The sequence below is a fragment of the Mustela erminea genome, chromosome 6 (assembly GCF_009829155.1).
Source record: "Mustela erminea isolate mMusErm1 chromosome 6, mMusErm1.Pri, whole genome shotgun sequence".
Taxonomy (NCBI): Eukaryota; Metazoa; Chordata; class Mammalia; order Carnivora; family Mustelidae; genus Mustela; species Mustela erminea.
In genome coordinates this window covers 105,335,626-105,388,757 of record NC_045619.1, presented here as the reverse complement: position 1 = coordinate 105,388,757, position 53,132 = coordinate 105,335,626, and the positions used below count along the sequence as shown (strand labels likewise).

Here is a 53,132-nt window from a genome sequence, read left to right as displayed (position 1 = left end):
CATGATCCCAGGACCCCGGGATCGAGCTCCATGTCAGACTCCCTGTTCCAGTTGGAGTCTGCTTCTTCTTCTCCCTCTGACCTCCCCTCTACTCGTGCTTTCTCTCTCTCCACAATAAATAAAATCTTTTTAAAAATAGGACTGGTGGGCGCCTGGGTGGCTCAGTGGGTTAAGCCGCTGCCTTCGGCTCAGGTCATGATCTCAGGGTCCTGGGATCAAGGCCCGCATTGGGCTCTCTGCTCAGTGGGGAGCCTGCTTCCCTCTCTCTCTCTCTCTGCCTGCCTCTCTGTCTACTTGTGATCTCTCTCTGTCAAATAAATAAATAAAATCTTTAAAAAAAAAAAATAGGACTGGTATTGGGGCGCCTGGGTGGCTCAGTTGGTTAAACGTCTGCCTCCAGCTCAGGTCATGATCTCAGGGTCCTGGGATCGAGCCCCGCATTGGGCTCTCTGCTGAGCAGGGAGCCCGGTTCTCCCTCTCCCTCTGCCTGCTGCTCTGCCTACTTGTGCCCTCTCTCTACCTCTCTCAAATAAAAGAAAAAGTCTTAAAAAAATAAAATAAAACTGATTTTAAAAATCAGTTGCATGGAAATAAAACCAGTTGCATGAGAGAAAGAAAAACAGGAGAATAGAAATGGAGAAAACTTAAGTGTTTTCAAGCAGCTGCTGAGTGAACCAGGGAAAGGCACACCATCGAGGAGGACATGGTGTTGGGGTTGGAAGAACCCACCAACAAGGAAGAGTGGGTTTGTTTGCCTTGATGTTCAGAAAGGGAGGGTGACAGATGTTAGAGACGTACTTCTTTGTTTCATGAGTAAGAAACAGAAAAGAAATAAAAAGCTAGGAACTGAGCAGAGAAGCAACGAAAAGAATACAAGTGTCTAAAAGACTGACAGAGGGGCACCTGGGTAGCTCTGTCGTTAAACATCTGCCTTGGGCTCCGGTCATGATCCCATCATGATCCCAGGGTTCTGGGATCAAGCCCCGCATCAGGCTCTCTGCTTGGTGGGAAAGCTGCTTCACCCTCTCTCCCTCCCCCTGCTTGTGTTCCCTCTCTCGCTGTGTCTCCCTCTGTCAAATAAATAAATAAAATATTTTTAAATTTTTTAAAAAATAAATTTAAAAATAAAATAAAATGAAAGACTGACAGAGTCCAGGAGCAAATAAGACATCTATCTACAGGAACTCTTCAAGCATTACCTGCAAGGAGAGAGGAAGCTCCAGCCATTCTTTCAAACCTCTCACACACCTGCATTGTGAGAAGGGAGTAGATGGCCAGAAAGCAGATGAGCGGCTGCCAGAGGCTGGGGCTGGGGGCTGGGGACCGTTGGGAAGTGATAACTAAAGGGTACAGGGTGTCTTTATTGGGGGGGATGAAAATATTCTAAAATTGGTTGTACTGATGGTTGCACAACACTGTGAATACACTAAAAGCCTCTGAATTTGCACACTTTAAAATGGTGAATTACATGGTGTTTGAATATTATCTCAATAGAGTTGTTACCAGAAGAAATCATTGTATGTTTACAATGTGAATGTATTTAACACCCCTTATACCTTACACCTAAAAGTGGTTAAAATTGTAAATTTTGTTATCTATATTTTACAACAATTAAAATACATACAAACCAAAAAAAAAAAAAAAAAAGATTGCATTAGAAATACACAAACGATTAGAAAGTAAGCCTTTTTTTTTTTTTTAAGATTTTATTTATTTGACAGACAGAGATCACAAGTAGGCAGAGAGGCAGGCAGAGAGAGAGGAGAAGTAGCCTCCCTGCTGAGCAGAGAGCCCGATGCAGGGCTCGATCCCAGGACCCTGAGATCAGGACCTGAGATCAGGACCTGAGCCAAAGGCAGAGGCTCAAACCACTGAGCCACCCAGGCGCCCTGAAAGTAAGCCTTTAAAAATGGCATTTGCAACAGAACCAAAACCCAAAAAATGCCTAGGAATAAATCTAATAAAAGAAGTACAAGACCTCTACACTGAAAATGTGGAACACAATACATTACTGAAAAGATTAAAGAATATCCCCCCAAATGGCAGAATATATCATGTTCATGGATGGACAATTCAGTATTTGAAGATGTCAATTCTCCCTAATCTGATTTTTTAAAAAAGATTTTATTTATTTATTTGACAGACAGAGATCACGGTAGGCAGAGAGAGAAGGGGAAGCAGGCTCCCTGCTGAGCAGAGAGCCCAATGTGGGGCTCCATCCCAGGACCCTGGGATCATGACCTGAGCCGAAGGCAGAGGCTTTAACCCACTGAGCCACCAGGCGCCCTCCCTAATCTGATTTATAAATTCAGGTGAATCTCAATGAAAATCTCAGCATTTTTTAAAGATATTGACAAGGTAATTATAAAATACATACGAGGGACGCCTGGGTGGCTCAGTTGGTTAAGCAGCTGCCTTCGGCTCGGGTCATGATCCCGGCGTCCTGGGATCGAGTCCCACATCGGGCTCCTTGCTCCGCAGGGAGCCTGCTTCTCCCTCTGCTTCTGCCTGTGCTCGCTCTCTCCCCTCTCTCTCTCTGATGGATGAATAAAATCTTTTAAAAAAAAAAAAAAAACATACGAAAAAAAAATCAAAGAATGGAAAACCCAAGGCAATCTTGAAACAAGAATAAAACTGGGGGTGGGGGAGGGGCGCCTGGGTGGCTCAGTGGGTTGAAGCCTCTGCCTTCGGCTCAGGTCATGATCCCAGGGTCCTGGGATCGAGCCCCGCATTGGGCTCTCTGTGCGGCGGGGAACCTGCCTCCTCCTCTCTCTCTGCCTGCCTCTCTGCCTACTTGTGATCTCTGTCTGTCAAATAAATAAATAAAATCTTTCGTCAGGCTCTCTGCTCGGCGGGGAGCCTGCTTCCTCCTCTCTCTCTGCCTGCCTGCCTCTCTGCCTACTTGTGATCTCTCTCTGTCAAATAAATAATAAAATCTTTAAAAAAAAAAAAAAAAAAAAAAAAACTGGGGGTGGGGGAAGGGGACTTTTGCTACCAGATATCAAAACTTATTTCAGAGTCAGAGTGACGAAGACAGGAAGGTATTGGCACAGAATAGATTGACAGACCAAGGGAACAAAATAGAGTCCACAGACATCCACATATGGTCCTATGGGACAGGTGACAAAGGAGCTCGGAAGCTGCAGCAGTAATCAGGGCAGTGCAATATTAACAAAGGAATAAACAAATAGATCAATGAAAAACAGCAGGGAGCCCAGAAACAGATCCAAGGAAGTACAGCTGATCTTTCACGAAGGAGCAAAGGTGATACAATACAGCAAAGATAGGCTTTTCGGCAAATGGTGCTGGAAGAACTGGACCCACGGGGACACCTGGGTAGCTCAGTGGGTTAAAGCCTCTGCCTTCGGCTCAGGTCATGATCCCAGGGTCCTGGGATCGAGCCCCGCATCAGGCTCTCTGCTTAGCAGGGAGCCTGCTTCCTCCTCTCTCTCTCTGCCTGCTTCTCTACCTACTTGTGCTCTCTGTCAAATAAATAAATGAAATCTTAAAAAAAAAAAAAGAACTGGACCCACATGCAAAAACATAAAAGCCAGACACAGACCTTCACCCCTTCACCAAACTAACTCGAACCGGATTCACAGACCTTAATGTAAAAAGCAGAACTACAAAACTCCTAGACGGTAACACAGGAGAAAACTTAGAAGACCTTGGGTATGGTGATGAGTTTTTGTACAACACCAAAGGCACAACCCATGAAGGAAACAATGGATAAACTGGACGTCATTACAATTAGAAACTTCTGCTCTGCAAAATCTGTGTCAAGAGAATGGAAAGACAAACCACAGGCTGGGAGAAAAATATTTGCAAAACGTACATCTGATACTGGACTGTTGTCCAAAATATGCAAAGAATTCTTAAGACTCAACAATAAGGGGCATCTAGGTGGCTCAGTCGGTTAAGCATCTGCCTTTGGCTCAGGTCCTGATCTCAGGGTCCTGGGATCGAGCCCCATATTAGGCTCCCTATTCAACAGGGCCCTCTCCCCAAACTTGTGCTCTCTCACTCTCTTTCAAATAAATAAATAAAATCTTTAAAAAAAAAAAAAATGACTCAACAATAAGGAAACAAATCTGATTTTAAAATGAGCCAAAAACCTGACAGACACCTAAGATACACAGATGGCAAATTAGCATATGAAAAGATGCTCCACATCCTAAGTCACAGGGAAAAGAAAATTAAAACAGCAAGATAGCACTACATACCTACTAGGATGGCCAAAACTCAGAACGCTGACAAAACCAAATGCTGGTTCGGATATGGAGCAATAGGAAGGGAATTCCTATTTGTCGCTGGGGAATGCAAAACACCCACTTCGAAATTTAGTTTGGCAGTTTCTTACAAAACTAAACATACTCTTATCATACAGCAATATACTCCAAGGAGTTTAAAACTGATGTCCATACAAAAACCTGCACATGGATGTTTATAACAGCTTTATTCCGTATTTAATAAATTGCATACTGTTATCCAATAACAATATCGTTGCCAAAACTTGGAAGAGCCAAGAAGTCCTTCAAGAGTGAACAGATCAACAAGCTGTAGTACATCCATAGAAGGCAAAATTATTCAATACTAAAAAGAAATGAGCTGTCAGCCATGAAAAGACATGGAAGAAACTTAAATGCATATTACTGAGTGAAAGAAGCCAGTCTGAAAAGGCTACTGTATGATCCCAACTATATGACATTCTGGAAAAGGCAAAACTACAGAGACAGAAAAAAGATCAGTGCTTGCCAGGGGTTACCAGGCTAGAGAGGGATGAACAGGCAGAGCACAGAGGATTTTTAGGGCAGTAAAACTACCTGCAGGTTACTGTAATGGTGAATACACGTCATTACAAATTTGTCCAAACCTGTGGAATGTACGAGTCCAAGAGTGAACCCTAGTGTAAACTATGAACTTGGATTGATAGTGACCTGTTGATACAGGTTCATTGATTATAACAGATGTAGTCCTTTGGTGAGGGGTGTTGATAATGGAGAGAGGCTACAATAATGGGTGTGAAGGTGCCGGGTCTATGCAAAACCTCTGTGCCTTCTGCTCAGTTTTGCTTTGAACCTAAAGCCACTCTAAAAAGTAAAGTTTATTAAAGAAAATCACTAACCATAAAAAATACACTAGTAAATTGAACTCCATTAAAATTAAAATGTTCACCAAAACATACCATTATGTGAGAGAAAAGGCATGCTACAGACCAAAAGAGTATTGTGATATCTGTCAAAGCAAATCTTACCTAGAATATAGAAAAGAAATTCCAAAATTAATAGCAAAAAGATAGACAATGTAATCTCTTTAAATAAGCCAAAGATAAAATAGATAAAATTTGAATGAGTTATCCTGATGGCCAAGAAGTATATGAAAAGTATTTGACTTCATTAATTACTAAGGGAATACAAATTACATAGCACTACACCCCCCAGATAAGCTAAATTTAAAAAGGACTGACATACCATGTTTTGGCAGGAATGTGCTGGAAGTGGAATTCTCAGACACTCCTGGTGGGAGTGTAACTTGATACCACGATTTCAGAAAATTGGCAGCATTACCAAAGCTAAGTATAAGAAAAACCCATGACCCAGCAATTCCATTTCTTAGGTACATATCCAACTGAAATGAGCACTTGCCTCTCTAAAAGTCATGTATAAGAATGTTCATAGAACGGGGCACCTGGGTGGCTCAGTTAGTTTGACATCTGCCTCCGGCTTAGGTCATGATCCCAGGGTCCTGGGATGGAGTCCAGAGTCGGGCTCCCTGCTGACACCTTCTCTCTCTCCCTCTACCTGCCACTCCCCCTGCTTATGCTCTCTCTCAAATAAATTTTTTAAAAATATTAAAAAAAAAAAAAAAAGAATAGTCATAGGAGCTTTGTAATAATAGCTGAAACCTGGAAACAACCCCTGTATCATCAACAATGGAATGGATAAGAAAATTGGGATATAGTTATACAATCAAATATTATATAACAATGAAAGTTAATGAACTCCTCCTACATACAATAAAATGGATTAATTTCTCAGACATAATGTGGAATGAAGGAAGTCAATCCAAAAAAAGTACATGCTATAGGATTTGTTTTGAATGATGTTCAAACACAGAGGGAAATAATTTATTGTGATGGAAGTCAGAAGAGTGGTTACTCCTGGAGATAATTATTGCCCAAGCAGGGGACGTGAGGGAGGCTGGTGGGGTGCTGAAGTGTTCTACCTTGATGTGATAGCTAGTACATACATATACATGTAAGAATTCATTAAGGTATATATTTATAAGTAAATACATATTATTATCCATCTTTCGGAACCAAGATGGCGGCAGAAAGAGAGCAAGCGAGAGCGTCTATTATCCATCTTTCGGAATGCCTGGGTGGCTCAGTCAGTTAAACACCTGCCTTAGGTTCAAGTTTATAATCCCAGCGTCCCGGGATGGAGTCCCACGTCAGGCTCCCTGTTCAGCGTGGAGCCTGCTTCTCCCTCTGCCCCTCCCCCTGCTTATGCGCGTGCGTGCTTGCGCTCTCTCTCTCTCTCTCCCTCTCTCTTTTTCTCTGAAAATAAATAAAATCCTTTAAAAATAAATAAATAAATAATATTATTATCCATCTTTCAAGATCTTTCTCAAGTTCTAGTTCATTCTGAGGACTGCCCAGCATACCCTACCCCTTACCAGATCTGGGCATTTTGTACTCTGAATCAGTGCCACACTGGTCAGCCCTTGGTGTTGGTCTAACTTCTCTGTGTAAGCACCTCAAGCATAAGATAATTCTGTGGTAGACTCTAGGCACCCCGTAATCCCTACTGCTGAACTTGGAACCCAATGCATTCTCAGGAAATCTCTTTAACACCAACTGGCCATTTCGAGGAAGCTGTGGTGGCAAACATTAGTGGGAATCGGTGGGCTGAGGGATGTTCTCCATAACCCTATCTTTCCTTCCCATGGGAAAGAGGCTAGCTGGGATGTCAAGTAATTGATCAACAAAGGAGCAAACCAAGAACCCCTTTACAAAAGGACACCCTCCTCCCCAAAGGTATATGAGGCTCTCTCTGTCTGGTCTACCCTAGACACTGTGTGAGTATTCCCACCCCTCGCTAAGGCTCCATGAGAAAATAACACCTGAGGTAGTAAGCCCGAGGAAATATCAGATAGTTCTCCAGCAGGTGGCTAGCTGTGGAGAGGGTAAAGGTCATCAAGTGCAAGGTTAAAGACAGAGATGCTCTGAGTACACATTTTGGATAACTGTTGAAGAAATAAATACTAAAGTCAGTATTTGACTAAACTAAAGCTATTGCCAACATAGAATGAACTTCTGGAATAGAAGAATAAATCCAAACTCTCATACGAACTTTTTATTATTACAACTTAAACATTTAAAAATATTAGCAGACCCATTATAGAAGTATGACCCTGTACTGAACAAAAAATTATTTAATTTCTCAGTAATGACAGCTGCTGCATTGCTCCTGTGGTCATTAGGTACACATTCACAATCTTAAATATACATTTACTTTCAACCAAGGACCATGGAGGGCAAGATTTTATTTTTCTCAAACAACAATCCTCATTCTAGTTATGTTAATTAGACAGGATGACAACCTTCACAAACACCTAATCTTTAATCACACTCAAGTTTGAGAAACTAGAAATAATGCCAAAGTAAGTATTTGGCTATATGATCCCCTGAAAAACAAGGCCAAAGCCATATTTCAGTGCATCCCTAGACAGAGAAGGATAAAGACTGGCTGCTTTTGGTCACCCTAGGAGCAAAACAAAAAATATATATATTTATCTGTGGTGGGAAATTAGACTTTTCTTTTTAAAGATTTTATTTATTTGACAGAGATCACAAGTAGGCAGAGAGGCAGGCGGGCAGTGGGGCGAGGGGAGAAGGCTCCCTGCTAAGCAGAGAGCCTGGTGCAGGGCTTGATCCTGGGACCCTGAGATCATGACCTGAGCCGAAGGCAGAGGCTTAAGCCGATGAGCCACCCAGGTGTCCCAGGAAATGAGACTTTATGTTTAAAAAGAACAACTCTTTCACTTAGCAGCACAACCAATAAATATTCTGTCCTCCTGTTCCCAGAGAGATCAGATAATGGTGGAGCCCACAGAAATATGAAGACCAAATTCTTACCTTCACAGGGCTCCCAGGCTTTTTAGAATGATAAAATGTCAGCACACAAAGATACTGTGAGGTATAATAGACAGTCAGATTCATCATTGAGTGTTAAAGAGCAAAAAAATGTACAGATATGATTTAACATCAGGAAAGATGCACTCCCCTCGAAATGACACCCCAAACCCTTGTCTAGACCAGCAGCTCTCCACTGAAGGGCCAAAGACAGGGTCCTCTGGGGCTTTTATTCCATATTCCAGCAATCAACGGGCTGAATAAATAAAACGTGGTACCCAGAGTAATTATCACTTACCTACTTACTACGTGCCATGCCCTGCTTTAAGTACTTCACACCTAATCATTCATATAATCCTCAAACAAAACCCCTCTAAGGTAGGTACTAGCATAATTCCCATTTTTAGAGCTCAGGAAAACTTGCCCAAGGGCCCACAGAGTGTTCAACGCTGAAACTGAGAAATGTGAACCCAAGCCGGAGCTCAAGAGCTTAGCCTTTACGCTATGCACACCTGCATGCAAACCTCCCAAAAGTCTACTATTTTCAAGTGTATGAAAATGGACTGGGGGTACCTGGGTAGCTCAGAGGGTTAAGTGTCCAACTCTTGATCTCAGCTCAGGTCTTGAGCTCAGGGTCGTGAGTTCAAATCCTGCGTTGGGCTCCGTATTAGGTGTGGAGTCTACCTAGAATAAAAACATAATAAAAATGGCCAGTAACTGCTAAAATAAGTAAGTAAATAAATGTATGTTTCAGGAACTATGCAGTACTTGTTTTAGTCAGTAGTATAGCTTGCATTTTCTCAGTCAAAAGGCACCAAAAGTAGAAAGAAATTATGTAAGTGTCCTTAACACTTTTGGTATTACATTTTTAAAAAATTCAGTTTAGTTTCTGTAGTAGTTTTATACTAGTTTCAAGTGTACAATATAATGATTCCATAATTCTCTGCATTACTCAGTGTTTATTAAGTGCCCTCTTAATCCTCTCCACCTAGTTCACCCATTCCTCATCCATCTCCCCTCTGGTAAGCATCAGTTCGTTCTCTAGAGTTAAGAGTCTTATTTTCTTTGGTTTGTTTTGTTTTGCCTTTCTCTGACGGACTTACCTCACTTAGCATTACACTCTCTAGATCCATCCATGTTGCTAAAAATGGCAAGATTTTTTTAATGGCTGAGTAATATTCTATTGTATAAATACACCACATCTTTATCCGTTCATCTATCAATGGACCGTTGGGGTACTTCCAGAATTTAGCTATTGAAAATAATGCTGTGGGGCACCTGGGTGGCTCAGTTGATTGGGTGTCTGCCTTCAGCTCAGGTTATGATCCCAGGATCCTGAGATCGAGACCCACGCCAGGCTCCCTCTCCCTCTGCTGCTCCCCTGGCTTATGCTCTCCTGCTCTCTCTGTCAAATAAATAAAATCTTTAAAATAGAAGGGGGGTGGGGTTATGGACATTGGGGAGGGTATGTGCTTTGATGAGTGCTGTGAATTTGTGTAAACCTGGCGATTCACAGACCTGTACCCCTGGGGATAAAAATATATGTTTATAAAAAATTAAAAAATTAAAAAAAAATCTTTAAAATAAATAAAATAAATAAATTAAATAAAAATTAAAATAAAATCTTTAAAAAAAAGAAAAAGAAAATAATGCTGTAATAAATATAAGGGTGCACATATCTTTATGAATTAGTGTTTTACTATTCTTTAAGCAAAACCCAGCAGGGTTTGCTATTACATTTTTGACACAATTCATAGCAGTAATGTTGTGATCCTTGGGCTCAGCGGCATATCCCAAGGTTCATCATGTAGGTATGTTACATACTGTGTGTATGTCCACATGTACAAGCACACACACATACTCATTCCAAATACTTTTTTAAAATTTTTATTTATTTTTTTAATCTTTCAGTGTTCCAGAATTCATTGTTTATGCACCACACCCAGTGCTCCATGCAATGCGTGCCCTCCACAACACCCACCACCAGGATCACCCAGCTCCCCCCACCTTCCCCCAAATACTTTTGAATGATTCAAATATATCTATTTTCTAAATGTTTAAGAGCATGGGTAGTCAAAGAAGTTCAAAACAACAACTTTAAAAGACAGGAGGGTCTTCATGTCTGAAGGATGGGCCCAGCATTAGGGGGATGAAGTAGATGAGCTCAAGAAGGCGAACTTTAGCAATAATAAAACTTCTGACCACAGCATGAGCCATCTACAGAATAAGGGGATTAAAAAAAAAAAAAAAAGTTATATTCTCTTCTTGTAGCAAAAAGAAAAAAAAAATGGAAGGATTTTGAATGAGTGGAAATTAATACCAGTGGAAATAAGTACAGTGTTAAACATCTTTAATGGGAATACTAATTTAAATAGCTAGGAACGAGTTCAGTCAAGGGAGGGAAAGAACAAAATATCTGGGAACTTTCTGCATTGAGTATGTATAAGTTTTACAATCAGAAAAATATAATGTAAAGAATGGGGGAGGGGAATCTAGAAACAAGGTTCTGGTCTGGGAATTCAAGAATCCAATGCCTACTGCCCCTTCCCCCTCCCTTCCACCTCCCAGCCCCTCCTGTATTCATCCACTGAACCTGGTCAAAAATTTTCACTGGAAACCTTTTCCTCCTGTCCTTCTTCTTTCCCTCCCGCCCTATCCTTCCCCACTCTAATAGACTTCCGTGTTCCTGGCACTCTGCCCCCACCTCCACCACATTAGAATAAGGATCATAGTTCAGTAACCACCAGCTTGAAGGGGGGTACTGTGCTAGAAACCTGTGTTCTGTTCCTCTTTCCCCACCATCACACCTCCTCTCATTGACAAATGTTACTACCTCCAGAACCTGCTCCAGATCAAAAGGTACCAGGGTGACCCAACTCGCAGTGACACGTGGGACCGAGCTAAGGGTCACTAAAAGATGGAGACTTATGCTATTTGCTTCCAATAAAGAAAAAGACATAGAAAAGCAGTCCTCTCTAATGGTGAACTTTTCTTTTCCATCCCAACTCATTCCTCCAGATAATACCCAATGACCCTAGCATCAGAAGAAACTAACACATAGGCGCCTGGGTGGCTCAGTCGGTTAAGGCTCTGACTCTCGGGTTTCGGCTCAGGTCACCTTGAGATTCTCCCCCTTAAAATAAATCAGTAACCCAAGAAACCAACCAACCAACCAACCAACCAGCACACGCTGGGTTAGCCAAGTGCACAAAAATCAACAGCAAGGTAACTGACGACCCATTCAGCCAGCACCTTATCCACCAGCCATCTCCTGGAGTTTTGGAAAACCTCCACATTGTTACTTCTTACTCTACCAAGGGATGCATAGAAAAGTAATGGGTTTATCCCTCCATACCCTCTGGGATATCCCCAGTCATCTAATGAGACATGTGTTAGTTACGACTAATGTCATTTGCTGTAAATTGCTGGAGGAAACGGTTTTATTTCTTCAGCATCCCTTCCCATTAGGCTCCATCAGAAAGCACTATAATGAATGATCCAATTACATTAGGGTATTGCAATTTCATTTATAATAGGGTAAATGATGTACCTAAACGGGACAGCTTGTGTACAACAGCAGCACAGTGCCAGGCACGTAGCGAGGACTCAAAATAAAAAATTACTGAAATACAAATTAATGCAGCCAGTAAGTATTTGATACCACTCACCAGGCACTGTGTTAAACCGCGGTTAAGCGCTGAGCAAAATCAATTCTCTAGATGGTTCTTCTTCGTCAAAGGCTATTTGTTTAGGTATCCAGGTGCTGCAGAGCTGACTTGCTGCCCAGATCCCCTGCACGCCACAGGCAGTCGAGAAACACTTGAGAACCAAATACTCCTTCCCGTGGGGTCTTTGGTAAAATGGAATGACTTTTCTCGTGACTTGAAACCATTTTACTCTTTAATATTAATCTAAACTGGTCGATTTATTACTGCCGGAGAAGGTCCCTTTAATATGCGCCCCATTTAAAGAGTCTTTAGCTCAGCGGGTCATTTCTTGCAAACCGGCTGCCTCTAGCATTTTAAAGAGCTAAAGGTGGCACGTGTTCCCGGCTCTGGGGAAATCAAGGTTGTTTCCCCCGATTCTGTGCATTACCGCTTTTCACTCATTTTCTCCCCACCTGACTCCCCTTCCCTCTCTCTCCCCAATTCGTTAAGTATATATACGCCAAGTACAGACGGGGAGGCCATGCGGTCTGCGCTTACGACCGGCTTTTATAAAAATGCGCGTCTCGGGTGCGGGGAGACCGACGCGCGGCCACTCACATCCGGCTAAGCAAACCACGCTGCAGCCTGCAATGTGTAGGGCGGATCTGGGGCGGCTGGCCGGCTCGGTATTGGAGTGATGTAGGGGGATGGAGAAGGATCTGGAAGAATCCGGTTAGACCGGGCAACGGGCGGGGGAGGGCCGGGAAAGGCCCCGGGGTGGCGGGGGGAGGTGAGCGGGGGAAATCCCCAGAGTCCGAGGGTCCCAGGAGTGGGGGGAGGGAGGCCAGGCAGCCAGAAGGGGTAAGGAACCCCCAAAAAACCAAACCAAAACACACACACACGTCCACAGAAGCACCCTTAGCACTAAAGCCCGAACTGGCTTAGCGGCCGCCGTCTCTAGAAAGTTCTCCGCCCCCTCCCCCTCCGTCCCTCGCTCCCGCTCCAGCTCCTCCCAGCCCCTCCCTCCGCGGCGGGGTGGGACCAATCGCTCCCCGCGGCCGCTCATTACCCACCTCCTCCAGCTCCCGCGCCCCATCGGCCGCGGGCTGCGAGCGCTGGGCGGTAGAGGTGCTCCAGCCTTCGACCGGTTCACAGCTGGGCGGCAGCCCCAGTGCCCTCCCGCCCGCACAGACGTGCAGAGAGGCCCGGCCGAGAGGGCTTGGCTCGCGCCCAGTGCCTGGCTCCCGGAGTAAACGGCGCACCGAGCGGCGATGACCGCCGAGGAGATGAAGGCGGCCGAGAGCGGGGCGCAGTCGGCGCCGCTGCCCCTCGAGGGGGTGGACATCAGCCCCAAGCAAGACGAAGGCGTGCTGAAGGTAAGGGCGGCGGCGCAGGCGCCCCTCGCAGCCGACCTCCCGCCGGGCTGGGGAGCCCCGGGCCGCCTCTGCAGCGTCCGGGCGGGTCGTTGAGCCCGGCGTGCGGCCGGCGGCCGGTTGCATCGTCCTCCTGGACCCGGCTGCGTCGTTCGGGGGTGGAAGGGCCGCCACACTTTCGCAGGGGGCGGCCTGGGTGCGCGGGCCTCCCCGCGGGCATTCTCCGGCCCCCTGGGGCACCCGCGGTCCGGCGGAGGCCCGGGCCCGGGACTGCGGCGCCAACTCCGGCGTGCGCGGTGCAGCGCGGAGGGAGGGGCGGGGCCGCGCCGCAGCACGCGAGCTGCAGCTAGGGGGCCCGGGCGGCGTGCACCCGGGCTGGAGCCGGCAGGGGCCCACTCCCGCCCCGACGCCGCCCCTCCCTCACGTCACCTCTCCCCGACCCCGCGACCCGGGCCGGGCCGCCAGCGCCTTCCCCGCGGGCCGCAGCCGGGAAGTCCCTGGCGGCCCTCGCCGGCCGTGCGGCGAGCACTCGGCTTCCCCGGGCGGTTAAACATTAGCTAGGACCTGAAGCGAGCCACCACAGTGATTTCCTGGCCCAGAGGCCTTTGTACGACTTGGCGCCCGGGGCCGGGCCGCGAGAGAGGTTCTGGCGCCCTCCGTCCCCTTGGTGACCCCCTTCCTAAAGGCCGGGTGGACCCAGCTAGGTCACCCGCTCAGCCATGCTGGCCCCCCTTCCCCCGCCCCGGGAAAACCAGGGAGCGGTGCATGCCGGGACTTGTAGTTCCCCCTCCCACCTCGCCCTCCCCCTCATGAGTTGGGGCAAAGGGGTGTGGGGCCGGGAGGAGGTATTTTGCTGGGAGCCTCGTAGAAGCGAAGCGAAGGGGCAGGGCGTCTTGACCTGGTCGGGACGACTGATGGTGCTTCCGAGCAGGTTCTGCAGAGTGCAGGATGGCGAAATCCTAGGCTGGATTTCATGCGTCTTCCTCATCCAGTGTTCTTTTTACCCTGGCTCCCACTCCGTTCCACACGTGTGTGTGTGTGTGTGTGTGTGTGTGTGTGTGTGTATGTGTGTGTGAGGCCTGTGCAGAGCTAGAGACCTCGGGGAGCCCATATCTGGTCCAGAAACGGTCCTGGTTTTGTCCCAGATCTTAGCGTCTTAAGCTGTTCTTCAGGGGGCATGTGGCTTCTCCTAATCTCTCCAGCTCCCTGGAGATTTCTACAAGGTTATTATTCCCAGAAGGGTCCTTCTTCTTTTATCTTCCACTCCTTCCCTTTTGCCTTTCTACTCCTCGAGTCCTCTGTCCATTCTGTCCTGTAGGTAACCACATACCTACCAGTTGACCCACAGAGTCTCCTTGTCACTTTTTATAAAGTTCAGAAGAGAAGCAGAGCTTGTTGAAATTCCTGAGAAATGCTCCAGCCCTCAAATAAAAGACTTCAGTAGCCTACCAGTCAGAAATGTTCATGCCCCAAGCCAGAGTTTTAGGGCCTGAGTGAGCTCCCCTATGCTCATCAGTGACCTGGTACTTTCTGAACCTCTTCTGCGCTGTTGCTATTTCTGTTTTGTTACTCATATTCTTAATTCTTTTCTTATCCACAAACCAGATCCAGACCTAATGACCACCAGCATTTAGGAAGAATGAGGAAACTTAACATAACTGCTTCCCCCTTTGCTGCTGATAATAATCATCTTCAGCTTTCTGCCAATTTAATTCTCCAACCCTGATAGAGGTTATTATTACTGGTTTACAAATAAGGTTTAGAGAGCTTGACTTGTGCGAGAACATACAGCAAAAACTTGAGCTTGGGTCTTTCGTCTCTAGCTTTTAAACCAAGTCCTGTTGCACCTCAAGAAAGATGGAAGAGAGCAGTCAGTGGGGGTGTCTGTTGGCATCTAGCCAAACCTCACATTGGAATCATTTGAGGCTTGGTCCTTTTGCTTCCAAGGAAGCAGAAAAGTCCCCGTTTCCATCAGAGGTGTGCAAACAGCTTCGGGGCCTCTTTCTGCCCCCACACCTGGGTACACTCATCTTCTCTGCTTTCCTCCCAGGTCATCAAGCGAGAGGGCACCGGCACAGAGACGCCCATGATTGGGGACCGTGTCTTTGTCCACTACACTGGCTGGCTGTTAGATGGCACCAAGTTTGACTCCAGTCTGGACCGCAAGGACAAATTCTCCTTTGACCTGGGCAAAGGTAGGTCCACGGTTAGTGGATTGGTAGCATCAGTCCTGAGGAGGGTGTAAGCTGTCACAAGCAGAAACCGTATTCTCAGAAGCGTGAGGAGCAGTCTCTTAGAATCTGTGAATTAACCCTCCGATAGCTCTTTTTTTTCTTTTCCTTTTTGGAACCATATTGATCTCTATCTCACCTTCCCTGATCACCTCTGAACACCTCAAATTTTCTTCGGGGGTGGATTATCTTGTCGTAGAACTCCTGTGTTCCAGGGTTGAGTCTTTTATAAAGAGCTCTGAGACCTGACAGTGCTTACTGCAACCAGGTCCTCTACCTCCCTGGTCTCGTTTCCTAAGAGTATATAGCTTCCCCGTGAGTGTGGTCTGATGAAGGTCCCTGGAGCTGCTCTCTGAGCCGGGGGTCTGATCCCTGTCAAGCAGGACCGGTTTGCTTTCTGTACCTACAGGGGAGGTCATCAAGGCTTGGGATATTGCTGTAGCAACCATGAAGGTGGGAGAGGTGTGCCACATCACCTGCAAACCAGAGTATGCCTACGGTTCGGCAGGCAGCCCTCCAAAAATCCCCCCCAATGCCACGCTTGTGTTTGAGGTGAGTGTCCAGGCACAGAGAGCAAGGCAAAGAGCCAGGCTGATCTCAGCCCGGGGCCTGGCTGCCCTCCAGCACTTCCTGCCGCTTAGAGACAATGTAGCCAAGGCTAAGGGCCTGGCCTTAGGGGAGGAAGGGACCTGGAGAGGGCAGCTGGCTCTGCTGTGTACAGAGCCTGCTGCTGCCAGAAAGCGGCTGCTGGCAGAGATTTCAGGGGAAGAGAGGTGGCCACAAACCCTTCCCCAGACTTGAAGCGGGGTAAGGGTTGAGGCCTGTTCTATTTCAAGAACTGCCCGGAGATGGGTTATAATTTTGACTGAGAGGAGTCAGAAGGTCAGAATCTGTATGGTTATAAATGACAGTATAGAACGTCAGTGCTTCAGAGATCGAAGGAGGAAAAAGAATGCCCCCCATGGGTTGAGGGGGTGAGGAAAGCCTTCACTGAGAGGGGGAACTTGACACCATTCAGGGTCTGAGTGTCTGAGCCCTCCTGTAGTGGATGCTTGGAGAATGTTGAAAGTTGCTGGGTCATTTCCACCGCCTACCAGATTGGCCTTGTGAGACGGCTGGGTTAGGCCTGGCTGGAGCATGTCCTTCCTGGGGGAGCAGCTAGTAAGAAGATTGATCTCCCGAGGTCAGCAGACTCTGTGACCTGCCCGCTGCTACCAAAGTTGAGACTAGAGCTCTCCCGGAACTTACCAGAAGTGCCACTTTGTCCAGTCTTGGTTTGGCTGCCCTTGTGCTCAGGCCTGGTCTGGCAGTGACCAGGGACTCTTTGGCTGATAGGGTAATGCTGAAAGGCATCGTGTCATCTTGCGTCTCGTCCCACAGGTGGAGTTGTTTGAGTTTAGAGGAGAGGACCTGACAGAAGAAGAAGATGGGGGGATCATCCGGAGAATACGGACTCGGGGCGAAGGCTATGCCAGGCCCAACGAGGGTGCCATCGTGGAGGGTGAGACAGCACAGTTTGTTCCGATTCCGATTCTGGTACTTAGTCCCTGGGTGGCTTTGGGCAGGTCACTTCCTTTTCTGATCTGAGTAGCTCATCTGAGAACTGAGGGATGGGACCGTACCTTCCTAACATGCCTCTAGTTCTGATAATACAACAAGGGCACCTCGGGCATGCAGTGGTGAGGTCATGGAGGGAGGCTGCAGTGGCCTCCTTCCTCAGCCCCTTGCCTACTCACATCCCTGGCATACTGCCTCCTTCTCATGCCAGTTGCACTGGAAGGGTACTACAAGGACCAGATATTTGACCGGCGGGAGCTCCGCTTTGAGGTTGGCGAGGGGGAGAGCCTGGACCTGCCTTGTGGGCTGGAGAAAGCCATTCAGCGCATGGAAAAAGGAGAACATTCCGTTGTGTACCTCAAGCCCAGGTAAGGAGTGGACACTTTGTAGAGCAGGTGGGTGACGCAAGGTCAGAGATCTACATGTCCACAGTGAGTTGTGTAATTAGGCACTTGACTCTGTTCCTCTGTGTGCGCTCACCCACCCCCACAGCCTCAGTGGCAGTCCCTGTGAGTCTGGCACGCACGTGATCTCCGTGTTTGGGACGTGGTCACAACTGGCCACATCTGGAATCATAGCCTCATTTTTTCAGTTCTGGCCACTCCAGGTCTCCTCCTCTACCAGGGTCAAAATTGTCTCCTACTAAACATACTCCGTCATTCATGACATTGATTGAAACCCATCTGTTATGTGCCAGACCGGGGGGGGGGGGGGGGGGGGGGGGGGGGGGGCGGCTGGAAATTCCGAGGTATTCAAAAGACATTATTCCCGCCTTCCAGAGACTTTAGTAATTAGTAAATTAGTCATCATTCCAGTGTTAGTATGAGTTAGAAGGATATGGAAGATGCTAAGAGACCAACTAATTGTGTGAAGAGGTCAGGGAAGATTTTGCCAAACAGGAAATATTTGAACCAAATCTCAGGGGATAGGGAGGTGCCTTGCAGGAAAAGGACAGGAAGCCTTTTCAGCGTTGAGCAGGTTAAACGTGGCCACAGTAACCTAGTTTTGTGGGGTTCCCCCCCCCAATAGCTATGCTTTTGGCAATGTGGGGAAGGAAAAGTTCCAGATCCCGCCGAATGCTGAGCTGAAATACGAAGTACACCTCAAGAGTTTCGAGAAGGTGAGTTTGCTCAAGGTCCTCTCCGTCCTGAAGTCAGGTCCCAGGACATAGCTCAGGGTAGCTGATGACTTTGTTTCTCCCTTGGGGTACGGCAGGCCAAGGAGTCTTGGGAGATGAACTCCGAGGAGAAGCTGGAGCAGAGCACCATAGTGAAAGAGCGGGGCACCGTGTACTTCAAGGTGAGCCAGCATTGGGGTCCTCCCCAGGACAGCACGGGGAGCACCTACAGTCTTCACCCAGCATATGGGAGCTGGCTGGTCCTACCAGTGGTGGTGTGCAGGGGAGGCAGGCCTCCCTCACGGCCACGTGTCCCTGATAGCTACCGAGGATGACAGCCCAGTGCCTGAGCCTCCCTCCCTTTTAGGAAGGCAAGTACAAGCAAGCTTTACTGCAGTACAAGAAGATTGTCTCCTGGCTGGAATACGAGTCCAGTTTCTCTAACGAGGACGCCCAGAAGGCCCAGGCCCTTCGGCTGGCCTCCCACCTCAACCTGGCCATGTGTCACCTGAAACTACAGGCCTTCTCCGCGGCCATTGAGAGCTGTAACAAGGTGAGGCCCTTCCCAAGAGGGTTGGGGAGCAACATTCACAGACTCAGCTGGGTAAGCTGCCGGCGGGTCTGAAACGGCCTGGGTGACTCAGGTAGGGATAGGGTAGCAAGTGGGACCAGTGGGAGCCTGGAGGTGAAGGGCCCCAGAGGGAGGGGCTTCAAGAAGCCAGCACCTTGGCTTTCGTGGTAGAAGGCAGCTGACATGGAGGTCGAGGAGCCACAGGCAGGGAAGAACAGCTACAGCAATTCCTTTGGTTCCTAGCCGGGCTCTCCTGAGTACCTGCTTTATTCTGGAGAGAATGGAAATGTTGTATTGGGTCTTCTCTTTCATCGAAAGCCCAGGACGAACGGTTCCTTCCTAGACCTTGGTCTTTCCCATGTCATGCCCCAAGACCCCTTCCTGAGGTGGAGCCGGCGGTGTGTGTTCTGCCTGATCCTCTCAGCACTGCCTCTGGAACCCTGTCTCGGCCAGAGAGGCCGCAGGGGCTCAGGTCTCCCTGTTGCTTCCTCTCTGTGTCCTTAGGCCCTGGAACTGGACAGCAACAACGAGAAGGGCCTTTTCCGCCGCGGAGAGGCCCACCTGGCGGTGAATGACTTTGACTTGGCACGGGCTGACTTCCAGAAGGTCCTGCAGCTCTACCCCAGCAACAAAGCCGCCAAGGCCCAGCTGGCCATCTGCCAGCAGCGGATCCGCAAGCAGCTTGCGCGGGAGAAGAAGCTCTATGCCAACATGTTTGAGAGGCTGGCCGAGGAGGAGAGCAAGGTAAGGCTCCAGAGGGGGACAGTAGGGACAGACTGGAGAAAAGGCGCTGCCTTATCCCGGTGCCTGACCCAGCTGTGGTGGCTCCTCGCCTCCGGTTGTGCATGCCACGCCTGGACACCCGGTGCTGCCCTTGTCCCTGGAGCAGTGACATGTATGTCCTGTTGGCAGAAACCGCTATGGTGTTGGGGGTGGGACATAGTTCCCTTGATCACAGCTAAAAACCCCCCTCGAGAGCCTTACAGGTGAGGAGTTTGTTGTGCTGGGTGTGCCTCCCAAACTCTGTTCTGTGTGCCTGTTCAAAAATGTAGGTTTTAAAAGCCTATGTTTAAATAGGTAATATAATTACCTCATACTGTTGAAACCGCACAAAAGAATATATAATAAGCCTCTCTCCCACCACCCAGAAGCGGTTGGCTGTGTCCAGTGTTCAGATGATTCCAGTAAACGATGCACATGCACAAGTAGACGGTCTTCTTCCTCTTCCCTAATAAAAGGCAACATGTCCTGCCAGTTCTGTACATTATACTCCTTTCATATCATTCCTGCAAGACTGTCTTACATCGACAGCTCTCACATTCTTCACCGTGCTGCTGGAGTCCCATAGTAAAGCACATGGCCTACCGTATCCCAGTCCCTGTTAGTCTCCAGTGTTCAAGACCAGCACTGTTGAACAGAAACAGAACGCAGACTGTACAGTGATTTTCAGTTTTCTGAGTATCCGTGCTAAAACAACCAAGTGAACAAGTAAGGTTAATTTTAATACTTAGTTGACCCAAGGTGTCTAAATACTGTAACATGGAATGTTTTCAGATTGTTCCTCATCTTTCAGACCTAAGTTGGTCTCCAGAATTCTACCGTATTACTTTGTACTTAGAAAACATCCGTTTGGCCTAATTGTTAAGTGCTCAGGAGTCACACGTGGTCCTCGCTACCATGTTGGACGAGTGCGGTTCTAAGTAGAATCGCACTAAGGGATAGTTTAAGTGTCTACTTGTGTGTGTGTGTCTTTAGGACACACCTGGAGAGGGAGTTGGCTGTGTCGGCGTTCCAGTGCGTATCTTTTCTTCAGGGGATGAGTGTGTGTGGTCCGGAGTTGATGTCGTATCCGCGTGGTACATGCACGCGGCTCGTCACCACCTTGGCTCCGTGCTGGCAAGTGGGAGTGGGGACGTGGAGCGAAAGTCCCCTTTCTCCTCAGAGGCCTGGGCCAGATGAGAACTGGAACTGAGCCCCTTCCTCTCCCTTCTCCCAGGCCAAGGCAGCAGAAGCCGCAGGAGACCATCCTGCTGACGCAGAGATGAAGGAGGAGCAGAAGAACGAAGTGGCGGGGAGCCAGCCTCAGGTGGAGACAGAAGCATAGCCTCTGCCCAGCCCTCCTCCCGCGGCTGCCTGCCTCCCTTGCTCCCTCCCCTCCTCCACCCTGTTAGTTTTGTAAAAACTGAAGAATTTTGAGTGAATTAGACCTTTATTTTTCTACCTGGTTAGATGGTGGCTTTGGGGGAAGGGGGAAAGGAGTAGGCTGGGGGATCGTTTTAGGTGGTGTCACCCCCTCGTCCCTTCCCCCATCCTCCATTACATGTGAACAAATGTCCATCCACACGCACACTCATCAGAACGTTAATTTATTTTGCTGCTTCTGTTCGCTGTGTCTATTTTTCAAATGGTAGAAGGGAGTGAGTGGTAGGGATGCTACGTGGGCTCTGATGTGAAACCAGGGTGGAGAGGGAGACTCCCGGGCAGCCATTTCCTCATCCTTCCCTCCTGCTGGTCCGTTCCCAAACACGAGGCCTCCATGTGGGTGCTAGGGGCATGGGAAAAACCACTGCTATGCCCGTTACTGCTCTCTGTTCCCATCCTCACCCTCGATGGTATAGCTGAGCTGTCTTCTGGTGTCCTGATGACCACCCCGTTCCCCCCCACCAGTATTTCCCTTTGGATCAGTTTCCCTTCTCAGCCAGGTCGTGTCCCCAAACCCCTCAGCCTCTTCTCTGCACGTTGCTGAAGGTCCAGGCTTACCTCAAGTTCTGTGCTTGAGCAATAAAGTGGAACTCAAACCTGGGTATCGGGCAGCCCTTTCTGTCTGGCCTCAAGGGTGGGCATGGTGGCTTACATGTCAGGGACAAAACTGAGGGAGTGGCCTCCCCTCCTCCCAGCCCTGGCTGGAGCGTGGTGGCTGATGAAGCCTGTGAGCGTGGCCAGCATGCAGGCCTCAGCAGGGCGATGCCTTCAGCCTCCCAAAGGTTCCCAGGGCCCCTCCGCAGCCAGGTGGCTTTTCATAGCTTTCCTTTTCTTCCCTAACACCAAGGAAGCGGCAAACACAAACATGTAAAATACTGGGACCACTTGTCTTTGGGATAGATTGGTCGACCACCTAACTGATCGAGTAGAAGCATGTAATCTAGCCAAAAGCATGAGCTTTCTTGGTTTCTTAAGGTAAAAATCCCCATGAGCAATCCTCCAATTAGACACCTTTCACACAGTTACAGAAGAACCACCTCCAGGCCAGGGAGCTCTGGCACGCACTCGGGCCTGCTTTCCAGCTTGCCTCAAGGCCTTCATAGGGAAGAGCTTGTACTTCTGTGTGTTGACCTTTGGCTCCTATAGGCACTTCAGGGCCCTGGAAGAAGCCAAGGAGGCACAAGTCTAGCTAGTGTTTTCTCTGGATGGTCATAGCCATAGGCTAGAGGCTCACTCTGGGGCCTCAGCCGTCTTCCCTCCTGTGAGAGCTGTCCTTTCTGCCTGGTGGAAGAGGTAGTCTGCCAGCCCACATCTCTCTACAGTTCCAGAAGACATTTCTCCATGCTTTTGCTGAGGAAGATGAATTTGTGTCAGAGTTGCACCTCGTCCTACAGCATGCCTGGTGCATGAACCAGAACTAAGATTTGGTTCAGTCCATTGCCCACTCAGGCTCTTGAGCTCACACAGTCCTGCACATCTGGGTCTTGCTTGTACTTCAAAGATCCGTCTTGCCCCTGCAGCCAACGACAGCCGCTTACCTAGGTGTGAGCCTGGGATTCAACCAAGAGCCTTGTGTGAATTATTAACCTTAGTACTTGGAACCGTCCTATGAAGGAGTTAACACCCCTACTTCGCAGATGAGAATAAGGCTCAAGTTAAAGAGGGGTCTGCCTGGAATATGAGCAAGCTGGAACAAATATAAACTTGCTGGGAGGCTCATGTGACCTTGGGCAAGCTGAGCATATTTCCTTAGCTGCAAGAACAGGGGAGCGGACAAAACACACTTCTAAGGTTCCTTCCAGCTTCTGTGGGATTCCAGGAATTTAAAACACACACTTCCATAGAATCCTGGAGCTGGATAAGCCTTGGTTGGTGTAACATTAAAGCCATACCGTCAAGATGTTTTATTTAAGGGGCCAGAAGTCTTCAGGATTAAAACCAGACCTGTCACGTACTTCCACTCTGCTCTGGACCATGCTCAAGTTCATAGCCTCGTCAGTTTAACATTTCCTCACCAACACTCAAAATCCTCCTGGGTTGAGAGAATGTGCTTGGATAAGGGAAACGGGTAGCAACCAATACACTGCTAGCTGTTACTGCAGATTTGGACATTTTCAGATTGGGTTCATCTTGTCCTAGTGCTGATCCTCATGACAAGTTCTGTAAATTCGATCTCCCAAGTCTTTCCCATCTCCGTTCTAGCAGCCCCTCCCCAACATCACCAGATGCCTCCAGCCAGGTCTCCTGTCCAACAGCTTAAAACCCATTGATGACTTCCCATCCCAGAACCCATACTGAGGTCCACAAGACCCTGTGGGGCCTGGCCCTGCCTGCCTTCCACCAGCAGTGAAAAACTTGACCCCCCTCTATACCAGCCACAGTATCATCAAGTTGGGGTGGGTGGCAGGGAGTGTGCATCTCCCTTCATTTAAGAGTGGAATCCCTCTTCTGTCTGCTGTGTTTCTTCCCTTTCCAAATCTAGGGCATCTCAGAGCCTTAGGACATACTGAAGTTGAAATGAAAAGGGGTTAAGGGCAGTGCTGAATAAAGCTGAAGTCAAGAGATTCTACGTAAAAGAACTTGTCCTCTTTCTGGAAATCATTATTGCTGTTTTCTGGCTGTAGTTCCCCAGCTGCTTGCCAACCTCAGATAACTTGAACGCACTACCACTGACCTCAATCAAAATCTCAGGATCATAATAAACCCTCGTTTAGCATGTAATGAACAATACTAAGGATCCCAATTTGGGAGGCAAAGTAAGAATGAAAGAGTCACAAAGTGGTTCTGAGGAGGGACAATCAAGAAAAAAACTCCTTAATGAACTTGCAGACTTCTCTGGCTAGATGAGGGTGCTGGTCCTATCCTGTGCCCCGCCCTGCAAGGCTGTAGGTTCCAACTGTCATTAGTGCTTCACACACAAAATTATTTGTATTTTTTTTTATTGAGGTGGAATTCACATAAAATTAACTATTTTACTATGGACAACGCAGTGGGATTTAGTCCCATTATGTTGTCGTACGACCACCACCTCTATCTAGTTCTGAGCCATTTTCATCATCCTTTGTTTCCTCATGTTTGGACACCAGAGACAGTGAAGGACTAGCCTTCCCCTTAAGTTAACGAGCCAGTAAACAGCCAGCCATCCCGGGGCGCCTGGCTGCCTCAGTCAGTACAGCATGTGACTCTTGATCTCCGGGTTGTTGAGTTCAGCCCCAAGTTGGGTGTAGAGATTACTTAAAGTCTTTTAAAACAAAAGAAAGCCAGATGAACAACCCGGACAGGCTCTAGGATCAAAGCTTCCCAGAGTGGGCAATGCTTTGTGACATAGCCAGATGTGTGAGGAAGCCAGTGGGCCTCAAAAGGAGTGCTCTGAATAACAGCATTTCACTCAGAGCAAGGCTGCCCACAGTGTCATTCTGCCTAATTTCTGGGTCAAGGAAGTCTGAGAAACAGGTTTCTGTACTTGGGGACTTCGTGGGACCTTTAGTATGCTAAGGTACACTGTAGCTTAGAGAGGGAAGGGGAATGAGGAAGTCTCAAACAACCCATTAGGAAGCTAGGCCCTGCGCCGAAGATGGTGAGTGGCTCTGGGCCCCAGGTGTAGAAAGTCTTAAAGCTCTTGTTTCTTGCCTAGCCATCCTAGGCAGACAGAACTTGGACCCCTCTATCTACTCTTGGAGGAAGAAATGGACAAAGAATCTCCCTGGAAATGCTTCCCACTTAACACCTCCCTCCCTTCCCATAGCAGGTTTCAAATGAAGCTGTTGTTTGGCTGATCTGTAAAGAATATGCCACCCTGGGGCGCCTGGGTGGCTTAGTGGGTTGAGCCTCTGCCTTTGGCTCAGGTCATGATCTCAGGGTCCTGGGATCGAGCACTGCGTGGGGCTCTCTGCTCAGCGGGGAGCCTGCTTCCCCCTCTCTCTGCCTGACTACTTGTGATCTCTCTCTCTCTCTGTGAAATAAATAAAATCTTTAAAAAAAAAAAAATCTGCGACTCACACAACTTTACCCATGTCATCTAACGAAGAAGATGGCCTGATGAGGCTGTTTTGGAGACTAAGACAACACCCATGTTCAAAGAGTGCTTGGCTTAAAAAAGACAAGCTCTAGAGATGGTGTCAGTGGAGACCCACCAACCATTCCATTAGGAAGGGCCAAAAACAAGAGTGTTCTTGTGGAGCCTGGCATCTGTCCACACAGCTCTGGGATGCCTAGTGTGTTCCACTTACGAAGAATGTAACATAACACATAATGCAGTTAAAGTTAATTGATGCAAGGTGGGAAGAATAGAAAGATTGGATTCCTGTTGTATTTTTTGGAGCTCCCTTTCAAAATTTATTGGGTTCTCTTGACAAAACCCAAAAGGCATGGTATCCAAATTGTCATATGACATTATGTCATCATGACATGACCTACAGGACAAACATTAACAGGCAACCCCTGGCCCAGAAGAGTCAAGTACAAGAAATGCAACCACTGAAGAAGATCAAACTAAGGCACTGAAATTCTGGGCCAGGGTATGAATTCAGAGAACTGGATCAGGTCAGGACACTTAGTGGCAGAAGACGGGTTGTCCTCATCTATTTTGTCCTGGGTTATTTAGGAATTCACTTATTTATTTATTTTATAATTTCATTCAAAATACTGGAAAAAGAGAAAACAACAGAAATAACATTGAAAAGAAACAGAATTCAGTAACAATTTGACTTTACATTTAAAGGTAAACATTTTTTAAAAAATATTTATTTTTTTGGCAGAGAGAGACAAAGCGAGAGAGGGAATACAAGCAGGGGGAATGGGAAAGGGAGATGTAGGCTTCCTTGCTGAGCAGGGAGCCTGATGCAGGGGTTTGATCCCAGGACCCTGGGACCACGACCTGAACCAAAGGTAGATGCCTAATGACTAAGCTGCACAGATGTCTCTAGAGGTAAACATTTTTAAGTTGGCTTTTTTGTCTCCATCCCTTAAAATCTATGCTGAAGCTCAAAGTGTGAGCTACAATAGAGGACAAAGATGTGGTAGAGCAGGATAAGGTTGCATGCAACCCCTCCATGAGATCGGAGATAGAAAGCACCAGTATACCCGTATGGCACAGAGCCTTTGAATGGGCCTGGCCTGGCCCACAGTATGCCACCAAAACCAGAAACTTGAGCGAATGTGCAGTCCCTAATATTTGTCTGGACAGCTTCCTGTTTACCGTTCTGTTTGATGTTCCTTGTTCTCATCTTACCTGGCTGTCAGGTCCACTGGGACCTCTGGGATAAAATGTGCCCTCCGCCACCCAACCCCCAAGCAAAACGGTCCCGGCCTCCAGTGCCTTCTCCCACTATGTTCAGACAGAGAAAGCAGGACCCTCCCCTAGTCCAGCCTCCCCCGGGTCACAACATGGACTCCTGAAAAACCGTGCATAAACTGGCCTCGACCTGCAGACCTAAACTTTAAAATGTATTGAACACCTAAAAAATTTTACAACTCTTAGACTTCTGATGCCCTGATTGATGAGGCACCCCAAAGAAAGACTGGAATTGATTCAGCACGAAAAGTTTTCCTAAGAGGCCAACCACGAATGATGGTGATGTCCCATTTATACTACAGAGTAAGGCCACTGAGGCAAGGAGGCAACGGCTTTGTTTGGAGTAGGAGGGCACAGGGCAGAGCAGATCCAAAATTTCAGCAACCCTGACCTCCAGCCTGAGGACTTTCCTAGGAACTGTGGCATAAATGATAGAAAGGAGCTGGGGTTTTGGATCAAACGATCTTGGTTTGTGCCCCAGCTCTACAACTTTCTATTTTGTTACTTAATCTTGCTGAACCTGTTTTTCTCATCCAAAACCCTTAATAATAATACAAGCACCCAGGGTTGTGCTGATTACATGAAACAGTATATACGAAATGTGCTTCGCTGCCAGTGGTTTTCAAACTACTGACCACAAAAGCCTACACATACCATTTAAAAATCCTTTTTCACATAAGTCAGTATATAAAATATACATATACAAATATACACAATTGAAACAAAGATTTCACAGAAAGAATAATTACTACTCGAGAGTCACTTGGGATTTTCTATTCATTCTAATTTGTTCTTCCAAATACCGGTTCAATTCACTATATTGCTTCCAGGTTTCCTAACCGCTAACTATATCATTAAAACAAAAACAAAAACAAAACAAAACAACAACAAAAACTGTTGGAAAGCATACAGTTGTCCGTAATTACGATTACTATGATTCTCTGGTTTAGTCTGATGGCTGGGAATCTTCATCGCTAGGGCAATAAAAGAAGAGGTCAAGGTTATCGGGTCAAGCCCCGGAGAGCCCGTTGCCTGGGGAACAGATCTGCCCCCGTCGGGGTAGGCCTACCCCTGCCCTGTGGAGCTCTGGAGGACAGGAGTGGCCCAGGCCCCTGTCACTCACATCCGTAGCTGGGTAAGCCCGCCCCCAAGCCCAGAGGGCTCAGAAGACCCACCTCCTCTTTAAGATTAAGCGACGAAGGCCGCTATTGGAGGCTCGGGCGGTGACGTAACTTTCCGCGTTGGCCGGCCTTCCGCTCGGAAGGGGTTCGGAGAACATTTAGCGGGGTTCCCCGGTCCCTCGGCCCTTGGAAGCGCGATGAGGTCGGTTAGCTACGTGCAGCGCGTCGCTCTGGAATTTAGTGGAAGCCTCTTCCCGCACGCGATCTGCCTCGGAGACGTCGATAACGACACGGTCAGTGCATGCGCACTGCGAGACGCGGCCGGGCTCTGCAGCTCCGTTCCGGGTGGGGCGGGCCTGGGAAGTAGAGGGGCCGCCCGCGGCGTGGGCGTGCGCGTCGCGCCTGCGCGGTGGGCCTGGGGCGGTGGAAGTCGGGGGCTGGGGGAGAGCGTCGGGGGCTAGGGGAGAGCTTCCGGGGAGGTTTCCTGCTGAACGTCGGGATCGAATTGCTCGGGTTCCCTGGTCTGGTGTTCTTTTAGGGGCATACATAACTGATGCTTTGCCTAAGTTAGTAACTTCTTCACAGTGGGAGCCTGGTAAGCTGGTGGCCAGAGGTCCTGGTTCATTGCTTCTGTCGTGATGCCTTCTCCAGGGACATCACCTCTCAAGTCATTTTACCTTCCGAAGCCTCAAAAATCAGCTTGCAGCGTGCCTTTGCTGCTCTGACACGTGCCCCTTAAGCTGGGTTGCACAGTTATGCTGTACTTTTCTGTCTCTGCGGGCCCCAGCCTGGCAGGGTTTCTCTAGCCTGCTCCGTAGAACACAAGGGCCTGGCAACTTGAAGGCGCTGCACCTTGGTTGAATTACAAAAGCAGTTTACATCTACTGTTTCATCTCTCCCCAATCGTTGTTTTCCTCGTTGTTTAAGTGAGTTAATACAGAAACGCAGCTATTAGCGTTAATATTTGCTTGTTTTTCCGCAAATACTTACTCAGCTGCCCATCGTGTGCCTAGGGCTGTGCTATATTCTGGGAATTCCAAAATGAACTAGACAGTCCCAGCCCTTAGGTGGGGTGATGGTCACAAGAATGACAAAATGTAAGGAGGGGCAGTGATTAAAATATGTAGAGTTTTGGCGTGGAGCATCAAAGGAGCTGTTGCTGGTGTGAGACACTCTTTTTAACAGACTATGTTTTCATTCATTTTTTCATATGTTTTTTAAAAATTTTATGTATTTATTTGATAGAGAAATATCACGAGTAGGCAGAGAGGGGGGAAGCAGGCCCTTCCCCGAGCAGAGAGCCCAGCTCGGGGCTCGATCCCAGGACCCCGAGACGAGGACCCAAGCCGAAAGCAGAGACTCAACCCACTGAGCCACCCAGGCGCCCCCATTATTTCATATTTTTAATGCAAAGCACCATATTGCCATCCTGTCCTACCCTCTGATCCATCTCCCTATTCTGCCTCCTTACTTATTCTCACCCCCCTAACTGTTCTGTGCTCTCTTTGGAAAAAAACAAGGCCTAAAACATGCCCCCCTCTTTGTGTTTTGATAGAGAAGATATTTTATGAGGCCTCTTTTGGCTCTCTTCCCTGGAGGAAGGAGTTATTCTCATAAATTTATATTGTTTTCTGGGTTTTCACATTTCTTCATATGCCAGGCATTACAATTTTATGAGAAAATCAAGAGAGACATTTTCAAATAATAAATTAACAGAGTGACTTTAGATGTGCATTATTTTCTGTGTTATCTGATTTTCCTTTTTGTTTAAAAGGGAAAAATACAGGGGCGCCTGGGTGGCTCAGTGGGTTAAGCCGCTGCCTTTGGCTCAGGTCATGATCTCAGGGTCCTGGGATTGAGTCCCACATCGGGCTCTTTGCTCAGCGGGGAGCCTACTTCCTCCTCTCTCTCTCTCTGCCTGCCTCTCTGCCTGCTTGTGATCTCTCTCTGTCAAATAAATAAATAAAATCTTTAAAAAAAAAAAAAGGGAAAAATACATGCCTTTTTTCATAGCTTCACAACATCAGCTTTTTTTGGAAATTGAACTTTTCTAAGTGGATTGCACTAATACACTTAGTTATGCAATATTAGATATATTCTACTACCGTTTTGTTTTGTTTTGTTTTGTTTTAATCTGAGTTGTTAGCTTCATAAGAGTAGGAAAATTTTTTTTTAACATATAATGTATTGTTTGCCCTAGGGGTACAAGTCTGGGAATCATCAGGTTTACACATTTCACAGCACTCACCATAGCACCTCCCCTCCCCAATGTCCATCCCCCAGCCACCCTAGGATGGGAAATTTTTGTTTTTTCACTGCTATATTCCCAACACTTAGAATAGTGCCTGGCACATAGTAGGCACTCATCAAATGTTTGTTGAATAAATGAAGGCAGTTATGGAAAGCAAATGTGATTATGTCTCTGGAAGCAGTTTGAAGGGCTTTGCCGGTTATTGATAAATATAACTGAAAGAAGGGCAGTAGTTGAGATAGTTGCCTAGTGATTGTATGTGGTACATTCAGCCTGCATGAGTGTGGATAGAAATTCTGTTACTGGTTCCCCAGGCTACCATTCGGAGATCTGGGGCAGGAAAACGACTTATTTCATCCTGATAAATCAATAGCCTAAAGTTCTTTGAAAACTAATTTATTTCCTGGTAAGTTGCAGGGAGGGGAAGGCAGAAATAGAATGCACACCCTCTTGGACTGCCCACAAAAGCCTGGCTACTGGAAGGCTGCAGCAGATCAAAGACCTTGCCGCCTCTCTCCTTGAGTATTTCTGGCGATGGCCCTCTTCATCTGGCGTTAGTGTCAGTAAGTGATCTCCAGAAGCCAGAGCCAGGATCAGCCACAGAGAAGAGGAACTGCTGGGAAGCATTATAACTCCAGGAAAGCAGATGGGCCACTTTAGAAATGTCCCCTTCCAGGAGACCAGCCATTACCTCATTGTCATTGCCTGTCATTGCCTGGCTGGGTCACATCTATTTGCTCACTCTACCTACTGCACCGCGTTTTTATTTTATTTCTGTGTCTGTGCCCTTGTGAAACAGTGAGGTGCGGCAGGGAGTCTGCAGCATTTATCTTTGTACCCCTAACTCATTGTCTAGCTTTACCTGCGAACTCAAGGACTGGCTGAGCATTCTCTTTCATCCTGATTTTTCTTTGTTTCTTAAAAATAAAACTTCTAAAAATTTATTTATTTATTTTTAAAGATTTTATTTATTTATTTGAGAGAGAGAGTGAGCATGAGCTGGGGGCAGGGGGCAGATGGCAGGGGGAGAAACAGACTTGCCACTGAGCAGTACAGACGCAATCCCAGGATCTACCATCCCACCCACCCCTGGCCCAGGGATCATGACTCAAGCCAAAGGCAGATGCTTAACCAACTGATCCACCCAGGCACCTCCTCCAAAACCTTTTTTTTTATTAGTCCATTAAGTAAACCTTTATTGAGGCCCTCTTACGGACTACAGCATTTGCTGCATGAATGAATTAAAAAGAATGGATTGTAGGGTCCCTGGCCTTGGAGGGATTTAACTAGAGGCTGAAAACCACCTGGTGTTAGTGCTCACACTATGCTAGTCACTGTTATAAAGGCCTTGTGCTGTTAGCTCGATTCTCGCAACAACCTTATGCGGTAGATAGCCTTATGATCCTTGTTTTATAGATGAGAAACTTTAAGCATAGGCAGCAGGATTCAAATCCAGGTAGCCACACTGAGCCTCTGTACCACGCAGCTGCTGTCCTGTGTGTCTGCGCAAGTCCTCTGGGGCAGACGTAATGGAAACATGCGGTGGAGAGAGTTTAATGTAAAAAAACACTTACTTTATGCTTCTGTGATCAAATGTTCCCACCAGAAACTCCCGTAACTATTAAAAAAAAAATCATAGAGGGGCGCCTGGGTGGCTCAGTGGGTTAAAGCCTCTGCCTTTGGCTCAGGTCATGATCCCGGCGTCCTGGGATCGAGCCCCGCATCGGGCTCTCTGCTCAGCAGGGAGCCTGCTTCCTCCTCCCTCTCTCTCAACCTGCCTCTCTGCCTACTTGTGATCTCTATCTGTCAAATAAAATAAATAAAATTTAAAAAAAATTAAAAAATCAAAGATTCAAATCAAGTAAATTATTATTAATAAACACCAGTTCATTTTCAACTCTTCCTTACTGTTGATCTGTTATGTCTGTGTTGCCTTTAGAATGAAAGCTCTTGAGAGTCTAATGTTCACTCTGTTTTGAGAATAGGAAAGAGGCGTTAGCTGGTCCCGCCCCCCACAAGGGAAAATCAGGAAGCTATTTGTGAAAAAGGGTTTTGGTGCTACCTTGCTCTCATTGATAGCCCCTGGAAAGGTAGCCAGCCTTCTGACAACCTCTGGGAAAATGGAGTACCCAGATACAAATAGAGAAGAGGCTTGGTACAGGGCGCCCCCTCCTAAGAGCTCGGCCACCACTTGAGGGCGCCAGAGGCCCAGAGCGTGGAGGCTGAGGCCTGCAAACCCCTCATGCTGTCCCCTCCAGCACCGCCACCCGCTCCACGTGCGCTCATACACACTGTGATCAGAAAGTCTTGCAAGAAGGAGGAGGACCCCCAGAGCTGACCTTGTCTTCTCTTTTGGCATGCGATTAAATACGTGGTCTGAAGTTCAGTTTTCCAAGAGTTAAATATCTTGGGTTGTTTTCGAAACATGTCCCATTGACAGTCAGGCACGCAGCCCCTGGGGCTGTTCTGTTGTCAGACTTCTGGATGGGAAGGGTCATAGATTTCTTTCTCTCTCTCTCTCTTTTTTAAGATTTTATTTATTTATTTGACACAGAGATCACAAGTAGGTAGAGAGAAAGAGAGAGAAGCAGGCTCCCTGCTGAGCAGAGAGCCCAATGCAGGGCTCTATCCCAGGACCCTGAGATCATGACCTGAGCCAAAGACAGAGGTTTAACCCACTGAGCCACCCAGGTGCCCCAGGGTCATAGATTTCTATATTGCCGCATTCTACTAACTTCCCCTGACACGCACCCACCCCTACAGGGAATTAAAGAAACTCTAAGGAAACTGCTGTTGTTGGTTGCAGAGGACTTTTTTTTTTTTAACTAAAAAGTTAGTGAAGATGTAAATTGAGATCTTGTGACCTCCCTAGGAGGGGCCCGTAGAGAAAAGTTTGAGGTGGTTCCCTAAGATCCCATCCTAACTAATTCTGTCTTCTCTCCCTGTTCGAAGTTAAATGAACTAGTGGTGGGGGACACCAGCGGGAAGCTGTTCGTGTATAAGAATGATGACAGCCGGCCGTGGCTCACCTGCTCCTGCCAGGGCATGGTCAGTGTTCAACTCCCTGGGGCTTGAGGGGCAGAGGGATCCTTCCTGTCAAGGCTGAGCCCCACAGGAGTCCACCAGTGTGTCCCCAGTTCACCATCTCCTCAGCCCAGCTGTTCTTTCGGGGTTCATTCGATTCAGGGAGGGGAGCCACCAGGCGACGCGCTCCCAGCTTCTGGGCTGGTTTTTATTTTCTGTTGTGGAGTTGCTTCCTTAGTACTCCAAAGCTGCCGAGGTCATCTGAGCTTATATAGTAGAAAATGGGGGGTAAGACTTTGAAGAAGTCTAGAAATAAACTGGCTATCCTGATGTGAAACTTTTGTTCAGCCCAGACCATCTTTACCACTTTAGGTCTTCCTGTTGGTGTCTGGGGTAGAACCAAACTCATCGCGTAAGAACTCCGTTAGTGTGAACTATTAGTGTAGGTCACAGGGCACAAGTTTTCAGCGAAAACTGGTAGCAAACCTCTCCTTCTTTCCTGGAGTTTAAGGAGTACTGGCCTCCCTCAGTGTGTCTCCCCTTTTCTTTGCAGCTGACTTGCGTTGGGGTCGGAGATGTGTGTAATAAAGGAAAGGTAAGAACCCTAGGGGACGTTCGGACTTCGGTAGAACTCCAAGGCTTTACCTAGATTGACCCCCATCTCCTGGTGGAAACCAGTCGAGAGTTAAAGGCTTCAGCCCTCTCACTTCTGTGCTTTAGTGATGAGGCTCATGCCCCAACTTCCCTCCCCAGTTCATCCCTCCCATGCCTCTGTTTCTCCCAGAACCTGGTAGTGGCGGTGAGTGCAGAAGGATGGTTTCACCTGTGTGACCTGACGCCTGCCAAGGCCCTGGATGCTTCTGGGCACCACGAGAGCCTGACGGCAGAGGAGCAACATCCAGTGTTCAAACAGCATATCCCTGCCAACACCAAGGTCATGCTGATCAGCGACATCGGTGGGCATGGCCGTCTGCAAGCAGCCAGGGGAATAGGAGTCAATGGGTAGTAGAGCTGATCTCAAGGGATTCGGGGAGGTAGTTAGCGTTCATGTGTGCAGTTATTATGCATTTTATGTTGAGTTACTGAGCTCCCATTATAAACTAGGTGTTGTTCTAGGCAGTGGGACTGCAGCAGTGAAAAAAACAGACAGAAGTCACTGCCTTCTTGGACCCTTACTGGGAAAGGGCACAAGAGAAACAGTGTAGAACACTGTAAGAAAATGAAGTCCTATATGAGAAGGTCGGATGTGCCATGGAGAAAAGAAACCATGTAAGGGAGCTAGCAAGTGTCAGGGCAGAGAAGTAAAGGTACCAATTCTAAATGGAGCTGGTGGGGAAGCCATTGCTGGGAAGGTGACATTTGGCCAGACACTGAAGGTGGCAAGAGAGTGAGCCCTACAGATACAGGGCTTGATGTCCTGGCCGGAAGCTGCCCGGAAGGCCGTGGGAGGTACGTGGCGTGATTTGGGACACTCGGGTTTTGTATCTGACAGAAGCAGCAGGAGGGAAGCCGTGATAGGACCCGCGGAGCAGTTGGGTCTGGCGGGGGGTGGGGGTAGTGTTCCATGCAAAAGGCAGGCAGGGGAGCAGGTGCAGACACAGTGCTTGCGGGTTCACATCGGGTGTGAGGTTGTGGTGGGTGAAAGTGCCAATAGCAGTGGTGGTAGCGGAGGAGCAGGGAGGACACATGTGAAGGATGCAAGCTCGTGACTACACATTTGGCTCCAAATGCATCTGTCTTTCTGGATCTGCAGATGGAGATGGGCGTTGCGAGCTGGTGGTAGGTTACACAGACCGCGTGGTCCGGGCTTTCCGCTGGGAAGATCTGGGCGAGGGCACTGAGCATCCCATGGGACAGCTGGTGTCCCTCAAGAAATGGACGCTGGAGGGTCAGGTGAGAGGCTGAGTGTGGGGTTCAGGGGCCTCAGGGGGCAGGGAGGAGGCCCCCTCCAGGAAAGGGAGCACAGTCATGGGCCTGGGTTTAGGGTGGGAGAAAGAGAACATGTCCTTGTTGAGAGAAATCCGAAGAAGAGAGTTTCAGATCAGGGTGTGAGGGGCAAGTGACTAACCATTGGCAGAGAGAGGGGAGCACTGGGTAACGAGGGTGCAGGTGGTGTGATGTGCTCTACGGCACGGCCATAGGACGTATGCCCGTGGAGAGCAGGTGGGTTGTATGGAGAGAATGGAACCGAGCAGGAGCCCTGTGAACTTGCATTCTTCCTCCTGCTCCTGCCCTTGAAGCCCGGGGCACTGTTTCCAGGGCCCCTACCCCACGCTCTCCCCTGTTCTCTGCAGGGTCCCACTTCTGCCCCAGCCCTCTGTCAGCCCCTGTTCCCTGGTGCAGGTGGACAGTCTCTCGGTGACTCCCGGGCCCCTGGGTGTGCCAGAACTGATGGTATCTCAGCCGGGCTGTGCTTACGCCATTCTGCTGTGTACCTGGAACAAGGACACCGGGCCCCCCCCAACCTCAGAGGGAGCCCTGGAGGGCAGTAGGTAAGGGTGCAGGCCTGTGGACGGCGTGGGGTGCATGGAATCCAGAGGGGCTCACGGATTTCCATGGCAGCAGATGGGTCTGTAGTTGACAGAGCTGCTTCAGCTGGGTCCCAGCATGGCACCTCTTCCCCACTACAGAAGATTATTTGGGGACCCAGGGAATCCTAGGCTTTCACCTTGTAGCGCCTGGAGGAGATTCCAAGATTCTAACTTGGCAGTTCTGTCTCTCTCTTTTCTTCTACTTGCCACATGGGCCAGACAAGGCTCAGCGATCGGTGTCCAGGCTGATTCACATCCTGGGAGCCCGTACAGAGATCGGGGCTAGAAAAGTACTGGAGAACTAGGCTCTCCTGATCCCCACTTAGTATCCCCCTCCACCCCACACAGGGACACCCTGGCTGCCCGAGATGTCATGTTGCACCAGACTTCTGGCCGCATCCACAACAAGAACGTCTCCACCCACCTCGTTGGCAACATCAAACGAGGTGAAGGTGGGCTGGGGGCGTGAGAGGGAGCCGAGGGGAGGGGCCAGCATCAGTCCTGGGAGAAGGGGGCTGCAGGGCCCTCCCTTTCTGCCTGCCTTGGACCGCCCTTCCCTCTGTACCCTCTGACCTTGCCTTGCCCTTCACCTTTTCTTCTTCCCGTCCTTCTGTTGCACCCACAGGCCACACCGCTGAGAGGGCTGGCTCTGGCCTATTTGCCCTCTGCACTCTGGATGGTGAGTTCCTGCTGGGGTTGGGGGCTGCGTGCATGTGGGGTCTGCTCAGGGGTCCTTCATGCCCACCCTGGCCTGCCTGTCCTCCCCTCCTCCACCCGCAGGGACCCTGAAGCTGATGGAGGAAGCAGACAAGCTGCTGTGGTCGGTGCAGGTGGATCACCAGCTCTTCGCCCTGGAGAAACTGGATGTCACGGTGAGAGGAGCAGCCTTACCTCCCTGACACGGAGAGATGAGATTTAAGCGAGACATCCTCCCTTCTCAATTCCCTCTCCGTCTCTTCAGACGGACTCTAACTGTGTCTCAAGTGCGTCTGTCTGCCCGTATCCCTCGGAGCTCAGCCCTGTTCCCTTCCCGGCAGCACAGTGCCTGCACCAGTGGTTTGGCAGCAATAACGGGTCTAACGAGAAATAAGTTACTAGGGTCCAGAAGTGAGTTCTTCGCCCCCCACTCCTTCTATCATTTTTTTCTCATCTGTGTCTGAGCCCCTCTTCACTAAGGCTGCGGCCCCTGCAGCCTGCATGCAGGGCCAGACTTGTGCACATGTGATGGTTAGGCGAAGAGGCCCAAGGCTTTAAAGCCGGGAGACCAGGCCGAGTTTGAGCCCTGATTCTATGCCATCTCCCTTCCCTGCTGCATGACCTCGCGTGAGTGGCTTCACTTCCATCGACTGAAGCTTCCTCCATAGGAGACTGGGAATACTGTTGCCCCCGTGGGCTGTGTGGCCACAGACGCGAGGAGCAAGGTCAGTAAGAAACTTAGGCTCATTTTCTTCCCAGCTGGCTGTTGAGCACACAGGGCCAGGTGCGCTGCTCCTTCATTTTTCACCCAGGCCCCATCACGAGGGCTCTTGGCACAGCAGCTGCTGGTCACCCCTGCAGCCTGGTCTCTGGCCTTTTGCAGGGCAATGGGCATGAGGAGGTGGTGGCCTGTGCCTGGGATGGACAGACATATATCATTGATCACAACCGCACCGTTGTCCGCTTCCAGGTGGACGAGAACATCCGAGCCTTCTGTGCAGGTGGGACCCTGGCCCATGGCCCCTCTCTCTCCACACTTGTCCACCCTTGTGTCCACTGTCTCCGCCTCCCCTAACTTGAGTCTTCATAAACAGATGAGTTCTTTGGCACTTGTGTTAGAGGGTGACGGTGGGTACTAGGTTGCCATCTGTACAGGTTTTTTGTTTTGGGGGGGTTTTTTAAGCGCAAGCAGAGTGGGGGCAGAGGGAGAAGCAGGCTCCCTACTGAGCGAGGAGCCCAATGCAGGACTCAATACTAGGACCCTGAGATCATGACCTGAGTCAAAGGCAGACGCTGAACCCACTGAGCCATTCAAGCACCCTTTACAGTTTTAAATAAGGAATAAAGGAGAGTGATAGACCTATCTCTGATTATCTTCACGAATGTGCTGAGTTTGGAGCATCTGGGTGGCTCAGTTAAGCTTCTGCCTTATGCTCAGGTCATGATCCCAGGGTCTTGAGATTGAGTCCCACGTTGGGCTCCTTGTTCAGCAGGAAGTCTTTTTTCTCTCTGCCTGCCACTCCCTGACTCATTCTCTCTTTCTTTGTCTCTCTCTGTCTCTCTCTCGTCAAATAAATAAAACCTTAAAAAAAATGAAGGGCTAATTTAAAAAAGAATGGGCTGAGTTCTTATCTCTCTCTCTCTGTCAAATAAATAAAACCTTAAAAAAAAAAGAGAGAGACTAATTTCAAAAAGAATGGGCTGAGTTCTTATCATCTCTCCGTCTGGGATGTGTGAACACACTGCAAAGTTCTTTCCCATCTGAGCGTGTCAGAACTTGGTGAGGAACATTCTAGAGCATTGGTTCCAAATCGGGGACTTGAAAAGCAGCACTGGCTCTTGCAGGGAACATGGGGATACCTTTGGTTGCTGAGGTGCTAAGAATTACACAGTGCTCTGGGGTTCATTCTCCAATGTCCTGAAAGGTTAAAATGCCTTTGAAGAAGGAACCGTCGCCATCTAAGAGAAGCCTGAGTTTCTGATTGTTTTTTGCTCATCTACCCCTTGGACTACCAAGACTCCCCTTCATTCCTCCAGGGCCATCACTCAGATGAGGACATCAACAGCTATCACTTTTAGGGTGCTATTCTGCCTGGTAGTTTTCCATGTCTGAAATAGGCCACATATTTTACGTGTTTGTTTGTTTTTTTTTTGTTAAGATTTTGTTTGACAGAGAGAGACACAGCGAGAGAGAGAGCACACAAGCAGGGGGAGTGGGAGAAGCAGGCTTCTTACTGAGCAGGGAACCTGATGCGGGGCTCGATCCCAGGACTCTAGGATCATGACCTGAACCGAAGGCAGCCGCTTAACTATTGAGCCACTCAGGTGCCCCCTATTTTACCTATTTTTCTGAGTTCCCACTACAGAGAGAATAGAAAGAGGGCCTTTGGTTTTTGGCCTGCCGTCTATGGGAGGGTGGGAATGGCTGACTCCAAGGTCTGCGTCATAGGCTCTGCCCTTCCCCACTGGGACTGGAACCCCCTGACCTCCGTCCCACCCCCCACACCCCTCAGGCCTCTATGCCTGCAAGGAGGGCCGCAACAGCCCCTGCCTCGTGTATGTCACGTTCAACCAGAAGATCTACGTCTACTGGGAGGTGCAGCTTGAGCGGATGGAATCAACCAATCTGCTGAAACTGCTGGAGGCTGAGCCAGAGTTCCAGAACCTCCTGCAGGAGCTGGGCGTGGGTGAGTCCCAGGAGGGCTTGCAGCTGGGCAGCCCTGTGCCAGGTGCCCAGGAGATCCCCAACCTCTGACCCATCCCTTTCCTGTCCTCAGATCCTGACGATGTCCCAGCCGTCCGTACCCTGCTTCACCAGACCCTCTACCATCCGGACCAGCCACCCCAGTGTGCTCCTGCAAGCCTCCACGATCCCACCTAACCGGACTTGCCCTCTTAGCTGAAAAAGGAGCCTCCTGAACCCCCCCACCCCACCCCCCAGGTATCCATGGCACTGGCAGAATAGGAAGCAAACATCACAGAGGGACATGGAAGGATGGCAGCCATCCTAGGGGGGCTGTGAACTGTAGCCTTCTTGGTCTTCTCAGTGAGAGAAGAGACGAGTTGGCCTTCTGTTCATTTCTTCGTGTACCTTACCCATCACATCGGCAGGATTGTAGGACCCCGACCTCATTCCACATATGAGGGACCTCCCCATCCCCCTTGGAGCTCCCCATTCTCCTTGTGTGGCAAACAAGCATGTTTGTGAGCCAGGAGCACAGGTCTTTTACATGGCTCCAACGCTTGTAACGAAAGCAGGCTTTCGGGCCAGTGGAGCAATGAGTTAAGGGCTCTCCCCCGTTCCAGGCTCCATCTCCCCTGGCACAGCTCTAAGTCATTGGTATCCATGGTGATTACAGGAATGGCCCAGTGTTTTGCTTTTGAAGACGGTCTTTCCAGACATTTTACACTCTGGTCTTCACTGTTCCCACAACCCTGAGATGATTTTCTTCTGTTTATCAAAGAAGCCAGGTTAGCACTTCCTCATTTTGCCATGTTCTTTAAGTATTGTGTGGTTTCGTAGGCCTTGGTCCCTTTTTGCCCCCAAATACTTTGTCTATGAGACAACAGACATTCGAAATCTGGTGCAAGTTTAGGAGCCAGACCACAACCAGAATTGTATCTTGGGCCAATTTTACCCCTTCTGCTCTCGATTCTACACACTCCCAAGCCGGTGTTTTTTCACATTACAGGTTGCCATCCTGTGGTGCGTTATGGTCAGCATTTTTTGGCTGAACGAAATAGGATAGAATAAAGTAGTGTGAGAAATGTCAGAGTATATTGCTCGCAATAGGAGAAGTATTGTTTTGTTACAATTGTGTGTGTGCTCTGAGTACAATGTAAAATGCATTTCCGGCCATGAGTTGTGCCCCAAGGAGTTTGAAAGACCTTGCTCTCAATTATCTCGACCCCAGCTAGATGGATCGAGCTGGGGAAAGGCCCACATTCACATCGCCTTTCTGTAAGGAAATCAGGGCAGAGTTACCAGTGCAGACGCTGATCAACATGGAGGAAGTCCAGAGAAGGAGACCGGCATAGAGAAACAGGTGTTTATTCAAATGGACAAGCAGCTGAGCTGAAGGCCAGCCCCTGGGCCCGGGGTCTGCAATTATAGAAGCAGCAAGAGGCAGAAGAGAAAAGGCAGCGCCAGGAAAGCAGAGGTGATGGGGCGGGGCAGGAGGCCTGAGGGGATCCTTATCACACATGTGCCCCCTCTGCTGCTTCTGAGGGCAGGGGACGTAGCTGGGAGAGGCGCGACCGGAGGTCAGAAGGCAGCTGGGTGGTAGCCTGCTTCTCCGATCTACCCCGGGCTCCAGATTGCGTTTCCACTCCAAGGACCCTGGTTTCCCAGCTGAGGTTAGTTAGACCACTCTCTTCCTCTACCCTGAATCCATGACCCGAGAGACTGAAACGAGCCCGAAAGGCACTCAAGGGTCCGGCTTCTTAAGGTCTGAGTTCCCCTCTTCACACTGAAAACAAAAAGCCTCCTTGTCTTTTCCCTTTGGGTCACAGCCTGGTGGTGGCTAGAAAGCCACTGGTTCCAAAATCGGACAAGCTCAAGCCCAGGAGGCAGAGATGAGGGGCAGAGAGGTCTAACGAGGTGAACAGTTCCAGAAACAAGAAGGAATCCTGGTTAGGTGGAGACTGAGGACTGAGCACCTGCCCTCCTTTCCACCTTGTGGGGCAGTTCCTGACAGGGCCCCTCCGCCCCACCCCCCAGAGTTCAGGGTCCCGATGTGTAAAAAAGCGAGGGGAGGAGGAGGAGATCTGCGGGGGGGAAGTAGTGGAGGTCCGTCCGAGGTCTCGCACGGGGCGATTACTGACTTCAGACGTTGGCAACCCCAGAAAAGGTAACTAAGGAAGCCCCCAGCCTGGCCGTCCTCACCTTGTGGTGTACCGGAGTACTCGCTTGCCCTGTTAGCAGTCATGTGCGGAATCAGAAAGGTGGGCGTCAGCAGGGACAGGACCCCGGGTGAGGTGCGGCAGTCTAGCTGGGAGAGGTAATGAGCCCCTGAAGCCGAGGTGGGCAGGATCAGGAGTGAAGGCCACTGAGGGGTGGGAAGCGTGGACGGCGGGGAACAGGGGAAGGGTGGTGCAGGCTGCGGCCTTTGACTTGGGCCAGTTCCCACCACGCCATGCTTAACGTCCTTTTCTGCAGTCCTGACTTGGAGGAGAACAGGGAGAGAGAAGCCAGGCCCCTGAGGTCATGGGCCCTCTCTCTGGAAGACTCCTGGAGGATTGGGCAGTGGCTGAGAAGCAGAGAGGAATGTGGTCGACCGAGGGAAACGGCGCGGCAGGGAACAGGGTGGCGACAGGAGGGACAGACTCAGTCATCCCCAGCTACTTGGCTGTAGTGATGCCCCATTCCTCCATCCAGCAATTCCCCAAGGCAAGGTCCTTCCCCTTGGGGACAGACTGGTTCAGCAGTCACTGGCCAGGCTCTTGGTACAGAGGCAGGAAGGGCAGCTCTGGGAAGGGGGCTCTCAGACGTAGTACTCCACGATCCAGGTCTATGCAGCACTGTGGGGACAGGGAGGGGACACAAGCGTCTCTCAGCGGGGAGCCCCTCTCGGGGGCCCTCCCACTTCCCACAGGCTCCCCCTACTCCTTGCTCTTCCCCCTGGCTTCCATTCGCCTGGAGCCCTGGGCTGGGGGTGGGGGTTGGGTGGGCAGTGGGATCTGGTTCTTATTTTTTGCTTGTGGGCAAATGAGAAACCTCTAAGGAAGCAAAGGTGAAATCACGACATCTCCAGGTCTTCCTCATCAGAAGCTGACCACACCTGTGCCTTTTAACCTCCTTTTCCCAGCCCTCTGGGTGAGGCCCCCAAGTGCGGGTCAAGCGCTAGCATCCTCCTTACCTTGAGAGAAAGTAGAGTCTGTAGTCCAAGACAGAACTCGGGACTCTCCACGTCTGCCGGAATCGTTTGAAAACAGAAGAGGCTGGAGGGGCCCCCAGCGGTCCTGGTGCCCTCCTGTCAATGCTCCCTGCTGTCTGCCCTCCCCCTCCCGCAGGTCTGAAGATCCAGACCCAGGGACTGGGGACACCCCGTAGGGTGCCAGCCTTTGCCCCAGCCGGGAGAGGAAGGTGGGAGAGGACGAAGAGGGCTGGGAATGAAGGGAGGACTCACCCACCACCTGGGCCGAGCAGGCCACTGTCTCCTGGCCCAGCTGTAGCTCTAGCTGCTCCACCTGGGTGGGGGGCCCAGGTGCCAGGCCCCCACCCGGGGCTTTGAGGACCTTCTTCCCTAACCTGTGATTAGGAAGCAAAGGTTATGGCCCCCACAGCCCCCAGCCCCAGCCCCAGCTCCAGCCCCTTAGTCAGCTGATACCCCTCCCCACCACACTGGGGTTCTCATCCAATAACCTGGCCCCATGTGGGGTCAAAATCCTTGTCTTTGCTATCAGAGCCCCCCTCATTTTTTAACTACAGCTTTCTTGATATATACTAGATATACCCTAAAAGTCACCCTTTTATAAATGCAGTGGTTTTTAGTGTATCATAGAGTCATACAACTACTACTATGTCATTTCAGAATATTTTTTGAATTTTTTCCACCATTCATTCTTTCGGGCTGGGCCCTTACCCCAGGCGGCTGAGGCATCCAGCAGAGATCTGGTTGTGGTGGGTGCCTGTGTCCACGGCCACCCGAAGCTCCTGGTCTCGACACTGAGAAAGAGGGTCATGGGAGACTCCATGAGCCCCCCGGGAAAATGGATCGGGCTTGGATCCTTCACCTTTCCCAGCCTTGGATGATTCCCTCTCCGAAACGAGTGAAAGGAAAGAACTGAATCTTTCCAAGTGATTTTTATGGCACTTGTCCAGTTGAGGCCACACCAGCTCTTAGAGGAAGGAATCAAAAAAGGAAGTAGAGCTGCCCGTGGTGAGTCCATACTCTTGGGAATGACTTGGCCAGAAATGGAGATCTGCTCATGGAGAGGAATTCTTGGGAAGCTGAGGGCCTGGCTTAGAGAAGTCTGGATGAGGCATAGAGGAGGGGGTGAGACCAGGCCGCCCTGCGGGGAACTTCAGATGTGGGTAAGCGCCAAGCTTACCACGGAAACGAAGACTGGTTCGCTTTCTTCTGGATATACACAGACATATAGGGTGACGATTGGATACCCCAAATGCACGTAATTTTCTCATCCCAGATGTCTGTTGAGCACCTGCTGTGTGTGAGATTTGTGGCTGGGAGGCACAGGGGTAAATGCTGAGCTTGCGCGTGAGGGAAGTGTCAGTAACTAGTGCACACTAGCGAGTGTTAAGGTCTACGAAAGGACAGGGTGTGAAGTGCCCTAGACAAGAGGGAGGAGAGGCTGTTTCCTCCTGGGGAAGTCAGAGAGGGTTTCAAGAAGGAGGGACCATATGAGGCTGTCACCTTGGAACACACGAGCTTTTTCTGAGTGTGTAGGTTGGGGGTGGGGTTGCAGGCTGCCTACATGCACGGTGGTCCATGGACATACAAGACATTGAAGAGCATTTACACATTCACATTCGAAGATTATATTTGATAAAAGGAAGGAGGAATGACCATGACAGGTGGAACAGCACGGAGAGAAGAGGCAGAGAGTAAAGAATGTACAGGATTCCATTTTTTGGTCCACGCCACGGAGAGAGGTGCCTTTTCTCCCTCCCTCCTCTCCCACCGCCCAGGGGAGAAAGGGGGCTGGCAGAAGTGAGCCAGTCCCAGGCAGGACTGTTCATGAAAGCCTGTGCCGTGGTGGGTTGGGGGGGCCTTCTCACCTTGCAGTTGACCAGAAGAGCCAGAGTCTCTGTCTTGCTGGTCTTCCTCCTGCTCTCCTGGCCGTGAATCTGGGCCTGCACCAGGGGAGACTCCCCCTGAAGCCGACTCTGGTTGCCTTCCACCAGGCGTCTCTGGATCACGCTATGCGGCTGCTGGCTCCGTCCCAAAATAAAGAAGGCAGACGGGTCTAAACCCAAGTATCCAGGCCACTCATTTCTCCCACCTGGGAGTCATCACAATGTCCCCCCTCCCAACCCCACCCCAGTCCTGCATCTCACTAGAGTAAGGAACCAGCAGGAGCATACCCAAGGATCCCAGCAGTCAGAGCGTTATAGCAGACTCAACCCCAAGATCACATCATGCCAGTTTCGGGGGACCCCAGGGGATGGCTCAGCAATGAAGAAATGGGAACAGGAGAACAGTCCATTTTAGATTAGACTGACCTATAGGTGACAGGACGTCTCAGAAACTAGTATGATTGGGGAGCTTTTATCGCCGGTCTAGAACATTATTTTTTACTTTTTTTCTGTTACCCCTTTGACCTCACCCTTCCGTGTACTGCAGATCCCAGGGTTGGTGATGTGATGAAAAAAAAAAAAAAAATCAGTAACAACAACAGAAAACAAAAGAAGTCACATCCTCAAAACTAAGATGCTTGAACTCTCCCCCACCTGAAACCACCTTTACTCTGTCTGGTCACTTCACTTCCTAAGTTCCGTCAGCTTTGTCTTCTGTATTTATCCAGTCCACCCCTGCTTTGTCTTACTGGTTTTGTTCAAGCCTCACCCCAGCTGTCTGGGTCACCAGACCACCCTCCCTAAATTCCCAAGAAACTGCCTCCAGTACTGTTTCCTCCCACATACACCTGCTCAAGGCCAGTGATGAATCTAAAACCCTCACGATTCAGAGTGTGATTCTCAGATCGGTAGCCTTAATGTCACTTGGAAGCGAGACTTAACTGAATCAGAAGCTTCCTTTTAACAAGATGCCCTGAAGATTTGTGCATATAAGTCGAAATCTGAGGAGCTCCAAAGTGAAACAAAACTAACTCTGTTACTCCTGTTTAAAATCGATCAAAGCACAGCCGCATCTTGTCGCTTACGTGATAAAGCCCAAACTTTCTTTTTTTCTTTTTTAAAGATTTTATTTATTTGACAGAGATTACAAGTAGGCAGAGAGGCAGGCAGAGAGAGAGGGGGAAGCAGGCTCCCCACTGAGCAGAGAGCCCGGGGTAGGGCTCGATCCCAGGACCCTGAGATCATGACCTGAGCCGAAGGCAGAGGCTTAACCTACTGAGCCACCCAGGCGCCCCAAGCCCAAACTTTCTAAGGTGATGCACAGCCCAGGGGACCTGGCCACTGCTTGGTCTTTAGCCTCATCCCCCACTCGGCACATCTGCTGCCCCCATGCCCCTGTTTGTACTGCTCACAGCACGCTGCTGTTTGCCTCCACACCTTGGCTCCTGCTCAGCACCCCCACACCCCGAGACTCCTCTTTGTCCTCTTTTTCTGAGCCAGCCTGGATAACTGGTTCCACATACTTTTTCAGAACTACTCTTTATTTGGGAGAGAGGTTTGTATCTAAGTCTGAAATTCCATACATATCCTGTAATTAATGTGCGGTTTGCCTCCTCCAGGAAGCCCTCTCTGACTTCTTTGTACTCTTTTTTTTTTTTTAAAGATTTTATTTATTTATTTGACAGACAGAGAGTACAAGTAGGTAGAGAAGCAGGCAGAGAAAGAGGAGGAAGCAGGCTCCCTGCTGAGCAGAGAGCCTGATGCACGGGGCTCCATCCCAGGACCCTGGGATCATGACCTGAGCGGAAGGCAGAGGCTTTAACCCACTGAGCCACCCAGGCGCCCCTTCTTTGAACTCTTTATTCTGCACACTGGGCTCAGCCCAGCACCCCTTCCCTTAGCTCCCTTTGTCATGCTTCTCACAGATGGAATTTGTGGATTTTAATTCCCCCATTAGCCTGGAGAGCCTGTGAGGTCAGGTCTTTGTATCCCAAGGCTTAGCTTTACATATAGTAGGCACTCAGTAAATGTTTGTTGAAGAATGACTGTTTCTGTCCAGGCTGCACACGTGCTTCTCCACCTGTCCTCACTTCTTGGGAACCTGGGACTGTTTCTCTGCCCTTGGTTTAATGAGGCACTTGAGGCCAGCTGCTCCTGCCAACAAGGCTGCCAGCAGGAGACCCAGCTCTGGGAAAAGGGCAGTGAACCCTGGGACTGGCCAGAAAGAGCAGCCTTGCCGTTCCCAGCTCTCCTCCCGCCTTTCCCACTAGGAGTACAGGCTTCAGGCTCCCCAGTGCTGTGCAGTTTGCTCCAGAGTTATCCTAGGGAGGGAGACAGTGGGGTCCTCCCAGGCTGCCATGTCTTCACTCCCAAAGCCACACAACGAAACTGCTTGAGATCAATCCGGGAGGTCCCGAGGCAGATCTCAGGACCCAGCCATTCTGGGATGGTAGTGTTAATAAAGCCTCTTCTCCAGGGCCAGAAATTTGTAGGATGGTCTCCAAACCATAGAGACTTTGAGGTCCTAGCCACCGGGAGCCAAAGGACCAGCTCCCCCTTTGCCCTCTTTCTCCCTATTTCTCAGCTGTGCTCGCCATGTCCGCCAGGAGGGAGCAGCTCTGAAGTTCCCTGAACTGAGATCTTGGTCTGGTCACCTTTCCTCTCTGGGAGCTGCTGGGAATCAGATGGGAATCGGTTGGCCTCTCGGCTGGGTTCCTGGAGGGGGACCGTTCGTCTAGGAGGAATCTGGTAGGGCTAGGTCAGGAAAGGGAATGAGGGGCTACGTTAGCCTCCTGGCTAACGCTGGGCTGAGACCCCTGGGGTTGACTTTGTGCTCTCAGGTTGTAGGACAGGCCTCATTTCAGATCCTCTGACGAGGAACTGGGTGAGGTTACAAGGGCTTGGAAGCCTTCCTTTCTTTGAGCTTATTTTCTCTATTAAGCTAAATGGAGTAGGAGCTGGAGGAACAATACAAATTAGACCTTTGATAGCAATTTCTATTCTCCAGGCACTCTTCGAAGCTCGTTATATGCGACTCCCACAGCAACCCAATGAGGGAGATACTACTAATTTGGTTCTCGTTTAGCAGATGAAGAAGCAAGCTCAGAGCCATTAAGCAACCTATCCAAGGTAGGAAGTGGCAGAGCCAGGATCTGAACCCAAGCAGCCTGCCTGGCTCCAAAGCCCACGGTCTTCACCACTGTCCCAGAGGGACATGAGTGTAGGCAGCTGTCCCCTGGCCCGCTCACCTCCTCATTGTTACACACACACCCTCCACATGCCCCCTCCCCTCTGAAGGCCATAGCTGCTGCATGGAGATGGAAGGAAAAGAGCCCGGAGGGGCCTGTTTCCCTACAAGGGAGTGAGAGGGTACTCAGGAGGCCAGTGGCCCAGCCAAGAGCCATACAAAACCCTGGGGCTTAGGAAAGGACAGAGGCCCTTACTGCTTCCATTGTGCAGGGAAAAGCCCAGTGAATGGCCAGAGCTGGTAGGAGAGAATCTGTTGTTTTGGGATAGGACAGAAACCACAGCCCTGAACCAGCCAGGCCTCCAGGCCCTTCCAGCAGCAAATGAGTGCTCCAGAAGGTTCCTGTGTCCTTGCAAGCCTCTTTTCCTAAATAGCACAGCTCCTCATCACCCCAGGATAAATCTTGGACTATTTGGGAGAAGCTGAGCAATGCCAGCAGGGTCTCCCGGAGCCCCCAAGCCGTGGGAACATCCCCAGTGAAGAGTCTGAGAACGGTCAGAGTGGAGCCCCTCTAGCTGGGACTAGCTCTGCCCCATTCTCAGCAAGGGAGAGGGGATCTGAAGGCTTAGGGACTGTCCTTTCCAGCCCTCCACCCGCTTCCCCAGGACAGAGGGAGGTGAAGAGGAAGGGTGGGGGAGAGGGCTGCCTCACCAAGTCCTTGGAAGTGCCGAGCCTCTTGAGGCTGTCCAGGGGGAGCAGGTCGGCAGAGTCCTTGTGCAGGAACTGGGTGGCCTGTCTGAGCCGGCGCTGCTGGCTCAGGGGGGCTCGGTCCCCCAGCGCTGCCTCCTGTCCTCTCCTCCTGGAGTCTCCCTCCTCTCTCCTGGCCTCCTGCCCGGTGCTTATGGCCCCTGCGGGGCTCGGCGAGTTTGATGAGCAGGGTGGGGGCTGCCGAGCCGTCCTTCCCTCCATCCCCTCTGCCTCCTGTGGCCCAGCCTTGCTTCCCGCCTGCCCCAGCTCCCGGGGCTGCAGCTCTCCTGAGAGGAGGGTCTCCCCGGGGGCAGAGGAAATCAATAAATAATGGGCAGGAGCGGCGGCGCCAGACACCAATTTCCAGAGATTGCAGTAGAGGGAGTGAGGCTCCGGCTGGAAAAACCCAGCGCTCCCAGAGATGGGGGGGGGGGGGGTTGGCAGGGCCTGCAGGTGGCAGGCTCCACAGCACAGCCAACTCTGGGGTCCTGATGGAGTGTTTGTGTGTGTGTGTGTGTGTGTGTGTGTGTGTGTGTGTGTGTTGTATGTGTGCGCGCGTGCATTCCTGCAAGCGCGAGGGGGTGTAAGAGTGTTGTAAACTGTCAGGGTGTCCGTGCCAGCTTGTCTGAAAACCAGTGCATGTAGGTGTGTGTGTGGGGGGGGGGTCAGCCTGCATGCTTGGTGCGTGCGTGGGATGGAGGCACATGTGCCCACGTGCATGTGCCCTCCCCTCTCCTGGGGCTGCCCCACTGCTTTCTCCCCTGGGCTTCTTTGCTGTTTGGAGGGGGGGGTGTGTGGGCCAATAACTAGGTTCAGAACAGAGAGGGGCAGCCTCAGAATGTCCTTCCCTCCTCTCCTCCCTGTCAACAGGAGAGGCTTCCCCTTTCTGGGTCTCAACCTCTCAGTGTAGCAGGTGTCCAATGTACTAGGGTTCTGGGTACTCTGGAGTCCAGAATTCTGGGGGGCAGGGCTGGCAAGAGCTGCTCTGAATCTCCCCACAAGCGGGGCCCCAGCTTCTCCCCTCCTCTTTAGGCAAGGCTGATTGAGTCCTGGTTCTTTAAGAAGCATTGTAATTCAAACACTCAGAAAGTTGTCAGGGATAACCGATACCTTTTACTGGCCACCTTGGTGAAAAAAATAACCGAACTATTAGGACTCTAGTTGAAGCACCCCCGGCACCTGTTCTCCCCAGATGAACTCTCTTCCTCAGTCTGGTGTTTCACCATTCCCAGCCTTGTCCTTTTTCTCTTTATGCACATGCGTATATATGTATCCTAACAAACACATCATTGAGCTTTGCCTGATCCATTGCATATATCCTTCTGCAATTTCTTCTTCTTCTTTTTTTTTTTGCTCAATATTTATTCAGATTTATATTTACTTATGTATTTATATTTAAATATTTATTTAAATTTATTAGAGGGATTCATCCATGAGATATGTATTGCCTTATTAATTCTCTTTAACTGCTGTATGTTATTCCTCTGTGAATACATCACGTTTAGGAAATTTAGGTTATTTTTTGTTAGATTTTGTTTTTGTTTTAAGTAGGCTCCATGCCCAGCGTGAGGCTTGAACTCATGACCCTGAGATCAAGAGTCACGTGCTCTACTGACTGAGCCAGCCAGGTGCCCCTTAGGTCATTTTTCACTTACAAACAATGGTACTAAGAATATATTTTTTCTTTATCGCATTTATTCACGTTCACAATACTATGAACACTTTTACACATACCTCCTGGGCACAGGTGTGAACATTTCTCTAGAGTACATACCTGGGTGTGGAATGGCTGGGCATCAGATACACAGCTTCTCCCCCATTAGCATAGTGCCAACTTACCCTCCAGAGTATTTATATCAGTGTGCACTCCAGTTATCAGTGTTCAGGGGTTCCTCGCCCTCCACTTCCTCCCCAGCCCTTGGAATCAAACCTTTTTCAGCCCTGGCTCATCTGTCATCAGATTTTTCTCATCAGTCTTTTATCTTCACCATCATCAAAATGCACTGGGTCAAACATCTGCTCACATGTGTTGGACACGTACAGGATGGGAACTCCAATTGAGCCCTGCTCCCTAGGGGCTCAGTCTAACCCAGATATCACCAAGACGTACACACACATTCAGACAGATGAGATTTCCAACGGCCTCCTGCAGACCTACCCTGTGTGAGGCATTCTCCCAGCCATGACAATTATATGAGGAAGAATTGCATTGTGATCCCTGTTTCTAGACAAGAGAAGTAGCTAAGTGTTATGGGTCAAATTGTGACCCCCACAAATTTGTACATGAAAGTCCCAACTCGCAGCACTTCAGAATGTACCCTTACTAGGAGATAGGGTCTTTAAAGAGAGAATCAAGTTAACATGAGGTCACTAGGGTTGGCCCTAATCCAATATGACTGTGTCCTTACTGAAAGGAAAAATTTGGGCACAGAGGTGCACACAGGAAGAACGCCACATAAACATGAAGGCTGAGAATGCATGCTGTGTAAGCCAAAGGATGACAAAGATGACAAAGATTGCCAGTATCCACCAGAAGCTAGGAGAAGGAGGGCCTGGCCAGATCCTTTTTCAGCATCTTCAGAAAGAACCAACCTTGCTGACACCTTGATCTTGGACTTCCAGCCTCCAGAACTGTGAGACAATACATTCCTGTGGTTCAAGCCATCTGGTTAGTGGTACTTATTATGGCAGTCCTGGGAAGCTAATGTACCAAGACTTAGAACTCTCACCTAACGGTCAGTTACTGCATGGCAGAGCCAGGAATCAGACCCTTGTGTTCTGTCTCCCAAGTCTTGCTCAAGATCCATCATGCAACTGTATACACTGATAGATCAGGGAGTGGCCTCCATGCTACAGCACAGGATGGGCCCAATACTGAAAGGCATCTCCTTCTAGTATCAACTTTGTTTTTGGCAGTTTGTTCCTTAGGTTTGAAAATACTTCAACAGCTTCAAGAGGTTGTGATTAATTCATTTTTTCGAAGAATAATGCTATTAAGGAACAAGAATGAGATGATTCCCGAGCACTTAGCAAAGTTGCCTCGGGCCAGGCACAACGTGGATGAGATGCCTCCAAACTCTTTGGTCCACTTCCATCTGCAGACAGAACCCCAGGGAAGCATGAACATACTTTGGTGTAGAACAGAGACTTGGAAGTTTGCATTTTGAATGGGGTGAGGTTGGGGACTGCATCACCTCATCTCCAGCTGCTCTGACAAGGCCTTTGTTGCCTGGCACTGGGAAGCACTGGTGCTCAGGGAATGCCATTCTCTGGAATGGAGCTGCAAAATAGTCAAGTTGGCCTCTGGGTTCTGTGACCCAAACTAACGCTCTCTATTCACTATCTATCTCACCATCTTGGAGTGGGACTAAGGAAAAGGTCTTTTGCCTTTTTGTGATCCTTGGTTTCTTCCCTTGCAAATTTGTTCTTTCCCCAAATTGTAGGGAGAATGGGAATGTTCTGGCAATGCAAAACTGTGAGTTCTTCTTTCTCGGGAGTTAAAGAGCTCGCCTTGATAAGAAGATGTGCCCCATGCAGTCTACTCATTCAGTGCAATCCGTATCAAAACACCGGTAGTGTTTTTCACAGAACTAGAACAAACAACCTAAAATTGGTGTGGAACCACAGAAGAAGCTGAGTAACCAAAGCAAGCTTAAAAGAAAGGCAAACCTGGAGGCATCACAATTCTAAATTTCAAGTTATATACAAAGCTGTAGTAACCAAAACAGTATGGTGCTGGCACAAAAACAGGCACGTAAATCAATGGAACAGAAGAAAGAGAATAAACCCATGCTTATATAGTCAGTTAATCTACGACAAAGGAAACAAGAACAATGGGGAAAAGCAATCTCTTAAGCAAATGGTGTTGGGAAAACTGGACAGCAACATGCAAAAGAATGAAATTGGACCACTTTCTTTTATCAGACACAAACATAAACTCAAAATGAATTAAAAACATAAATGTAAGACCTGAAATCATAAAAATTCTAGAAGAAAATATAGGCAGTAAACTCATGGACATTGACCTTAGCAACACTTTTGTGGATCTGACTCCAAAGGCAAGGGAAACAAAAGCAAAAATAAACAATTGTGACTACAGCAAAATAAAGAGCTTCCACACAGCAAAGGAAACCATCAGAAAACAAAAAGGCAATCTACTGAATGGGAGAAGATATTTTTAAGTGATATATCTGGTAAGGGGCTAATATTCAGAATATATAAAGAACTCACACAACTCAATACCAAACCCCCCCCAATAATCTGATTTGAGCAGAGAACCTGAATAGGCATTTTCCCAAAGAAGACATACAAGGCATACATGGCCAACAGACACATGAAAAGATGCTCAACATCACTCATCATCAGGGAAACACAAATCAAAATCACAATGAGATACTACCTCAGACCAGTGAGAACAGAGTGCTGGTGAGGTGCTGGCAAGGATGCAGAGAAAGGGGAACCCGCTTGCACAGTTGGTGGGAACGCAAACTGGTGCAGCCACTCTGGAAACAGCATGGAGATTCCTCAGAAAACTAAAGCTAGAGCTATCCGATGATCCAGTAATTCTACTTTTAGGTATTTACCTACAGAAAATGAAAACACTAATTTGAAAAGATATATATGCCCTTCTGTATATTTCAGCTCCAGTTACAATAGCCAAATAATGGAAGGGACCCAAGTGTCCATCCATAAATGAATAAAGAAGATGTAGTGTACACACGTGTGCATGCACACGCACACACACACAGTGGAATACTACTCAGCCATACAAAGGGTGAACTCTTGCCATGTGCAACAACATGGATGGACCTGGAAGGTATCATGCTAAGTTGAAATAATTCGGATGGAGAAAGACAAATGCCACATGATTTCACTTATAGGTGGAATCTAAGAAAAAGGAATAAACAAAAAGCAGAAACAGATCCATAAGTACAGAGAAAAAACTGATGGTTGCAGGAGGGGAGGTAGAGGGGATTAAGAGGTACAAGCTTCTAGCTATAAAATAAGTAAGTCATGGGGCATCTCAGTGGCTCAGCGGGTTAAAGTCTCTGTCTTTGGCTCGGGTCATGATCCCAGGGTCCTGGGACCCAGCCCCGCATCGGGCTCTCTGCTCAGCAGGGAGCCTGTTTCCACCTCTCTCTCTCTGCCTGCCTCTCAGCCTACTTGTGATCTCTGTCTGTCAAATAAATAAAATCTTTTAAAAATATAAATAAATAAATAAGTCATGAAGGTGAAAACTACAGCCTAGGGAATATAATCATTAATATTGTAATAACTTTGTAGGGTGACTGATGGTGACTACACTTATCGTGACAAGCACTGCCTAATGTATATAATTGTCAAGTCACTATATAATACATCTGGAACTAATATCATATGTTAAATATATTTTGACTTAAAAGAAGAAAATCTAGGCTTGTCTAACTCTAAACAAAACAAAACAAAACAAAACAGATGGAGAAATGCCAGGGAATGTTCTGAGGCCAGTTTGTATCCTCAGCTGGGTGGTCTGTGTCTTTGCCAATAACTTACCTCACTTCCCTCCCCTGGTCATTTTTTTTTTTTAAGTTTATTTATTTTTAGGACTCTCTATACCCAATGTGGGGCCCAACCCCAGGATCAAGAATCATGTACTCTTCTGATTAGCCAGCCAGACATCCATCCCTGGTCATTTTTAAACCTGAATTT

General features: G+C 49.0%; 3 protein-coding genes and 1 long non-coding RNA gene across 12 annotated transcripts; 2 read left to right on the top strand and 2 right to left on the bottom strand.

The window, feature by feature from the left end:
* The first annotated feature begins 12,875 nt into the window (after positions 1–12,875).
* On the top strand, positions 12,876–21,431 carry FKBP4 (FKBP prolyl isomerase 4). Its single transcript, XM_032349132.1, has 10 exons — positions 12,876–13,160; positions 15,208–15,352; positions 15,798–15,940; positions 16,769–16,889; positions 17,157–17,313; positions 17,975–18,065; positions 18,161–18,244; positions 18,430–18,615; positions 19,138–19,377; positions 20,630–21,431. Exons 1-10 carry the CDS (start codon positions 13,056–13,058, stop codon positions 20,735–20,737), a joined length of 1,380 nt encoding a protein of 459 aa, XP_032205023.1. The 5' UTR covers positions 12,876–13,055; the 3' UTR covers positions 20,738–21,431.
* Positions 21,265–27,412, bottom strand: LOC116594148. Its single transcript, XR_004287076.1, has 2 exons — positions 27,304–27,412; positions 21,265–22,373 (listed from the first exon to the last, which is right to left on the bottom strand). It is a non-coding gene; the product is annotated as an uncharacterized LOC116594148 (long non-coding RNA).
* ITFG2 (integrin alpha FG-GAP repeat containing 2) lies at positions 27,336–39,613 on the top strand. 9 transcript variants are annotated; one of them, XM_032349126.1, is made up of 13 exons: positions 27,336–27,542; positions 32,453–32,548; positions 33,078–33,119; positions 33,309–33,480; positions 34,278–34,417; positions 34,868–35,016; positions 35,404–35,507; positions 35,681–35,734; positions 35,836–35,927; positions 36,420–36,476; positions 36,635–36,752; positions 38,265–38,438; positions 38,529–39,613. In XM_032349126.1, the coding sequence occupies exons 1-13, from the start codon at positions 27,447–27,449 to the stop codon at positions 38,630–38,632; spliced, it is 1,398 nt and encodes a 465-aa protein (XP_032205017.1). In that variant the 5' UTR covers positions 27,336–27,446; the 3' UTR covers positions 38,633–39,613. The 9 variants fall into 9 exon arrangements, 8 of the variants coding, with proteins under 8 accessions (XP_032205017.1, XP_032205016.1, XP_032205015.1 ...); XM_032349125.1 differs by having other exon boundaries at positions 33,309–33,525; positions 35,404–35,501; XM_032349124.1 differs by having other exon boundaries at positions 33,309–33,525.
* A 173-nt stretch (positions 39,614–39,786) lies between these two features.
* NRIP2 (nuclear receptor interacting protein 2) lies at positions 39,787–47,927 on the bottom strand. Its single transcript, XM_032349137.1, has 6 exons — positions 47,409–47,927; positions 43,493–43,645; positions 42,336–42,418; positions 41,880–42,001; positions 41,610–41,662; positions 39,787–41,271 (listed from the first exon to the last, which is right to left on the bottom strand). The coding sequence occupies exons 1-6, from the start codon at positions 47,664–47,666 to the stop codon at positions 41,179–41,181; spliced, it is 762 nt and encodes a 253-aa protein (XP_032205028.1). The 5' UTR covers positions 47,667–47,927; the 3' UTR covers positions 39,787–41,178.
* Positions 47,928–53,132: the final 5,205 nt, after the last annotated feature.

Excerpts from the sequence above, each read along its gene's own strand:
- FKBP4 (XM_032349132.1), top strand. The coding sequence starts at position 13,056 with ATGACCGCCGAGGAGATGAAGGCGGCCGAGAGCGGGGCGCAGTCGGCG. Across the intron at positions 13,161-15,207 it reads AAGACGAAGGCGTGCTGAAG|GTCATCAAGCGAGAGGGCAC; the intron begins GTAAGGGCGGCG and ends CTTTCCTCCCAG. Across the intron at positions 18,616-19,137 it reads CCATTGAGAGCTGTAACAAG|GCCCTGGAACTGGACAGCAA; the intron begins GTGAGGCCCTTC and ends CTGTGTCCTTAG.
- NRIP2 (XM_032349137.1), bottom strand. The coding sequence starts at position 47,666 with ATGGAGGGAAGGACGGCTCGGCAGCCCCCACCCTGCTCATCAAACTCG. Across the intron at positions 43,646-47,408 it reads TCGGCACTTCCAAGGACTTG|CAGCCGCATAGCGTGATCCA; the intron begins GTGAGGCAGCCC and ends GGACGGAGCCAG. Across the intron at positions 42,002-42,335 it reads GGATGCCTCAGCCGCCTGGG|GTTAGGGAAGAAGGTCCTCA; the intron begins GTAAGGGCCCAG and ends TCCTAATCACAG.
- ITFG2 (XM_032349124.1), top strand. The coding sequence starts at position 27,447 with ATGAGGTCGGTTAGCTACGTGCAGCGCGTCGCTCTGGAATTTAGTGGA. Across the intron at positions 33,526-34,277 it reads CAGGGGAATAGGAGTCAATG|ATGGAGATGGGCGTTGCGAG; the intron begins GGTAGTAGAGCT and ends CTGGATCTGCAG. Across the intron at positions 36,753-38,264 it reads CATCCGAGCCTTCTGTGCAG|GCCTCTATGCCTGCAAGGAG; the intron begins GTGGGACCCTGG and ends CACACCCCTCAG.